The sequence below is a fragment of the Silene latifolia genome, chromosome 1, assembly GCF_048544455.1.
Source record: "Silene latifolia isolate original U9 population chromosome 1, ASM4854445v1, whole genome shotgun sequence".
Classification (NCBI taxonomy): domain Eukaryota; kingdom Viridiplantae; phylum Streptophyta; class Magnoliopsida; order Caryophyllales; family Caryophyllaceae; genus Silene; species Silene latifolia.
The window spans coordinates 706,162-778,250 of NC_133526.1; the positions used below are offsets into that span (position 1 = coordinate 706,162).

Below are 72,089 nucleotides of genomic sequence, written 5' to 3' on the forward strand. Positions count from 1 at the left end.
CCTATAAAATATATAATAATAATAAGTGCCTCTTTATAATATTTAGCATCGGACTCCAAATTTCATAAGCCAACTTTCTGTAAATTACATGATATCATCTATAAATTTTTTTGTAATCGTTTTTATACATTCAAAATTCTTAAAAAATATCATAACTCGTTGATGACAATCAAAATTTTAGAAGAATTAAGACTTGAGTAAATAAAATTAAACTTACCTGAACTTGGCTCCTCTTTCGATGTTCAAATGATGACCGATGCTACTAGAATACTGCTCACACTCCCTTTTGAGTTTATGAGTGGGTAAATCAAAAAACATTTTTGTAGCCGTGAGTGCGTTAGTCATCACTCTATCTCTGATTCCATGGTTGGTGATCTTGGAATTACATAAATTTAAAACAAAAAAAAAACAAATTATTAGATTAAACATAATCTATTAAAAAAAAATATATATATAAATATATTGTCAAGAAACAATCTATAAGAAGAAAATTTGGGAAGAAATATTTGAACATACGTAAAACACGCCATAACTTTGTGCCATCTCGACAAGTTTTTCACCAATTCTATCCTGATGTTGAGGTAAATTCATTGCTACTAGGTCAGCTGCGGATAAGTGAGACGGCGGGGGACAAAGAAGTTATTTTCAATTCTTTCATCAGGTAGGATTACATGGTCGGCTGGAAAAACACCACCATTTGTTTGTCTGAGGTAGTCGGTTAACATTTTTTGGACTAGAAATTTCTTTTTACTAAATTTATGTATTTAATGAATTGCTAAATTTATGTATTTAATGGATAGTTGGATAGTTTATTTATAGGCGATGGAAAGGGGGGGATCGCGAACGAAGACATCAAATTGCGTAGATAGGAGGAAATTAAAGGAACCAACCTACTTGTCCTGATCGGAACGATTGGTAGGTATATAGGAGAAGGAAAGTTAGGAAGGAAAGTTAGTTGGTGTTGTGTGTACATTTTTAAATTTTTGATAGAAAATTTTAATTAAAATAATTAAATAAACGAGACGGAAGAAGTATAAATGACCCGATCTGATATTAACCTGATGATCTGACAATTATTAAGTTTAATATTGATCAAAATAAAAGTAACTTAGTGTTTAGATTGATAGGTTTGACTAAATAAAGGAGTAACTAAATCAAACAATAATTAATTAAAAACTAAATTTTATGGTCCAAATTGATCCGATAAAGTAACCAAAGCCCTCGATCCGACCCGATCTGATACATTATTTAACCCGAAATGACTCGACCGAAACCCAATTCGGCCCGAAAATATAGGTTGACCCCATATGACTCCGCTCGACCCGACCCAATTGACCCGATTGCTATCTCTAGACCTAGATGTTATTGAGTGGAATAAGACCCGTGTTCATTTAAAATGAAAAATTTAACCCGTGACAAAATGAAAATAGTGACTCCTGAAGTTGATGGCTAAGAAGAAAGTTATTGTGTTCCTTTGTATTTTGAAAAAAATGAAGAAAAGTTGACGAACTACCGACTCTAGCCATTGAACTAAGAGTTGGTCTTGCTTAAGACGGGTCGAATATTGAAACGGGTAGTTACACTCACAAAACAAATAAGGGGGACAAGGTGGGGACACCCCCATGTGCCTCCCACTAACTCCTATTTGGGCATTTTGTCTCACAAAATGGTATCCGTCTACAACTTAAGACGGATAGTGTCCGTCTTAAGTAAGAATTTGTGTTGAACTAAAGAGAGCCGAAGTGGTTATTCGATATTTTTATGGGTGCCCATAGCCTATATATATATATATATATATATTCACGAACAACCGACTCTAGCCATTGAACTAAAATACCCTTGCTTTACTTTTCATGGAAAGCGTTCCTTTTTGCTCTCCAAACTCCCAACACTTACTTGTAGAGTTCTAAACTTGTCATTCCCCAAATGAATATAAACTCCCAACCCTTACTTGAAGGTATGTTCATTTCATGCGAATTTAACATATTTAATTATTTTAACTCTCTTGATAAAAGGAGTGAAATGAGAATGTTATAACATACTTGGAAAATGCCACCTCTTGCGGCTTGACAGACCTCGCCGAGTATTCTTGAACGCTCCAGACCCATATTCATACCTAGCACGTCAACTACTGGTAATTCTATTGGTTGCACACATGTATTAATTATTGGTAGTTCCTCTGGTAGTAATATATAATCGGGTGAGAATTGGTTTCCTTGGTTTATTATTTCCCTTAGTAGTAGTGCCATTTTTTTTAAAGGAAGAAAAAAGGTGAAGAAGGGATTTTTAATTTTCAGAGTAAGTTGTTGATGTTTAGTAATGTTTGATGCTAATAATAATCCTAATAATGATCTTATATTTATACTAAGAAACAATCAATGGTAATGCTCTCTTAAGAGTACGTTAAGATGGAATATTAATCATACATCGAATGATACATACATAACTTGAACAAAGAATGGACACAAAAAACATAAGTCCTCAAAAATGAAATGTCCATCAATTCAATACCAGTTATGGAAAAAGGAAATGTTCCATGCATTCATCTTCCACCACTAAGTCACAATATGAGATGAATTTAGTTATTTAGAATATATGCGCACGCAGTATCTTGTTTACTGAATGCTCTATGTTGCTCAGATGTGTAGTTGTGTACTATGTAGGAAAAATGGTGGTTATTACAGCTTCGGATTCTCTCCGACAACTTCAAGAATATCATTCATCGTCATCGTCATCGTCTTATCAGCCTCGGATGCTTATAGGAAGAATAATAGCAATTTCATTCATTCCTAATTAATAGTGTTCCGGCCTTCCGGGTGTGATTACGGAGCAGTGTTGTTACCACGTGAGCTTGTTGAATGATGACTTTGCTTGACTCTTCCTTTCGGCCTCTCCTGAAACGATGAACAAACTGAGGGCTCGGCTTGGCACCGAGCGTACTCACTCCGACGCTCAAGTCAGTAAACTTAAAGGGATTAAGTTGTGTGATACTTGTCAAAGTATGTTGTAGAGAGATAAGGGAGTTTATACCAGATTATGAGTGGTTTAGGTTATCTTTTGGATCCCCTTCTCAATGAGAGAAGTGGAGTATTTATAGACTTTCACCTTTTGTCACGTAGTGGCCAAGTGGCTAGCAGGTGGAAAGACCGTTCTACCATCGGCCGATGGACCCATGGCAGGCCGGCCGAGGGTCTTGGATATGAGTACGCGGATATGTATCCCGGCTGGCTAGTTGTCCTAGCCGGGACCCAAGTGACAGGCCGATTGGCTTCATCGGCTAGGCTAGGCTGTCTAATACGTTGACTTGCTGTCTTTTGGCTTTGAGCTTGCTCAATATGTTGACTCGGTCAGCGGGTGCAGAATATGCCCCATCAATTTGCCCCCAGCGTAGTCTATGCCGTGGTATGGGTTCCGATGTGTGTTGAGCGTATATTCTGCGCATGTTGAATTTCTCCATCGGCCTCTTCTTCCTCGGCTTGGTTCTGCTCAGGCTGTATCATACTATCCCCCCTCCACATGGATGTTTAATGGACATCAGATGTGGAAAAGAAAATGGCGCTGGCTGAGACCGAGGTTGTGAGTGTCGTGTGCTTTTGATTGCCCCCACGCCGGTGCTGCCAAGCTTGGTTGAACAGCGGGCCGTTTGGCAAGTAGATACCAAGGAGCGTTTTGAAGAAGTTTGGTAACTGTTGTGTCGATTGACATTCCGTGGCTGCATGCGTGACACGTGTCCTGGTGTCGGTTGGTGGACGTTTCGTGTGCCTTGCTCTGATTGGTCCGCTTCGTGGGCTTTGCTCTATAAATAGAGCAGTTAGCCCCTGATTTTGGCCACCAAAAATTCATCTTCTGAAAAAAAAATTCTTCTCTCTAGCTTTCATCGACGAAACTTCTCTCTAGTCTTCAAAGAGTTACTCGGCGTAACACTTTTCCAAGGTAAACAAACAAAATTTTTCAACTTTTATTTGTCAAGTTTTTGTTGTCATTATGTCTTCTGCTAATGCCGGAGCCAGTACTTCTGCGCCGGGGGGGGCGAATCGTCGCACCTTTATGAAGAGGAGCCACTGGCTGTCGCCCCGATAGGGTTTGGGAGTCCGAGGTCGCCGTCTCCTGAAGTGGATGAGAAATATCTCGAGGATTTTTCTGATGAAGATGTTGATGATGATAATGATGATGAGGCGACCCCATCTGGTTCGAAGAGGCCGAAATTCTTGGATCACGGCGACGCTTGCTCGATCAGTCCTGATCGTTCTTGGTCGAATAAGTTCGCTAGTTGCTCCGGCCCTGACTTTTTTGAAGATCATTACTCCTTCGGCAGGGGGTATAAAATTGTTATCCCTGAGGATGGTCAGGCGGTCTGCTGCCCTCCCAAGGGCTGTATCGGCGTGTACATCAGACACCTGGAGTATGGCCTCCGGTTTCCTCTTAATGTACATGTTGCTGCCATAATCAAGGCTATGAACGTCGTCGTGGCACAACTGCATCCGTTGGCCATCAGGACGATTGTGAGCTTCGTATGGCTTTGTCTCTTTAAGGGGGAGATCCCAACGGTTAACTTGTTCCGCCGGCTTCATCATCTTCGGTCGTCCACCCAAGGTGGCCCGGGGTGGTACAGCGTGCAGACGGAGCCGGGTTTCTTTACCGTTTCCAAGTTGACGTCTTGCAAGGACTGGAAGGGGCGGTGGGTGTACGTCGAGGTGCCGGAGGATTACCCACTGCCCCGGTCATTCCAGAGCCGCGTCAATTTGCGGTGCGAAAATAGGGGGAGTATGAAAAATACGTCTCCCGTAATAAAATTAAGATGGACGCCGCGAAGGTCTATCTTCAGGAGGACGAGAAGCGGGCAATGAGGCTGTTTGAGGCTGAGAAGGATGGTAAGCCGAAGGGATGGATGCCCCCGACGCAGATCGTTCTTCAGGACGAGCCGCTCTGCCGCGTCGGCCTCATACCGGCCCTCAACCAGGGTGAGTAGGGTCGGTGTGAGGCCCACCTTTGCTTTTTATGTTTCTGTACTTGAACTTTGGTTTATTTCTTTCGTCTAACTCTTGCTTTGTTTCTTTTACAGACCGTTTTGGCCCGGATCTGTCCGAGGAGATCCTGAAGAAGTTGGGGCTTGACAAGGCCGGGAACGTTGTTGAGCTGCATCCTAAGGCTGATTCTCGTGATCGAAGACCGTCCCCCAACGAACTTATGGACCAGCAGTTGAAGAAACTGGATGTGACGGCGGCGCAGACGAAGGTTGCCAGGAACGTGCCGCGCCGCAAACCAAAAATAACGTCTATGGCGGCTCCAACGTCAACTCCCGTTCAGTCTTCAATCCCTGAAGTCCAAAAGGGGCAGGTGGTGGTTGTTGATATTACCGAGGAGGAGGTCACCGTTGCGAGGGGTCCTCCTCCTTCAAAGAAGAGAAAAGAACTGATGCCTGCTACCACCGTCACCGAGGCAGGGGAAATGAAGGACTCAGCCGGCCCTTCATTTAAGAAGGTCCAGACTGGTACGGATCTAACCCATGGCTCGGATTTAGGTGGTTCTTTAGGCATTCCTGATGATAGGCTCTCCGACGTGTCAATGACTGTTGACATGGATGCTTTGTCTGAGTTTTTTGTAGATCAACCGTTGTCGGCCGTCGCTCTCACTGAGCAGCAAGTGAGGAAGAAACCTGTGCAGGCTGGTGATCAAAATGTCACCGTTGACACTTCATCCCAGAAGGCTTCCCCTGCCCAGCTTGTGGCGGAAGGCACGAGGTTGTGCAAGAGGCTGGCGAAGTGGAACGAGCTGGCCGGTGCTCATATTATAGAGTAGGAGAAGGTCGTGGCTCAATCCGCTCCCGAGCTTGAACGGCTTAGGCTTGAGCTAACCGCCACTAAGAAGGTGGCCAGGAAGGCGAAGCTGGATCTCCTCGATGAGCGGAGGCTTAAGGAGGATGCTGAGAAGGCGCTCTTGGCTGAGAGAGCTAAGGCCGAGTCTGATGCCGCTAAGCTGCTGGAGGAGAAAGCCAAACTTCAGGGTGCTTTCGACGCTGCGGTTCTTAAGAGGGAAGAATGGAAGTCTCTACATTCAACTGAGGTAAAGGCGCACAAGGGCACGAAGGCTGTCCTTGCCCAGAGGGAGGGGGACATTGAGATGCTCCAAACTGAGGTCATCCCTAACATGTGTGCCCAGTACCGGGACCAGGCCGAAGAAGCTACCAGGGAGGCAATCAAGAAGCTCGTTCCTGAGGGCTCCTTCCCGTGGCAAGAATTTGACCGACTTTTGGATGAGATGGCCGATGCTGCGGAGAAGGCAACTGCGGAGAAGGCGGAGGCGGCTAAGGCTGCTCAGGAAGCTGAGGCCAAGGCGGCCCATGATGCAAAGGTGAAGGAGGCCAGAGAGGAGGCTGAAAGGGCAAGGGCACGTGAAGCTGCCAAGCCGTCTTCTGGGCCGGCCACCGAAGATGATCTTTTCTTTGCGATGAAGAGCAAAGAACAAGCATAGGGAGACGAGCGGTCGTCACCAGACTCACCTGGCCCCTCGGATAGCTTCAGCTGTTCGGGGGCCAACTATTGAGCCTTTCCTCCCTGCCATCTCTTTTGGCGCTTTCAAGTCTCATGTCTGTAACCTTTTGCTGTACCTTTCTCTTTTTTGTACAACTTTGGTAGGTTGAGTTTAGGCTACCCCTTGTGGGGACGGCCGTCGTCTTCTTTCTTGTACTACCTGTAAACATTTAAATAAGAGTTTGTTTCTTTTGCCTCCGGCTTGGCCGGGGACTTTATCTCATTTTCATCTGAGTTGTCTTCGTACGTTAATAGTTGAGCGCTCTTTTTCTTTTCGCTTTTACCCTCGGCTTGGCCGAGGCAGCTAGAATGCGTATCTCAACTGTACTTAACGTTTTTTTTTTTTAAAACATGTTGGCATGTTGGTCGCTTCCTCCTACGCGCACGGTCTTAGCCGAGGCGGTCAGATATGCTATCCCAACCACCGTTGTGAACATGTTACGTATCAGTCGTTGTGTCCCCATCATTCTTCGGGGTAACGGCCGAGGTGTTCGTATCTGTAGACGTGTTGATCGCTTCCTCTTTCACTCTCGGTCTGGCCGAGGCGTCCGATTTGCGTTTCAACAGTGCTTATACGTTCCTAAGCAAGCTGGTCGTTGTGGCGAGTAACAACTTGCTGTCGGCAAGTCGCGTTTCCCTCGTCACTCCCGGCTTTGGCCGAGGCAACTAAGTTTACGTTTCGACTGCTCTCCGTATCTATAGACATATTGATTGCTTCCTCTGCCACTCCCGGATTGGCCGGGGCGGTCAGATTTGCGTCTCAACAGTGCTCATACGGTTTTGTGCATGTTGGCATGTTGGTCGCTTCCTCCTACGCGCACGGTCTTAGCCGAGGCGGTCAGATTTGCTATCCCAACAACCGTTGTGAACATGTCTGTTGCTTTTTCAAGTATCAACCGCACTTGCTGTGACTGCCCGGGCTTGGCTGTGGCGTCCTCTGTGGCATGACTATGGAGGGGACAAGTATTTTGATGGAAAACTTGAATCATTCTTCATAAGGTATAATCATGCGTAGGGGTGTCCACAATGGTTTTGGACACCTCCACCGCTATATAAAGTATTTCCTTAGATTGTCCGTGTTCCAATGGTTTTGAACACCCTCCATGTCTGTCAGCCGGTTATAGTCGGTTTACCCTCCTGTCGTAAGGATGGGATCTTTTGTGCTTCCCCCACCGGTCCAAGACTTTTATTGGTGTCGGGGGCCGGATGGGCATCACTGGATTACTCCCTTCCGTTGAAAAACGGATCTTCTATCCGCCCCGTCGGAGCTTGCTCCTGGGTCTCCGGCTACATACTTGCTGAGGCTCCCCTTTCGGATTAGCTCCTCGATGGCGTTCTTCAAATGCCGACAGTCGTCGGTCTTATGGCCGGGCTGGCCGTGGTAATCGCAAAATTGGTTTGCGTCGCCTTCCGCCTTCGTCTTCGGGGGCCTTGCCCACTTCTGCCCTTCATTCTTGCTCAGGGCGAAGACCTCGGCCGGTGATTTAACCAGGGGGGTGAGACTGCTGTACCGCCTCGCGGTTTATGGTCCCGAACTCCCCCCGGCGCCCGCCGAGTTCTGTTTTCTATTATCTTTCTCGGGTCGTGACCTATTATTGTCACGGCGTCCTTCATCTCTGTTATCCCGGCGGCTGCTCCTCTCTGGGTGGCCAGCTTCGCTGTGTTCTACCCAGGTCTTGTGATAGTCTTCCACCTTTACGGTTTGATCAGCCATCCTTCTGGCGGAGTCCAGGTTGAGGTCCGCGCACTTGATCCGTTCATTTTTGAGCTCGCCTCTCGGTAGGCCTTTCATCAGTGCGAAGGCCGCCAGTTCAGTGTTCAGCTCACGGATCTGCTGAACTTTTGCGTCGAACCTCTTCACATAGCTTCGTAGAGACTCGTCCCCCCTGTCGGATAGTGAGGATATCCGATGTCTCCACGGCCCTCCTCTTGTTGCAGGCGTACTGGGCTATGAAGTTATCCCTTAGGTCGGCGTAACGGTATACCGAACCATTAGGCAGCCCCTTGTACCAACTCTGGGCCATCCCGTGTAGGGTTGTCGGGAAGACTCGGCACCATACCTCATCAGGCTGCTCCCATACCGACATGTAAGACTCGAAAGCCTCGGCGTGGTCGGTTGGGTCACTCTCCCCTGTGTACGATAGGGCCGGTAGCTTCAGTTTGGTCGGCACGGAGACGTCGAGGACATAGGCACTGAGGGGCTGTCTGACCACGTGTCGGATGACACGTGGCGATCGGCTCCTCCCAGCCCTAGTCCGGCTTCCCTCCCCGTGGCGGAAAGGGCTTCTTGTTCTCCGACTTTGGAAAGTCGGGCTTCTTTCTTCACTTCTTCGGGGGTGGCCTCGTTGGTGCCGCGTCGACGCTGTCCTCCCGCGAGTGCGGGAAGGACTTTGGTCTGACACTGACACCACGGGCATCGCTGGCGTTTTGGTACGCCCAACCTCTTGCATCGCTCCGGTCAGGTTGTTCGGAGTCACTTTATGGGCCCTGTTCACCTGTGGGTGCGCTGCTGTAACCGTCGTTACGACGGGGGTTAGCGGCGTGCTTCCCATCAGGTCCAGGAATAGCTTCAGTTTCGCTGCATCGACCACATGTCCCATGACAGTGATTTGGTCGGCGGGCAGCGGTGTTTCTTGTAGTATCGGCATCCCGTACGCCGGTTGAATTACTCGGCCGGTTGGGGACTGCCCGATCCCCGAATTAGGGACTGTATCATCTTGGTAGAATTCGGTTTCGTCACTCACAATTGCTTCTGGTTGTTTTGACATCTTCGTAGCTTTTTGGGTGGGTTTTGTTTTGTGTTTTTTTTTTTTGTAAGGGATTTAACTAGCTTTTAGTATGCTTTCCCACAGACGGCGCCAATTGTTCCGGGTGTGATTACGGAGCAGTGTTGTTACCACGTGAGCTTGTTGAATGATGACTTTGCTTGACTCTTCCTTTCGGCCTCTCCTGAAACGATGAACAAACTGAGGGCTCGGCTTGGCACCGAGCGTACTCACTCCGACGCTCAAGTCAGTAAACTTAAAGGGATTAAGTTGTGTGATACTTGTCAAAGTATGTTGTAGAGAGATAAGGGAGTTTATACCAGATTATGAGTGGTTTAGGTTATCTTTTGGATCTCCTTCTCAATGAGAGAAGTGGAGTATTTATAGACTTTCACCTTTTGTCACGTAGTGGCCAAGTGGCCAAGTGGCTAGCAGGTGGAAAGACCGTTCTACCCTCGGCCGATGGACCCATGGCAGGCCGGCCGAGGGTCTTGGATATGAGTACGCGGATATGTATCCCGGCTGGCTAGTTGTCCTAGCCGGGACCCAAGTGACAGGCCGATAGGCTTCATCGGCTAGGCTGTCTAATACGTTGACTTGCTGTTTTTTGGCTTTGACCTTGCTCAATATGTTGACTCGGTCAGCGGGTGCAGAATATGCCCCATCAAATAGCAATATAATTTCCATTGAATGAATACAAGTTGGATAAAGTGTAATTAAATCTGTTAATGAACTCAGAAATCGGAACTTTACATTATACAAACCCGAAATCCGAAATGACTCGACCCAACCCGAGTAAACTAGAAAATGGGACCCGAAATAGTCGGACTCGGACCTCTACGTAGCTCAGATGATCATCTTTTATGTTTATGTCGTAACATTAATGCTGAATGTGTTAGAACACACTTGGTTGATGATGCCAAGTTTTATTGTTATTTAATTGTTTGCTTCTTAGTTATATTGTTTAGCATTTGAAGCACTCAATGAATTTCCAAAGATGGTTCAAGAATGATTAAGATGAAGTTATGACAAGAAATATCTTAGCCTTAGTCAAATGTTGTAAACAATTACAAATGCTTAGTGATTGAAGCAATCAAATGGACTCTCAAAGACGGCTTAACATGATCAAGATGAAGTCAACAAGAAGTCAAGACAATGATATGATCCTAGCATTAGTCGAAAAATGTAAGAGTAAGTGTAACATTCTCATTTACGTCAAGTGGCTGCAAAACCATGCAACAGTGCACTGCACTGTGGTTTCTGATACTACCGTATGGAGGGACTTTTATTCGAAATGTTTAAGTGTCAAAATCTTTTCAAATTTCATATTCTCAAAGATTTTACATTTGAAATATCCCAGTTTGAAAACAAATCTGAAAAAATCAATTTGCAAAACTCACATGTGACTCCTCTAAAGTTGTGCATCTACTTTTACATAAATGGAAAGTTGATTTAGTCAAGTACTAAAGCACTCTTCCATTTGTGGTAAGTTGTCACTTGTCAAATGTGTTGAAGTTTTAAATCTGAAATTTTAAGTCATAAATCCACATTGATTAATCCTCTAGATTTGTGCATTTACCTTTTACTAAAATGGTAAGTTGAACTTGTCAAAGTTTTAAAGCTAGAAATGCTTTTTGCCATTTTGGTAAATGTCACATGTTGAGTGTTTTGGGAAGAGTTTTCTGATTTTGATCAATGACTTGTGCTCCAAGCCTATAGCCTAACACTTACCATCACTCAAAGGCTATCTATTTAATATTGGATTTAATTAACCTAAGTTGTACTACTTAGATGATCAAATCCACTATAAATAGAGTGCCTTTGCATCATTTATTACATAAGACTTTTTTGAGCATTAATTGTTAAAACACTTTGCAAAACATCAGCTCTTGTTCTTCAACTTATTTGCAAAATTGTTTTCTATTTTAAAAGTCTTCAAACGTTTTTCAAAAGGGCTGTAAATCTCCATGTATCAGTTCGCTGCACTGTGGCATATGAGCTTGTTCCATGATTCTCGTGTTTAGGTCTTAATTGTGATCTCCATGTTTATTAAGTGAACGATTGAGATTCAAAGACTCTGTAAACCTGTGAGATAGAACTTAAGTCTTGAAGCGGAGTAGCTTTGAGCGAGTGAAAGTCTTGAAGCGGAGTAGCTTCAAGCAAATGTAACCGGAGTAGGTTGGCGAGTTATTTTCATTGTAAGAGGTTTAGTTGTTTGAATAAATTTCTAAACAAGCAATAAAATAACGGTTGGACGTAGGCCTCGGAGTAGAGGCTGAACCAATTTTTTAAATATCGTCTTGTTTGTTCATTTACTTTTACGTTTGTTCTTCTTATTTATATATTGTTTATCTCGCAATCTGTCTGTGTCACAGTGTTCAATACTGTGTCTCAGACCTGCTGATTGATTCAATCTTGTGAACTAAAAACGATTAAGTATCTCAAGTTTTCAATTTAAAAGGGATTCACTTAAGATTTTCATTGCTAAGAGTATTTAACTTAAAAAGTATTCACTTAATATCTTCATTGTTAAGTTGAAGAAAAAATACTCTTTCATTCATACTTTTCTGGTCTGTGCAACAGTCGACTTTACTGTGACATACTGAGCTGAATTCGTGTGTATATACTTCTAACTCAAATAGTTCTAAGTATAAACACCTCTATCATTTAACGTATTGTCCATATCAGTTTAGTCTAGTGTCCTAGATTTCAAAGAAGCTTAATTCAAGCTTAAAATTTTTAATTGGACACCTAATTCACTCCCCTCCCCCTCTTAGGTGTTCTCGTCCTTGACTCTTCAGAATGTAATGTCGGACGATGAAAGCGTAGAGCCAAAATTACTAGGCATATATAGGAAAAATGTCAAGGATAAAATGGTAAATATTGTTTATTACTTCCAATCTTTGTTTCTTATTACAGATTATTTGCAACGGAAAGCTGACAAGCATAGTGCACATAGCAATAGCAAATTTCATAAAATTTCGAACAACTTTGGCTAATTTAAAAAAACCGAGAACATTAACATTAAAAAACATTTAACACTAAAATTGAGACAGACAATTTATGAGTAATACTGTAAATAGTATATACTCCCTTCTATTCACAATAAACCTCTCATTTATGTAAATAGGATATACTCCCTCCTATTCACTTGTCTGGGCGGGACGACCGCAAAAGGTAATATTTGAGATGCGATGGTTTCAAAAGTAAACATATTTTATTGTTTTTTTGGACTTTTTTATGTTTATTACTTTCACTTCAAATTAATTGTGTATTAGCAAATGAATAACCAACCTAATCCTTATTATTTTCAAATGGATAGCGATATGGCGCCACCCGGTGGCACTGAATCTAAGTGCCACCCTAATTAAAGAAAAAGATAAAATACAAAATAACAAGTTTATTTTCGATTTTGCGCCAAACACTTAAGGGTAAAGACGTAAAATGTGTGTTAGTGAATTAATTAATCGAAAAGTTACTACATATTAATCGTTTCCCTGTACATCTTGGTTACTACTGTACTACATGCTAATCATAGATTATTAGAAAGAATGCAATTCTTTCATTCATTGATTAGAAAAATTAATTGATGTTTGTTAATAAACCTAAATTTTAATTTTAAAATGCAGCGCCACTGCGGTTTTTTTTATCTAACCAATCGATCAGAAGCTTTTATTAACATAAATGTCAAGCATATAAAGAACTACGTAAAAATTAGCAGCCACAAGATTAATGTTCAACCTCTGCACTCGCGATTTTCGTTAAGAAGTTCTCGAGAAGTTCACCATTTCCACTAATGCTTATCATTAACGACTATCAGTTTGATTTTTTTGACGTTGAAGACTCGTCCATGGAGTTGTGCATTCTGATTTTCGCATCTCAATGTTTTATGGAGAAAAATTAGCAAACGATTAACAAACTGATAAGAGTTGACTAGCTAATTGAATTTTTGATGTGTTATTAATTGTATTAGTTAATCCCCAAATTACCCTTTTATGTAAATTAGTTTGAAATTCGAAAATTCAAGGTGGGAAATGAAAATATCAACGAATTTGACAATTATATCCTCGGTGGCACTGAATTTCAATACCACCGGGTGGCGCTATCTCATTTTCCTTTTCGGATTAGTTGCGTTATGAACTTGCGTCTTTTATTTCAATGGCATCTTACATGAAAAAATAGGGTAAAACAAAAATTCTATTTTTAGTGATCAAGAAATTAAAAAGGATACCCTAAAGCTATATTCCCGCCAAATTAGATTCTATGTAGATTGGTTGGTGCATATGATCACTAAAGTAATTACATTTGATAAGGTACATCATGAGAATATCATTGTTAGAATCAGAATAAAGTAATTACAATTGATAATGTTGGCCACATTGTTAGGCTATTGACTGAGAAGTTGGCATGAGTATATTTCTCACCCCATTTTACACGCAACTTACAATCTCGGAGAGAGTTGGGTTTCGGGCATCATTCAGACTACTCATATCGGGCATCAATACTTTAGATGGTTGGAATTCGTATCTAACCTGAAATCCGAATTAACATGAAGTTTTTTAAAATGGCCTAAAGATTTCTCATAGGAAACTCATTATTCTCAAATAACTTGAAATCAACCCATCCGAAAATACTCGAACCCAAAATAACCTTACCAAACCCGAAATTTTGTAAACACAAACAACCCGAACCATAGTAGTTGATTAAATAAATATCTCCAACTCAAAAACTTATATTGAACCGGTCTTATCTGAATTTAGCGGAGCATGTTATATTTCATTGACTTATCGAACAACGAGTAGAGAATTTTATTTTTGGCAGCTACGAGTAGAGAAATTGTATGTAGCTATTGTATGATAACGAATATCTAGAATTGTTTACATGATTTAAATCATTTCATGTACGGAGTACTTTTTTAGTTTTTTTACTAGGAGTACTTTACTTTGTGCGGAAGAATTTTTTTTCTAAATTTATCGTAATTGTTCTATCTTTGACCAATTGACCGGTTTTTTTAGAACAAATTAGGGATAAAAAGAATGGTTAAATGATAAAGGTAATATGATCATTCTTGTATATTATTGAGTCCATTTAAAAGCAATTCATGGACTATACAACCAGATGTATATGTTGTACGGTGTACAATATGAGCTTTGTGATAAAGTATCTGAGCTTTATGTTAAAGAATATGAGCTTTGTTAGAAAATATTAGGCCTCGTTTGGTTGCCATACGGGAATTAATTTCCCATGATTTTACAAAACACATGAATTGGCCAATTCATGTGAATTGCCCAAAACTCGTTTGGTTGACATCCTGGAGTTGAATTGACACAGGAGTTTCCAATTACCTAGGAGGGGCTAGGTAATTAAACTCCTCCATTATGGAGGAGTTGGAAATTCATGGGAAAAAGAAAATCCCATGATTTGGGGTAACCAAACGTCTCCCAATTTTCCAAATCATGGGATTTTCCAATTCACCCATTTTTATGGGGGTAACCAAACAAGGCCTAAGTTCATCCATTTACACATTAAAAACATGATTTTTGAATTAGCTCAGAAAAAATACATATAAGCTCGGATTCTTATACCTTGGGTGTACAATGCTCATGGTACAACTGGATGTATAATCCTATTTGTGATTTAAAAGCATAACCCTAGTATAAAATCGATTGTTATTTCAATTAATTACCTCTATAAAGGCAATTATCAATTACTTAATGGGTTTATTACGATAAATAAAATGTGATTATTTTAAATTAAGTTTATCATAATAAAACCGTGAAGAGACTTAACAAGCATCAGCAATTCACCATAAACTCATGCTTATAATTTCAATGACATCTCACATAAAAAAATAGGATAAAGTAAAGGAGAATTCCATATTGGTGATCGAGAATTAGGATGCTCTTTTGTCCAATGTAGTATCTAATTCTCTCGTACTAGATCCATCGATAGGGGAATCCTGCAAAAGTGAAACAAAAGTGCCTTTCTCAAAAAGGAAACGAGATGACAACAAATTAAAGAACACAAAATCATTCATGGTTCAAATCTACGTGTCAAATACTTAGAGGATGACGTATAAGTTGCTTTTATTTGATTTCTTTATTATTATTTTTTGTCTGTCTTCCTCCGTCTAAGTCATTTATTGTCGTTTGATTTTGGCACAAAGACCAAGGAAAGATGACGGAGTCAATTATTAAATAACAAGTCGGCCAAATTGGGTGTAAATGATCGAATTGATTTTCAAATGCATTTTAAAGTTTATAAGGTAAGTTAAAAAATTTTGACAACAAAATTTAATTTTGTCTGAGTTTATATGTATTAGTTCTAACTTATATTGTACGGAGTAATTTTTTGAGCTTAATGTTTATGTTTAGTTTTTCGGTTTGGATCATCTTTTTTACAAGGTTTATGCAGATGGAATTTTTTGACAATAAAGTGGAAAAATAAGAGAGTCTGAATCGAGTCTTAAAAATAAATTGTACTCCTTTAAGACTAATTCCGGTTTGGGGATAAACATAGTCTTAGAGGAATATTCTCTATTTCTTTTTGAGTCTATTTTCTTATTTTTCTATTTCCTTGTATGGTTGTATTCATTCTTTATTTGTACTCATTATCTCTTCTAAGAATTAGAAATTAACAATTTCCAGTCCTTTATTTATTCATTATTATTTTATGGCTCTACAACTTGCACTACTTTATTCATTTTTTAAATTTTTTTTTCTTATTTTTGGTGCACAAAATAAAGAGAATGACTCTACAGAGGGAGTATCAATTTACATATAATTAAAAATTGATAGAATTAAGAAGTATTAAAACATTAAAAACATACTAAAGGAACTACCTAATTAAAAAACGAGTTTCCGATCAAAGCTTTAACTGAGCTCGAGATTGGCTCCAATGTAAATGAGCGCAATAACGACTTAAACTCGTCTATTCGGATTTCGGAAGATGATTCAACTATTGTTTAAGTCAATCAGGTGAATTATAGGTCGTAGCAACAAGCAGCTTAATTACATTTGGGAACATCACATAATAAGATTGGAAATTAACATTATCCACAACACAGGCTTTTTTCTCGTATTCAAGTGACAGACTCATAGGGACAAAGGGAGACCAAATACAAAAGTTGTCGTTAACACACGACCTTGACGAACGAATGAATTGAGAAGGAAGGACCCTGAACCCAAAATACATTTTATCTCCGTAATTACATTTGGGAACATCACATAATAAGATTGGAAATTAACATTATCCACAACACAGGCTTTCTCGTATTCAAGTGACAGACTCATAGGGACAAAGGGAGACCAAATACAAAAGTTGTCGTTAACACACGGCCTTGACGAACGAATGAATTGAGAAGGAAGGACCCTGAACCCAAAATACATTTTATCTCCGTGAGAAAAAATGTGGTAGAATGGAAGTTGTGTTCCTATTGTTATAGAGATACCTTACAATAAACTCGCAAAACGGGACCCCATCTATGTAACGACTTTCCCTTGGAATGTTGGGCGCTTGTGTCACTTCACATGCAGGCGTCGGCATTGCGAAAAATGACAGACTTGTCTGAGCAGATTGGGAATTTACCACCACCCGATGCCCGGGCGCGTCTATTCCAGTCACGATCTCCAATTGACGTCCCACTGTAACCGGTAGAGCGTTACTAGAAGGCACCACATATTTAAATTCCCTGTCTTGCCAAATTTGGAGCCCATTGGTGGGTATTGAGATTGTCAGAAGGTTCGAGTCCCCGTGGGGAGGCATTCCAATTGCCAAGGTCGGTTCTGGGCATCGTGGATATCTGTTTACCACAATAAAGCACAAACCATTATAATTTCTGCTCCCAAAATAGTTTCGTTCCGGGCCAAGACCTTCAATCATAAGGTCTAGTATCCTCTCTTGAAGTACTCTAACCTCTGAAGCGAATTCCCAAACAGCACGCCTGAATACGGAAAATAGTTAGCGTAGAATAATAGGCGTGTGAATTGCCCTATGCATTGAAACACATATCAGCATTATTATTATTTTTTTGGTAAAGAAGCTTACCTGAAATTGGGAGGCTGAGAGGGCCAAGCTCGTGTTGGTCGTGGACCGTCGCAGTTAAGAGTAAGGGCATCCCTCCAAAAGTGATTACTTTCACCTCCAAGACGATTCATCATGCTGCTGGTATACAACCAATGTTCAGGTTCATTTTCAACCAGTGCCATATACGCATTGATTTGTTCTTCTGGTAACTCAAAGAACCTTGTCGATTCTGTCATGGCGTTCCTCATGACATCCACGGGTATAGAATGGTTTGTAACCTTACATTCACGACAATTTGTAAGTTATACGAATATTCCGAAAGACACATTCTTCAATCTTTTATAATTGTTTTCTGGTATTTTTTTATTTCATGCAAATTTAACATATTTAATTATTTTGACTCTTGATAATAATTTTTTCAATCTTTAATAAAAAAATTTCTGGTATTTTTTCATTTCATGGGAATTTAACATATCTAATTATTTTGACTCTTGATAAAAGGAGTGAAATGAGAATATTTTAACATACTTGAAATATGCCACCTCTTGCAGCTTGATAGACCTCGCCGAGTATTCTTGAACGCTCCAGACCCATATTCATACCTAGCACGTCAACTACTGGTAAATCTCTAGGTTCCTCACAAGTATTAATTATTGGTAATTCGTGTTGTAGTAACATATAATCCGATGGGAATTGGTTTCCTTCGTTTATTATTTCCCTTAGTAGTGTCATTTTTTTTAACGTAGAAAGAAGATGAGGAAGGGATTTTTTTATTTTTCAGAGATAAGTTGATGTTAATAAACCTAATAATCATCTTATATTTATACTAAGAACCAATGGTAGTGCTCTCTTAAGCTGGAATATTACTCATACATTGAATGGACATAAAACACATCCTGGGAATAAGTCCTCAAAAATGAAATGTCCCATCAATTCAAATGATGCCTTGTGACAATAGGAGACGAATTTAGTTATTTAGAATATATGCGCGGAGACACTTGTCCAAGGTTTCAAATGATGCCTCTTGCCAAAAGCAATACGATAATTTGACAATATGCCAACATTTAATTCACTTTAAACCGACTCCACAAATATTTACTGAAACGAACAATTGGTGAAGTAAAGTTTGATTCTTTGAGTACAGGATGCAACAATATATAATAGGCAACAAGAAGATCAAACTCGAATGTTCCAGCTTGTATCGACAAATACCACCTCTCGAAGTTCCAAGTGTAGTTTCGACTAGAATGTCCTTGAGAATTTGCGGATATCGTGTATGATTAATTGTATAGAAACAAGATCCTTGTTAAGTGCAGAGTGCAGACCCTCCCGGCACCTTTTTAACGCACTCGGATAGTCGAGTGTAGTAGAGCAGTAATTGAGTTAATGAAGTTCTTAAGATTTCCATGCCACACAAAAAGTTGCTGAAAGAAGTGATCACATTTTTGTGCATCAACTCTATTGCGTCTTTCCATCGGCTGCCAAAGTCCTTTACTAGAGGTTCCACATCACCAACTGTTATGGCCTTTTCAGAACTTGAACTTGGGTCCTCGGCTAATTGATGATTACCAAAAAATTATTTGAATTCTAAATTATAACAGAAAAAAAAAGGATTTATCATGGAGACATTTAAATTAGTCGAAATCCTTACATGCTCTTGTTTTAACGAACTTGATCAGATCACTGAAGTGCTCCAGCAATAGCTCTTCCTGCACGAATAAGCAACATGTATTTAAACAATAAGGTTCTCGAATTGAGCCAGCACAATAACCCCTTCGAATCAGTTTGGTCAAAGCTCGGTTTAGGCTACGTCAAACCCATCTTGAGCTGAAGCCATGCTTTGTAATTTTTTCTTTTTTGGGAACGCGAGCTTTGTAAATTGTAAGCCTCGGACTTGTTTAAAGTTCTAAAATTTAATCTTAGAATTTTTCGATATTTATGGGCTATATGCAAACAGATTGTTTGAGTTTGAAGTTCTAACCATAGATAAATTATTCTTATTAGGCTAATATTATTATTAGACACGGGTTCATTGACAAGCATATTGAAAAACTCACCATACAAATATACTAGTTTGGCTCTTCAAAACATCTTCCAAATGCATCTGAATTTTTCCGCCATCTGGACCAGCTTCCTGAAATTTCACAGAGAAACGTGATATAATAAATGAGATTATTAATAAAAAATAAGAATGTTGTAGCTTGTGCATTTAACGATACAATCACTGACCTTTAAGACAGAAATCGTCATGTCATAATTGTTGATAAGAAACACACTCTGCAGTTTAGATTTCCGAAACTGTGTAGATAGCTTCATAATCAAAACATTAACTACCATTCTAAGTCTTTCCAAGTTCATCTCCAACTGAAAGATAGGCAATAAATGATGTTGATTCATGTGCTAAGAGCGGAGAGACATACGTATAATGCAAAAGGATAATAGGAATAGAGGAATCTGACCTGGCCATCTCCATAGTCAACATTGAGATGAATGAGGGAAGCAGTAAACTCGGCATAACGTCTCATGACATAGTGAGGATGAACATCATCTTCCCACAATGTTTTCACATTAGCACTCCGAAGACTACTGAGGTGCATGTCAAACACCATCTTAAAACGCGGCCACAGTGAAATGTTTGCCTGCCCATACATTATGAATTCAAGTAAACAGACGGCTTATGAAAGAGCACACAAGTTATTAGCTTGGACCTTTTCGACGAGCTTCAAACCCTACCCAACCCGAATGACATGTTTGTCAGTCTAACTGTCATATATGGAAAATATGTACAATGTTAAATCTAGCAACATACACGGCAACCCTTTTGATGAGACTCCCACATTCTTAAGTTTGAAGCTCCCATAAGCTAAATTAACAGAAATGTACGTGTTATGGCAAGAGAGTAAAAAGACGGTATTTTTGAGCTTTGCAGATTACATCTCTACTTCCACTTCGCAGAAACGCAAAACTATATGGCTCAATTAAAACAAATGACTAGAAAAATACACATACCTTATCCAAATATGAATCCAAGCAAGGAATGCGCCTCCTTGACATGATAAGCTGAAAGAACACCCCAATTCAATCAACAGTTCTCGGTAAAAATAAAGAGAAGTAACTGACAAGTGCGAGGCACGCCTGGTGCTGATGAGTAAGACAGATCATAAGCATTAAGCCAATAGCGTCTAAAGAATTTGATAAGATTGCATTGAAATGCTCATCAATAACTGCAAATGGGCCTGAAAGAAAAGAGGCAATTATGATTTGTGATATCACAAGCTTCCTCACAACGCTGTGAACAACAATCATATGAGGTAATTTTCCGCACAGACTTTAGGTTTAACATACCAAAATAAATCCTCTCATTACCCCACTAAATAATAAGAATATCAATGGTTGCTCAAAAGGCCATGCAACAAAATTATTTCCAGAAGTATCAAGCCCTATAAAATATTAGACCTAAAATTAACGACCAATATTTATCTCAAGAAAAATAATATACTACCATATTCATGGGCAATTGCTTTTTGAAAAAAAAAAAAAAGAAAAATTGTCTTGACCTAGTTGTATAATACTAGAAAGTGTGCCAGCGGATTAAGCATGGCAAACTGACTTCATTGACTCTCTAGGATCACGGTTTTAAATATTGGCCGCAACACTGATTACTTGATCCGCTTGTTATTATTCAAGAGTCTCGATCATTTGTTTACATTCCTATTTGAGAATGATATTGATCTGTAAATAATCATCCATTAAAATTAGAATACCGACTGGTCCACTTACCATTCAAAGGCAATAGCCAAAAATGGTCCCCTCCCCTTTCCTTACTCTTCGTGCCAAAACCAAATGCAAACAAATACCCAAGACGGAGAGAACATAATTGAGAGAATTGAGTTTTGAGCTAACAAGATAAATTTGTTGTACCTGCAAATATCTCATTAAATATGGACTCTTCCCCAAAGAAGTCACCACAGAAAAGATACCTAAACGAAGACAGCTGACAGATCAGGTCAAGATATCAACAATATCAAATACTATATATATGATTAATAATATCGCCCTCATCATGTAGGCAATAACAGTACAATCAAATTTGGATTCTCGTACATACTCAGAGCTAGAAGTATCCATTAGCAGCTTCTGCAAACTCCGAAAAAGGACTTCAGAAGGATACTTCTGGGAGCTAGCTTCTGCAATATGGGGAATCAATGCAGGTTGATCAATTTCCTGGATACAACGAAAGAGGTCGGTGAAAATAAAGAATCAATGCGAAATGAAAGCTATGAACCACTCGAATCATTTAACACATTTTTTCAGAGTAACTAGGAAAAGTATTTTGAGTGAAATGAAAGCTATGAACAATGTAGGTAAACAATATGAATCTGAGTTAGAAAACCATTTTTCTTTCTTATCTTAACAAAAAAAAAATGCAGAAAACAAGTAGACAGGTATAAACATATTAACCTTCAAAATATTTATTCTATCCCCAAGTGCAAAAACAGAGGAACGATTCTTCAGAGGTTCTCTTCTGGTGGAGAAAAGTCGACTGCTCCTAGCCTCAACACCAATCAAATCACTGGATGTCGCAATATCGAGCTGTAATTTCTCCAGGGATTGAATATAAGCCCGAAAATGTGCACTCAGGACCTGAAACATCAAACATTATTCGTGATCTAAGGTACAGAAGGTACTGCTCGTTAAGTGATTGGAGTCTTGGACCAAAAGCATGACAAAAGAGATGATTTATCCCATTGAACTGTTTTACTCTTAAATCCAGTAACATACCGGCCCTAAAGGTTCACCAGAACTCAAAATTCCATCCGCTCAATTGAGTTTTGTAGCCTTCACAAAGTGATTTATAAATGTAAACTAGAAAAATGCGAGAAGGGCATACAGTTATTCACCATGAAAGAAGCTCATGACACATAGTGTCGAATTTAGGGTAAGTTCAACGACTACTGGACATTATGCACCTCTAATGACCATTATTTGTCCATGCATTTATCGTTAATTTTGAGATCTCAGTCGTCAAAATATTTATATAGAAATTACCTTGTTCATCGTATCAATGTAAGCTGCTCGCACTTTGCTATACACCAAGAAGTAGGGCTGAGCAAAACCGTATACCCGATACGGTTTCGATACGGTTTTCGGGTATACGGTTTTTTGAACACCAATTTTTTTATTCCGGATACGATACGGTTTAACCGTGTATACGGTTTTCGGTTACCCGGTTAAACTGGTATACGAAATCCGGATACCCGGATACGGTTACCTGTTTCTCTATTAGATGAGATTAAAAAAAAAAAAAAAAATATTCAGACCTCCTCGTCTCTGCATAATGTTCCAAATATTATAAATTTACCAAGTTCAGTGGTTTGGCTACTTATGATTTCAAGTTTTCAAGATTCCGTCTCCTCATCGACACCCGAAGATTATTCAGACCTGAAAAATCCGGTAAAGGACCCGAAAATGCATTCTGATGAAGCCAAACTTCTTTCAAAGAAGTCATCTTTTGCAAAACATCAATTCTTCCACCAAATCCACCCTCACTTTTCTGCCCATTCACCCACAATGACTGAACTTGAAACCCATCAAAACTACCAGGCAACCCACCTTCCAAACTATTAAATGACAAATGCAGGTCTGAATAATCTTCGGGTGTTGAGTCTTAGACATAATGGAAAACACAAAAAATCAAATTAATCGAAAACATGAACAACCAAAACACAAAAATTGATAGAGTGACTATTTGTGATTTTGTGCAACAGATCCGTTGTTTGAGAGGAGGAGGAAGTCGAAATTGTGGATCGAATTTAGGGATCGAAAGATCTTTGTGAGGACTGAGGACTTGAGGAGGCGTGAGGACTGAGGAGTGAAGGACTGAGGAGGCGTAGGAATAGGGATAAAAATTAGGGATATGAATTATGAGGGTGAGGGTGATCAGGTGAGGTATTATTTATATATATAATTGTTTTTTTTTTTTTTTTTTTTTTTTTTAATATTACTCAAAACCGTGTCAAAACCGGGTATCCGGTTTTCATTTTCGCTGACCCGGATACGGAACGGTTTGTAGAAAACCGTATCGGGTATACGGGAAAAAAAACCGTTTATACGGAAAACCGTATAATGAGAACCGTATACCGTATCGTATCCGTATTAAAAAACCGTTTCGGAAATTTTTGCTCACCCCTACCAAGAAGTAGTAGTAGTAGTACCATTTTTTCGAGCATTATTTAGTTATAACGTAATTTTTGATTTAAAAATTCAAATTCAAATGAGAATATTCTTTTTAGTTGTATTCAAATGAGAATATTATTTAGTTATAACATAATTTTTGCTTTTACTTGTATTCTTTTTAGTTTCGTTCGTATGGAGGGTAATGGTGTGGCTCATGGTATGGCTCATCTAATGTCGGTCGATTACTCGACAAGGTTTTGGGTGGGAGTGATTCCTAAGCATATTGTTTCTCTTGTGGATTTGGACTCTGCTTATTTACCTATTTAATGTTACTAACTTTTACACTTCAAAAAAAACAACTCTTTCTTGAAACAGAGGGAGTAAATTATAAATATTAATGCCAGACAGTAAGCCTTGAAACTGAATATACCGCCCAGAACACAAAACTAAATACTTACATATATAGTTCTGACTAAGTAATCCCGGTATATATGCCTAACTAAGAAAATGTAGACAATAGACTAGAAAAGATAAAAGCTGATCGAACACTAAATTCTCGGTTAAGACTGTCCTAAGTTTAGGCGGCACTCACAACCGATTAGAATTAGCAAAATAAAAGGAGGGTTGTGAGAGGTCTTAACTTAAGACGGTCTTAAACAAGACCTACAGATCATCTAATTGTATGAATAAGGCAATATTAACACACGGTACTCACTTGTATTTCATGAGCACACTTTGTTGTAGAATCTGGATGTTTGTTTTCGGTTTTCTCAATGCATAAAGCTTCTGAACAGTGAACTCAAACACCTACAAAATTATCCATGAATCTGTTGCTCAGCCATAAGAAAGTAAGTGGCAAGATTAATATGCAACCAAGATGCTAAGATGACAGATTGATAGAACAATGAATTTCGAACAACTTTTTGACAGTACTGGGCGTAAAAACGATGCAAAAGCACAAAATGTAAAATTCTGGCATAAAGAGCTCAAATCTGCTTAATCTTAGCGATCGTTTGGTCACCTTGGAAATTGCCTTCTGGCGAAGTCTTTCTAACTCGGGCTGGACATCTTTCAGAGCCATTGATGTACTCACAAAAGAATCTGTAGCCACAAACTTCAACTTTTTACTGAGTATCTCCAGAGTTCTCATATACTCGTCATTGACCTGGATAAGAATTAAAAGTATCAGTCAGCACGCCACACTAGAAAATACAGACATGTACAATACCCACCATAAAAAAAAAAATTAAAAAAAATCGTTTCTTAAACTATCAAATTATAGATCCTGGAAATTTAAGCTGCCACGATCAGCAATTACCTCACCATCAACAATAACATCAATCATCCTTGGTGGGACAATAATATCTTCGACAAATTTCGCCAACTTTAATTTGATTCTGCAACCTAGTACAACATTAGGACCATTAAGCAGTTGGTGCATAAACGGTGTAGAAACAGAAAGCATAACATTATTGTTGACCCTCAACAATAAATTTTAGCTAGAATGGGAATCAGAAAGAAGGGAGGGGGAGATTAAGTTGATTAGGACCATTAGTGAAACATTTGTAGACAAACTTCGCGGTTGTTAACTAATTTACTACTAAAAGAAAAGGAAATAAAGAAAATCACCAAAGACACATCAACCCATTTTGGCATCATACCTTGCAATTCTTCAGCTTCAAACCCATGTCCATTGACTTTTCTTGGAGAACTTTTATATCCGAACTTATCGATCCAATCTTAGCCTGACCAAATCAGCAACATTATTAAGAAAACATGCGGCAATTGAGGAATTAATGCAAGTAAGTCAGTTAAAAAAAAAATTTACAGAAAAAACACCAGTTACGACTTAACTTACAACTGATCATATGGACTCATCCACCACCAATCGAAAAATGTATCACAGTCCAGAAAGCAAAATAAACTAAGGGGGTTACAGGAAAGGGAAAGGGAATGGGGGGACATGAGTTTGAAGACCCCCATTCCCTTGTTTGGTTAGCCCATTTTTCCTTACCCTTTCCCCAAACTTCATTTTAGGTTCTCCCCTCATTCCCCCATTTTCGTTCCTCAACCCCCCAAAAGGGTATCCCATTCCCTACTACCTCCATACACCATCTACATACACCACTTCAACAGCCAACACCCACCAACACCTCCCACTGACCCCATCGGTAGTGCCAGCACCGGCGCCCCTCCCTCTACCACCCCCGGCGGCAACAACTCTCCAAGCCTCACCTCAAACACCCAACCCAACCACAAAAAGGCCCATACCCACCCTCGAAACACCCTCCCCCGCCCCCAAAAATACCAGATTTGGGGTTTTTGGGGACTCCAGGGGAGGGGGGGTCGAGGATGGGGCTGATCTGGGACTCATCACTGAGATTTATTAACCATCAAATATATTTACTTAATCAACAATCCTACTCAAATATTCCTTGTTCAAAGCTAGTTCACATTGAAATCATCAGGGACAACTTTACCAGATAGTTATCACATACCTGAAAGCCATTGAGAAGGGATTTCATCTGTGACAAGATGATATCGCAGTCACGGATTTGATCGTTGAGTGATAAAATATTGTCACTTTCTTGTATATAATCCTGCGTAGTTACAAGGAGATAGAGCAATAAGATATCGTACAAAACCAAGGCAATGATGCAAGAACTTCTATCAAGTACAACCAAATCATAAAAAGTTCTTCGTATTCGGTATATTTGTTCGAGTGCCACAACTCCCACAGGGCCACAAGTATAAATAAGATTCCTTTCAAGAAAATACAAAGAAATGTTGAATCAAACAAATCATAGAATGTGAAACCAACAGAACACAAACCTGAATAGAGTCTAACTCGACTTCTCGTAAGTTTTTCTCAACCGTCTTTGTGTAATCACGTAGTTTGATACCTTTTGACAGGATGTTAGCTACCACCTGCACAGGAGAGAGTTCATTATATTGTAAACAACACATTTTATAAAGTAAAAAAAAAAAGCCTAAAAAACCTTTGGCTGATAATTAAATGTTTTCAACCGCCAGTAACTGAAACAAGGTTCAACAGCGGAGCACCACGGAGATATCAAACGGATAGGTAGCTCTGTTTAGCCAAGTGATATCCCCAAAAGTATCTTAATCTTATGAACAGCTAACAAATCTAATGGCACATCAGCATAACAAACAAGCCTTCGATAATTTTCCAAGAAATGGCACATCGGTACCTAATTAATCCTGAGCGGGAATTTCAAATGCCTTGTTAGGGAGTGCAATAGTCATTTCCTGATAGAAGTCATGCTCTTGATCATTATACTATTGAGACCCCAACCCCTTATTCTTTAAGGGTGTATTCGGATTGAGTGATTTGGAGGGAAAAGAAAGGGAGGGGAATAGGGGATTTAAAATCCCTTGTTTGGATAGGAAATGAGGGTGGAGGGAAATGGTGAGGGAGAGATTTGGAGGGATCCAATTTCCCTCCTCCAAGCCTAATCAAAATCTCTCCACAATAGGCAAGATTTGGAGGGAAATTGTATCCAAACACCCACACCACATTCCCCCCCTTCCCTTCTCTTCCTTTCCCTTCCCTCCTTCCCCCTCCCCTCCCTTTCCCTCCATTTTTGCTATCCAAACACACCCTAAGAGCAAATGCCCACCAAAAGATGATCATCATCTTCCCCAACAAAAGCAACAAGAAGCTCATAACATCATTGTATGCCTATTAGGCACGCCATTTAGTAAGCTTTAGGTAATATAAAAGGAGCCGTACAAGCAGACTTAACTTAAAGAACTTTCATCTCAAGGGACCCATCTAGCCCACGTGTTGCGGGGCAAGATGGATCAGATGCACGCATCCTTCCTCCCGTGTGAAACACAAAAGCAGCTAATAGATGACCCATAATGAAAGTTCCAATTTAACATGCATCAAAGTCAGATAATGGTGAGAGTCTTTGTCCCCGTAGGAAATGGAAACTCCAAAAAGACACCAAATCAGTACACACTAGGACCAGAGAGGGGGGGGAGCTTCCCAGGTTAGGGTAGCAAGTTATTCCCGCTAAACAACAAAATTTGCAGGTTAATCATGAGTCCTATAACCTGAACGGTAACAAGGTTTTGTTCAAGTTGTATATATCAATAAGAAGATGAAGACAGATCGTGACGACAAACCAAAATCTATAAACATCAAGTACTTGAAGAAAAGCAAATAATACAATCTGGAAATCTCCAAAATTAAGAGAAGTGACCGAGAGAGCACTTACGTCATCACCTTTACATTCTTCCAATTCATGTTGAAGTCCTTCAAGTGAGACATCATCACTAAAAGAAAAAGTTAAATGTTACATAAGCTGAAATAAAGGTGAAAGAGGGACGGGGGAGACAATGCCAATAAACTACCTTGCTGAGCGATCTACCAGTGAATGAGTAGCACTATTGCCACTGTTCAGCCTAATATAGCAAATACCTTGCACAAATAACTCTGACAGATGGAGCCCGCGGGAGTGTTCATAATTCCACAAGAATGGGAAAATATTTGGCATTTCCTCCAAAATGGTTAACCGGCCAATTCTAGATCATTAGTTACACAAATAAACGTCCCTTAATATTCACTACTCGCTACCTCATTGTTAAGTGAAGAATTTGATCGATTCCTTAATTCTTAAGATGCTACCCAAGAGAGTACTCCAGAATCCTACTATAGTAAGACTTTACTCCTCACTCATCCTGCAACCTATATTACTACTATCCTTTGTGAAGTACGGAGTATATAAGCATCCTTAGCAAAGAATACGCACAAGGAATTGACGTTTTAAGCTTTCTCTTACTCCAACAACAACAAAATGCATCAACCAGTTTTAAGAAACTAGCTTTAAATCATCATCAACGTCTAACTCAACGACATTACCCAAGTACCTCAAGGGATCACCATGATAGCAGGCTAAGGGGATCAAGCGTACGCAACCTTACTTATCCTCCACATCTAATAATCAACAAGAACTAGAGGCCAATCATTTATAAAACAATTTTCCCTTCTATTTTTATTTAGGAATTGATCCTTGTGACAATGATTTAGTCGACTGCCAGCAAACTAGCTACAAAAAGCATAAGAATACACCTGTCAAAGTCATCCTCAATGGAAAAATAACTATGCCAGATGGAGCACACAGAAGTGTTCGTAATTCCAAAAGAATGGGAAAACATTTTCATTTGCCCCCAAAATGGTTAACCGGTCAATGTAGTGACACTGATTACACGTCCCTCCCTATTCCCTATTCGGTACCTCACTGTTAAGTGAAGAACTTGATCACTTCCTTAAATTATTAAAATGCTACCCACGAGAGTACTCCAGAATCCTACCAGACTTCACTCCCCACTCCCCACTCATCCTCCAAACTGCATAACTACTATCCTTAATTCCTTAAGCCTTAGTAAAGTACGGAGTATATAAGCATCCTTTGCAAAGAACACGCTCAAATAATTGATGCTTACATACAATTTTAAGAAGGTAGCTTGAAAATTGAAATATCATTAACGTCTAATTCAACGGGACAAAGTACCTCAAGGGCTCACTCAAATTAACGGCTATGGGAGTCACATGCAGACAACCTTACTTATCGTCAACACCTACTAATCAACAAAAACCACAAACCATTCATTTGGAAAACAAAGATTTGCCCTTCTGTTTAATTTAGGATACATATAATCATTCCTACGGCTCTAATTATTACGACGATGATTCATATTACTCGACCTAGGATACATACAATCATACCTACGACTCTAATTATTACGACGATGATGATTCATATTAGTCGACCGCAAATTATGAACAGTACCCAGCAAACTATCTTCTGTACAAAAACCATAAAAACACACCTGCCAAAGTCATCCTCAATGGACAAATCACCAACAAATGCCCCTAAATCAAGCACATCCATTGAAGTTTCAACATTTCCTCCATTACAGACCTCCTATGATCAATATAAAACACAATTAACACAAATTATCATGTGGGTAGTTCAATAATTGTTGATTAATGCTTAATTAAATCAATTCAAACTTCAATTAACACAAATTATCATGTGGGTATTTCAATAATTGTTGATTAATGCGTAATTAAATCAATAAAAACAACAATTAACAGATATTATCAAGTGGGTATTTCAATAATTGTTGATTAATGCATAATTAAATCATAAAATTGAGAAAAATAAAAGAACTATGAAGTATATATAGTACCGTCATTTGGTTAGTTGCAGTGTTATCAGCAATGGGAGATCGAGTGTAACTTTACTGCATTGATCTGGGTTCTTTTGTTATACTGATCGAGATAGAGATTGTTTTGTTGAAGAAACGAGATCATCATTAATTCGATTATGGGCGTGCGGGTTGACGCCTTGACCACAGTCGAGTCGAACACAAGTAGAGTATCCACTAAAGGTTATCAATTTTTGCCTCAGAGCGTGCGGGTTGGCAGCTTCGGGACGGGTTAGTACTTAGTAAGATGGTCTTTGTATTTTTTTTTTTTTTACAATATCTTCAGAATGGGTTAGTGGTAAACTAATATCGGAAATTAGTTGGGAGTTGTTTTGATTTTTTATGATATTTTAATTTTAATTCTAACTAGTATTGGTGCCCGGCTTCGCCCGGGCTACCTCTACTTACTATTAATTTTTTTTTCATTAAATAAAATTATTTGAAGATGTATAACCCATAAATTATCATTAATATATTTTTTATAACATATTCTAAAATTACGATGAAATAAATTTTGAGACAAATTCACTACTCCCGCTATTAATATTTTACTCTTATATTAATGAAACAATAGTAATAACATTTCACTACTTGCCCGTAATCATTGTTACTTTCACTACTCCCGCCGTAATTATTGTTACAGTCACTACTGCCGCATTAATATTGATAATTTCACTACTCCCGCCGTAATTATTGTTATTTTCACTATTGACGCATTAATATTGATTATTACACTACTCCCGTTGTTGTTTCTACCACTCTCACTAATCTCGTTAAAAATATTGTTACTTTTACTATTCAAATGAGTGATTACTATCAGATAACTATATTTAATGTTACTACAATTCTTTTCTTTACTGACGAAATTACTTTTACTACTTAGATATGCAATTTTAAGAAGATTATATATTTATATAAATATATTACATATAATGAATCTAACTTGAATTATTTATAACCTACTTATTATATTTTTGTAAGTTAAATAATTAACATCTCTTTACACATCTAATAAACTATAAAGTTTAATAAAATTGCATAAAGTTTAAATTTAGTATATAATTTTATGATGATAATAATTAATATCATAAGTGTGCATATTCATACTAATTAATTATTTAAGTTTAAGGAAATTGACTATCTTCTAGTCTTCTATAAATATTTAGGAAAATTATCAGACATCTTCTTTCTTTTAGTCTCCTTGAAATTGACCATCTTAATTAATTATTTTATTTTAAGGAAATTGGCCATCGTAATTAATTATTTTATTTTAAGAAAATTAACTATGTTTAGGAAAATTATCAAACTTCCATATAATTTAATTTTAACCCAAACTATATAGTATTTGCATTGAGATCCCTTAATCGGGTCCATCACACGGTGCTAGTGATTTAAAACTATATAGTATAATTAATTTGTATAACTTTCTTTAATTACATTGAAGTCCCTTGGTTTCTGGATTTAATATATAGTACTAGTATTGGTGCCCGGCTTCGCCCGGGCTACCTCTACTTACCATTATTTTTTTTTTTCATTAAATAAAATTACTTAAAGTTGCATAACCCTTAAATTTATCATTAATATATTTTTAAATGACATATCTTAAAATTACGATGAAATAAATTTTGAGACAAATTCACTACTCTCGCTATTAATATTTTTTTTAATGAAACAATAGTAATAACATTTTACTACTTGCCCATAATCACTGTTACTTTCACTACTCCCGCCGTAATTATTGTTACTGTCACTACTGCCGCATTAATATTGATAATTTCACTACTCCCGCCGTAATTATTGTTACTTTCACTATTGCCGCATTAATATTGATTATTTCACTACTCTCGTTGTTGTTTCTACCACTTTCAATAATCTCGCTGATAATATTGTTACTTTTACTATTCAAATGAGTGATTGCTATCATAAAACTATATCTAATGTTATTATAATTCTTTTCTTTACTGACGAAACTACTTTTACTACTTAGAAATGCAATTTTAAGAATCATGCAATATTAATATATTATATGTTATGAAATCTAACTTGAATTAGTTATAACCTACTTATAATATATTTTTGTATTTGTATGTTAAATAATTACCATCTACATCTAATAAACTATAAATTTTAATAAAATTACATAAATTTTAAATTTAATATATAATTTTATAATAATAATAATTAATACCATAAGTGTGCATGTTTATACTAATTAATTATTTTATTTTAAGGAAATTGACCATCTTTTAGTCTTCTATAAATACTTAGGAAAATTGATATAATTATTTATTTTATTTTAAGGAAATTGACCATCTTAATTAATTATTTTATTTTAAGGAAATTAACCATGTTTTAGTCTACAAATGTTTAGGAAAATTATCAAGCATCTATACAATTTAATTTTAACCCCAACTATATAATATTTGCATTGAGATCCCTTAATCGGGTCCATCACACGGTGCTAGTAATTTAAAACTATATAGTATAATTAATTTGTATAACTTTCTTTAATTAAATCAAAGTCCCTTGGTTTCTGGATTTAATATATAGTATTGATTGATATTTCGAGTTTCACATACTTTCAAACTTTTAATATGAAAAATTTACTTAGCGGGCTTTGGAGCGTGTTGACAGGCAACAAATATTTTAATACGAAACAAATATGGCCATATGGGGTACTTCTTAATAACGTGATTATGTGAGGTAGTAGTTATCAACAAACTCGTCAATTTAAGACATTCATTTTCCGATTTTTTTTATTTTTTTTTCTTAAATTTGTTAGTTTTCATTAATTTTTACAAATAAATCGTTAATTTTTATATATGATGTATCTTTTCAACAATTTGTATAAGACGGTATAAATTTGACTTGTTACTTAAATTTATAGATTATTCAAGTTATTTCAAATTATATTTTTTTTTCTAAAACTTGTCACTACTAACAATAATGTAGTTATATAGTCGTGGATATCAAGCCACCATAAGTCCATAAGCAAAAATTTTGTGCATTTTTTACAATTTAAGTGTTAAAAGAAGATAAAATACATAATGTTTATATTAAAAGAGAATCGTACCAAGTCTTTTTTTTATTTAAGGAGATTGTATTACAATCAAACCACACAGCCAACTTCTTTTTTTTTTTTTTGGTACATTCCACACAGCCAACTTCTGAAGATGGCTTATTCATCCATTAAAATTTATTTATCCTTTATTTTTTGGTGGTATAAGGTTATATTTGGCAAAATTAGGGGGAAATTTGGCTGAAACATGAAATAGTAGTTGAAATTTTAAATGATCATTGAAAGTTTAAAACCTAGTTGAAAATTGTTAAGCTAACCGAAAATTATGACTTGATATTTGACATGGTAGCTGATATTATTAACATCAATAATAATTTTCTTGTATGAGTGTATGATGGTCTTTTTCATATTTTTTTTAGAGAGTGACCATTTTTTTTTTCAATAGTGATCACTTTGAAAAAAAATGATCACTATTTAACCAAAAGTGGTCATTTTCTCCTGGTCGCATGTACGACCGTCGTACAAGAAAATTTGTGTATCAACGTTGTTTGGTGAACTAGTTAATACTCCCTTCTATTCAACTAGATGTTTATACTTATTTTTCATGAATCTTTTTAGGAGAGGTCATGTGGAGGTGGGTGAGGCCATTTATTACATGTTAAATCATGCCAAAATAGGGAAATGTAAACAATTAGTTGAACCTGTCAATAAAGGAAAATATAAACTTGTAATGAAAAGGGGGAGTATCTGATAAAATGGACATAATCATGATTTTATTATTGTTGTAACAATCAAAAGGATTAACAAAATAAAAAGTTCTAGATAACTTATTTTTTACATGCTATTTTAGTAGTTATTTTATCTAGCTTGCTAAATAAGCTATATGTCAAACACTTACCGAAAAATAATGTGGGTCAAATTTTGGCCAAATAAGCTAACTAAAATAATGTACCGAAATAGATCTTATATTGTCCCTGTGACAACCTTTGTATAGACATCATGGTCATATCGCCTTGCATTGTAAACTTTGATTTTAGTATCCACCGAATTATGATTTATATAAATGGTCGGATTTAAAGGAAATTAATCGTATCTACTACATTATATCCTACGATCAAATAGTTCTCTATACGAAAATATTTTTCCTTAATTAGTCAGATCGAAATAATTATATAAAATTAATAATTTCGCCCCCCGATATCAAAGTTTAAGAGTTTCTGCACAATTTCTCACACACGAAAAAAAGAGCACAATTTATTTAATGGAAACATCTTTGTTGAGCTGCTTAACAAAAAGAAAAGTCTCTGAAAAGTATGTATTTCCACCAGAAAAAAGACCAGATTTACAAGCTGTACAGAAAACCATTATTCCAATTGTTGATCTCCATGATGAAAAAACTAATGGGCAACACATTGTAAAGGATAGGATGTCTTATGGATTGTTCCAAGTATGTCCAACCTTTTTTTAGATCTTGCTTAAGACGATTTTAAGTTAAAATTTCTCACAGTTCTCTTTTTATTTCAATATTATTTAAATTGATTGTGAGTAAGCCTTAACTTAAGATCGTTTAATGAAAATAATTTGCATATTCTTTTAGGATTTATAATGTGTGTAACTTATTACAAAATTTGTATTACTTTCGGTTGAAAATCCTTTGATATTTGTAATTAGCTTAATCGTTGCTTCGTTTGTGCAAGAAAAATTAATCAATTACAATTATGAGTCTCGAACTTTTTTAATGAGGAAAAATATAAAACAATGAGTAGACATGTCAAAACGGCGCGATCGTGAGGGGCATGGGTTCGGTCATTTACGATCCGGAAAAAAATACAGATCGAGTATGTTCCATATTGATATATACAGGTTTCAGATCGGGTTAGGTTCAGAATCGTTGGATTAACACATTTTTACAAATATTATTTTTCCTTAATTTTAATTATAATAATTATAGGTATTCTTAATTTTTATAAATTCAAGTTTTATAAAGTATGATACTAGTAAAGATATTATTTATTAAACACTATTAAATATCACGACATTATACAAACTATTGATCAGTTGGTACATATTGACAACCAGTGACTACTAACTAGATTGATATGGTAATTACTTGATTAATCATGTACATGTAGTAAATTACTAGTGTATATCTTGTGCAAAATGACGATTTTTTAAATTGTACGATAGATATCATTCAACAGTAAGCTAATAATTTTTAACTGCAATTTGAATTTTTACTTTGGATCTATAATTGTTAAAGCGTGGTATCAAGAGATCAATGAGAAAATTTGCCATTTTTACTAAATAAAATTGGCAGATAAATTTAAATTATTTTTATCAATTTATTATTTATTGTATAATAACATTGTCAATTTATCTAAAATAATTAATGGTTCTTTTTTTTATCTAGATAAAACCTTATATTATTGTAAAGACTATCCTCATCTAAGGCATGAGGCATGGCCTAGGTAACGAGGGTGGAGGACTATGTTAATCAAAACTGAAGTATATAATTAGGACAACCTGAGAAAAAAAATGATAATACCTTATTTGATAAACTTGACCTCCTTTATGACATAGTAGGGGTCAACACTTGATTAGTTGGACGCAACTAACGAGAAGAAAAAGTTGGAGAGAAGGTTGACGGGGTAAAAATGTGGGATTTGATTGAAAAGTGACTGGGTGGTGAGTGGTGACATTTTCTCAATGATTGGTGTAGGTGAGTGAAGTTAAATAAGGTGAAATTGAGTTTTTCTAACATGTGCTCAATGAGCATATCGTAAGATGCCAATTAAGGAAGGATTTGCAACATTAATTCTAGTGTGATAATCATGAGTTTATATTTCAATTTCTCATGATATATTATTATATCGTTACAAATCCTTCTTTAATTGATATGTAAGATGCCATATATGCGAAAATTGTGGTAAAAGTATTAGATCCAATTATAAAAAATTAAATGTTTAAAAGGTTTTATTGACACATGAAAATCATATGTTGACCTAACCATCTTAGGTCAACTATAGTAAAATACAGGTGCATGTAAATCTTAGATTCTCAAATTAATTTTGGGTAAAGATTAATCTGGGTTTAAGGACTCATTGAGATGTGGTTAAGATGGTCGTTCGCGAGTGGTGGGAAAGGGAAGATGTGGATAGTCCGTAATTTAGATAGAGCATTGGTGACTGTGGTTATGGTGAATGGTGGTGGTGGTGGTGTTTGTGGGGGATGATGATTATATGGATAAAGATTGGTTGGGTAATAGCCAATAGGTAAGAAGGAGATGGTGAGAGTGACTTGTTAAACAGGTAGCCGGTCATTTGAGTGTATTATAAGAAGAAGGGGTCAATTGTACGGTATATTGTGAGTTAAATTAAAGTATAGATTATTTTGAGAAGACCAGTAATAGTCTGGAGTATTCTTATTAAATAATCTTTTTTTTTTAAATAAATAGATGATGCACTTCAAGTTTTGGAAAAAAATCCTTACTATTTAAACAATGAATGTTTGGTATTTTTAAATAGCTGAACTACTACTCTGCCTGATAAATGATCATTTACGATCATATAACACCAGTTTTTTTTTTTATTGTGGACAAATATAAAAAAAATGTGGACAAATATATAAAAAATGTCCTATAGTGATAAATACGTAAGTTATTCTCTTTGAATTTTGATATTTTCATTTGTTTATGATCTTCAAAAACTAAACTTAAGTCACAAGCCATGTTCAAATGGCTCTAAACTGGTCTTTAATCAATTTGACACACTCTCATGTCTGACTAGATTCTTAATTCTTTATTTAACAATAATACTTTAAAACATTACATTTTTGTTTTGGACGAATATTACATTTTTACGATAAATGAAAGTAAACTAGCTAGAACAGGTTATGAAGGAGACTTAAATTAAATTGGATCAAATAAATGCCTAGTTAGTCTCTCTTAAAATGAGCATATCCTTTGAAAGTTAAAATGGGTCATATAATATACAACTTGTATCGATTAGAAAATATTTCACACAAATTTGTTTAAGACGAAGATTCTATTTTAAACTTAAAACAGATCAAATATTATAGATGAGACAAAAATGTAATGCTTAGGAGCTAGCAAAATATTTGTCTCATATATTCGAGTGAGGTGTTATTTGACCAGTTTAATCTTAAAATGCATATATCCGTTTTAAGAGATATAACTGAATATTCTATACTGAATCATATATAGGTTCTTTGTAGATATAATCACATTTGAGTTGTGTGATTACTCATGACGTTTATAAAGGATGATTCATATCAGCCGACCCCAAATTATTTTGAGATGAAAACTCTTATGTTGTTATTGTTGTTGTTCTTTGGAGTAGGTGATCAATCATGGATTCCCTATAGAAGTCACTGATGCTACTATGGAAGTTTTTAAAGAATTCTTCGAGATGTCAAGTGAAGAGAAATCAAATATAACAAACAATATATGCCAATTTCGAATAAGCAGCCACAATTATGATACTGAACAAGTTCACTATTGGAGGGAGTTGTTGAAGCATACTTGTAGTCCTTTAGAGGATTGCAAGCTATATTGGCCCCAAAAACCTATTAACTACAGGTTATTTCACAATTTTCATTCATAACGCGTTACAAGCTTTTGACTTCAGACCGTTTTATAAAATGTTTAAAAGAAAATGTGGTTATGAAATGTAGGGGTGTTCATTGGTCCGGGACCGGACCGGACTGGACCAAACTCTCTGGACCGAAGACCAAATAAGGGTTAAGAGGTGGACCGAGGACCGGACCATATTAATATTGGTCCGGTCCGGTCTGGACCATAAAAACACGTGGACCGGACCGGACCAAGTGGACCAAAGTGGACCAAATATTATTGTCATTGACATGTTTTAGCATATAAAATTAGAACTCGAGAAGTTCGTAATGATCAAAATAAACAACATTAATTTCTTACGAGATTTAACTACATAATTACACATCTTATAATACGTGTAAACAAAGTAGAAAATAAAATCAATAATATTACAAATTTAAAAATTCTTCTATTACATAACTTCGGTCCATGGTCCGGTCCGCGGTCCATTCGGGTTGGTCCAGGACCGGATCGAAGACCAAAGTAGAGTAAATAGGTGGACCGTGGACCGGACCAAACAAAATTCGGTCCGGTCTGGTCCGGACCAAATGGTCCGATCCGGTCTGGTCTTTGGTCCGGACCACTGAGTCAACAGAGCTAATGAAATGTCACAACTTTGAAATTGTCACAACTCACAAACACGAATAGCCGTACCTCAGAATTACCGTACTTCCTTCGTATATAATCACTCCCAATATTCATACTAATGATAACTTACAAAGCACACATTTTTTTTTATGTTATGATTCCCGTAAATATGATAATGCGTGTTTTTTTGTTTAATAAAATATGTTTACGTTATGATTACAAGGGATGTGGTTGGGGCATATGTTACCGCAGTAAGGCACATAGGAGCAAGGGTGTTGGAGTTATTATCGGAAGGACTTGGTCTCGAAAAAGAATACTTAGCAGGTTCATTAAGTAAAGATGACTTCCTAATTGGTAATTATTATCCACCATGCCCGGATCCAAGTTTGACGTTAGGGCTATCCGAGCATACGGATCCAAGCCTTATTACAATTCTCTTTCCGGGCCCAACTCCTGGACTTCAAATGCGAAAAGATGGACAATGGTTCGACATTGAAACTCTTCCTAATGCTTTTGTTGTTATCGTAGGCAACCAACTTGAGGTACATATATTCCCTTTAACTCAAATACCTTTGACTTTTCACTATATAATTGTCTCTATAGACCTGTACTCGGGCCGGGCTAGGGCCAGGCCGGGCTGGGCTCTCCTGCTCAAACTCGAGCCAGGCCAGGGGAAGGGACGGGCTTGGTCGGGCTGAGATATGCTTGACCCGGGCCAGGACTAGAGGTGGGCTAAGGCCGGGCCGGGCTGGCGGGTCTTACCATTTTATTTTTTTATTTTTTATTTTTGCTAAAATGGCGGGCTAAGGCCGGGCCGGGCCAGGCTGGAATTTCAGGACTCGGGCCGCCGGGCTAAGGCCGGGTCGAGCCGGTTCAGGCCAGGCTGCATAAAATAACGGGCTAGGGCGGGCGGGTCAGTCCGTACTGATGGCCAGCTCTAGTCTCTATATTACCTTCCAATATCCACTTACATTTCACCTCAACAACATGTTTACTCCATTTAGCCACTTTTCACTGTTTAATTGTCACTCGCGAGCATCGTTCTATGTTTATAAGTATGATCTAAAATAATGTAACTAGTGTGGAAGAAAATAATGTAGGTTGTTAGCAATGGGAAGCTAAAGAGTGGAGTGCACAGAGCAGTAACAAATTCAAGTGAAGCTCGAATAAGCATAGCCTTTTTTATCAATCCGACACAAGAATGCATTGTCCAGCCAGCAAAAACAGATGATGGCGATAATCCTCCTTTATTTAGGGCCTTCCAATACAAAACGTTTTTCACAACATTCATGCGTAAGAATGGGGATCGTGATGGGGATCGAGATGAGCGAGTGCTTGAGCCTTTTAAGATAAACTACTAGCATGAAATATTGAGGATGTAAACCTCATTACTTTGTACCTTTTTTTTAAAAGAGACATAAAGTGTAGTCTATTGGTAGTAAACCGATTGCGCTTGTTATATATCAGTAAGAAGATGAAGACTGATGATCATCTTTACATTCTTCCAATTTATGTTGAAGTTCTTCAAGTGAGACATCATCATTTTATGAGAAAATGTTAAATGTTATTTAAGCTGAAATGACGGTAAAAGAGGAGCTAAGGTCAATGATAAGAGAAATATCGTCGTAGGAAATGGTAAAATACTTGCATATAATGATAGACAATGCCAGTAAACTATCTTGCTCCAGTCATAAACCACCGGTGAATATAGCGAATGTCTGGCACCAACAACTACGCCAGATGGAGCTCTCAGGAGTGCTTATAATTCAAAAAGAATGGGAAAATATTTGCATTTCTCCAGAATGGTTAATCGGCCTTTTGTCCCCAGGGTCTTACACAAATTCTCCCTCTTTCTTTCTCCTTCTCCTTCACACATTTAACCTTTACCAATTCTGTATCTCCTCAAATCCACAAATCAACATTCTCACTGAAACAAATTACCGTTTTCATCTTTGAGAGACTACGATCTTATAATAGCTATACACGAAGTACCATTAGAGCCCTTAAACATCATTACCGATGCTTAGATTTAATGATTTGTTGATAATGGTATTTTATTACCCTCCCTGTTTTAGATGATTTTAAATTTATTGCTTGCGAGATAGGCTAGATTTCTTTAAAAATTGTATGCTACTCTCAGCTCTTTAGCTCGTGAAGAAATGTTCTTGATAACCTCGTATGTTGTAACTGCGTAAGTGTATCGTCTTCCTAAGTCGACTCCTTTGATGAAAAACATTTGGAACATTTTGTCGAATAATTCTTTGAGATTGTAAGTTGCCCATCCCATAATTTAGGCATTTGTCAAATAAAAAATCAATGGCCCATAGTCGACAAGTACTTTATTCTATTAATTTTTTTTGGTACAAAAGTACTTTATTCTATAATATGTGATTCAAAACAATTGATACTCTCTTGCTGCACCTGATCCTTCTGTCTGATCTCGATAAAAAAGCAGAGGCCCATGTACGAAGGAATAGTATTCTATCGACAACCAAGAAATTAAAGGAAGATGTTTATGCTTTTAATTCTTCTTTTTATCAGCATCTAATGTGATGGATAATATGAAGATGTTGGATTGATGAAAACGACAACGTTGTATGCTGATAATAAGATCATAAACAAGATTGATTCTAATACTTGAAATACAAACTACGGAGTATTAATTAATTTATTTTTTTTATTATTATTACTAGATTTACTACTATTATTACTATTTTACTTATAAAGAGAAAGTAAGAATTATTACTATTTACACAAATTCTCCCTCTTTCTCTCTCCTTCTCCTTCTCCTTCACACATTTCACCTTTACCAATTCCGTATCTCCTCAAATCCACAAATCAACATTCTCACTGAAACAAATTACCGTTTTCATCTTTGAAAGACTACGATCTTATAATAGCTATACACAAAGTACCATTAGAGCCCTTAAACATCATTACCGATGCTTAGATTTAAGGATTTGTTGATAATTGTATTTTATTACCCTCCCTATTTTAGATGATTTTAAATTTATTGCTTGCGAGATAGGCTAGATTTCTTTAAAAATTGTATGCTACTTTCAGCTCTTTAGCTCGTGAAGAAATGTTCTTGATAACCTCGTATGTTGTAACTGCGTAAGTGTATCGTCTTCCTAAGTCGACTCCTTTGATGAAAAACATTTGGAACATTTTGTCGAATAATTCTTTGAGATTGTAAGTTGCCCATCCCATAATTTAGGCATTTGTCAAATAAAAAAGCAATGACCCATGGTCGACAAGTACTTTATTCTATTTATTTTTTTGGTACAAAAGTACTTTATTCTATAATATGTGATTCAAAACAATTGATACTCTCTTGCTGCACCTGATCCTTCTGTCTGATCTCGATAAAAAAGCAAAGGCCCATGTACGAAGGATTAGTATTCTATCGACAACCAAGAAATTAAAGGAAGATGTTTATGCTTTTAATTCTTCTTTTTTATCAGCATCTAATGTGATAGATAATATGAAGATGATGGATTGATGAAGACGACAACGTTGTATGCTGATAATAAGATCATAAACAAGATTGATTCTAATACTTGCACTACTACAAATCCAGGCAACTACAACGCCCCATTAACAACGAGTATTCACGAAAATCACAATAGACGTTGTAGAATGTATGGCGCGAATTTTACTAAAACGAATTACAACGGGTATGGTTATAAAAACCGTTGTTATTAGTTTTAACAACGGGTTACACATACACAACCGTTGTTACTAATGTGGCGCAAAATTGACGCTAAGTTAGTGAAAAGTAATCACAACGGTTGCTTTTGGAACCCGTTGTTAAAACTTCTTTGACAACGGTTGTTGTTTAATAACCGTTGTCAATACCTTCCATACTATAAACCACACAAACACAAGTCTGCTGCAGCCACAAAACACAAACCTTAATACACAAACACAAACCCAGCAGCCAAACACAAACACAAAACACACACTTTCTCATCGTCTCTTTCTCTCTTTCTCATCGCCGCTTTATCTTCTCGTCGTCACTGTTGATTTCATCGTCTCTTTACGTACGTTCTGTAATTATCAGGTTTGTTTCATCGTCAGTATTTTATTTTTCTAATTATTTCATTTCCATGTATGTGTTTTTATCGACCATTAGGTTCCGTTCAAAGATCTGCTATATCGTCATATAGTGCATTCTTTCTTTGCTCCCGTCAAGCCATCTTCTTTGGCGTCCTTCAATCGGATCGAGCATAGTAAGAGTCTTAAGGATGATATCATTCATTTTGTTGGAGTTTGGAGTTTGTTTTGAAAGATTAAGGAGGGTTAATTTATTTGGAGTTTGTTTTAGCAGTTAGGGTTTGGAGAATATATTGAGATAATGGAATTGCATGTTAGTTGAGATAATGCAATGTATTTATACTAAGCAATGTGTGGGTTGAGTTGTTTTTTAATTAATATATATGTTAGGAAGTTGTGCCATAATCATCATCATATCTCTCAATGTTGCTTCAAATCTTATTACTAACCCTTCTCATTCCATATTGTCCGTTCATATGCACAAATGATGGCGTAATAATCTGGATCTTGATGATGACTGATCTATGGAGTTCAAAAAATGGAAGCAAATCAATCAAGCATAACTCAACACTTTCAAAATGATCATTTCATTTAATTTTAAACCAAATACATTACAGTAATTATCAGAAATCAAAAGATGTATAATAAGCCGGAACAACCCCGGTTAAGCGTAAAAAGCGCTTCTCAACCTGCCACCAATCACGCCACTCTGGTATACCGCTAACTTCCGGGTCATTGGCTTCATATTTTGCAATAACAGATTGAATATGATGGTCAATTGTATGGTGGAATTTACCTAGGATTTTGTTTCCACTATTGTCTCCCATAAGTTACCACTCACAATTTAGGAAACTGTTCAGTTGACTCTTTGATGGTAAGAGTCTATATAAGGGGAACATATTTATTCTGATTAAGGTTCACCAAGCCTATCTCATTAAGAAAATACACCATCTAAATTGTGAGGCTGAGGGTTTGGAAATCAAGTCAGATCTGGGGACTTATAATTTGGGTTATTCTTTAAGACGGGTCAATTATTTCAAGCAATGGCTGGAGGTAAGTAATCGATCTCTTTTATCGCTTCCGCATTCAGTTGGTACATGTTCATTATGAGACTAGAACATGTTAATTTTAGACTATAAAACTTACAGTTGGTATCAGAGCGAGTAATCGCCTCTGTCTTGCTTGATTAATTATAATTGAAACCCAGTTTAGACATAATGGAACTTTTGTGGGTTTTATGTTAAAAAGGTTTTTCGGATTATTGGGTATTGCTACCGCTAATTTTGCTTTTCGACCATCTGTTAATCCATCTGCTTTTGGTTTAAACTGTCGGTAGGCCATTAACGGCTTTGTTAGACAATTTGAGAATTTGTCGTGATGTATCATGCAATATGTTGATCCATGTACGAAAGAATAGTATTCTATCGACAACCAAGAAATTAAAGGAAGATGCTTATACTTTTATTTCTTCTTTTTATCAGCATCTAATGTGATGGATAATATGAAGATGATGGATTGATGAAGACGACAACGTTGTATGCTGATAATAAGATCATAAACAAGATTGATTCTAATACTTAAAATACAAACTACGAAGTATTAATTAATTTATTATTTTTTATTATTATTACTAGATTTACTACTATTATTACTATTTTACTTATAAAAAAGAAAGTAAGAATTATTACTATTCACACAAAATATTTTATTACCGTAAATATTTTAGTTTAATGATTAACACGGAAGTATTGTGGATAACAGTCCACAACTTCGAATTCCTCTATCTCTCTATTTGTAATGCGACAGCTTCAAATCCCCCGTTTTATTATTTGTTGAGCACTTTAACCCAACTTCCCTTACTCAACCTCCAGTCCTCCACTCATTCTCCCAACTTCCCCGTTTTATTATTTGTTGAGGGTTTTGTTGTTTTCACATCTGAAGGCGGATACTCGCTTTGGCGATTGAGCATTCAAAAGTTGCACAAAATCTCATTTGTGATGGCACGTATCCGTCACTTTGGAGTGACGGATACCATTTTCTCTCACAAATGACCCAAACAGAGGAGAGAGGGAAGCACATGGGGGTGCCCCCACCTTGTCCCCCTATCCGTTTTGTGAGTGGCATTACCCGTCACTTATTCCGACCCGTCTTCAGCAAGACTAATTGCAAAAGTTGATGATGTAGGTGTGAAAAATGCTGTAACTGAGGTAAGATACAAGCTAAAATTATTCCTCTTACGAATAAAGTAAAGTTGTACTCCGTAAGCGAATAAAGGGAACTAGTATAAGATTGTACGAGGTGCTCTTTAGAATGTGAAATTGGTATTCGTGTCAAAATGCAGTGGTGTCCGTGCACACAAATTATTCCTCTTTTTGGAGTGTGTTAGACTGTTGTTGTACATAGTATAAGAACGGAACAAACTTGTTCACCACTTTTACTCACATGGCCGGCCATTAAGACGAATCTTAATTGTTACTTTTGTTACTTTATTTATTTAAAAAAAAAAGGATGTTTTGTTACTTCTATTCTATCCACTCATCTATGGCATCTACTCCGCACAACTTTGTTAAAAGGGATGTTATTTGTTACGTACTTGGTACCATCAAAGCATCCCACTTTTAAAAAAAGTTGATCTCATATGTGCCATCCACACTTTAAAAAGGATGTTAATTGACGAATACATTTTCTTTTACAATTTCAAAGTGAATATTACGAATACAAGATTAAAATCAAAATAATGTTTAGATTTTCTTATTTACTAAAATAATTAAATTAAATATGAAGTACTTAATTTAATAGTACGAGTATGTTTTTCATTAACCATTGATAGGTACCTGATTTTATAACACTTTTTTTTTGTCGCTCGTAAATTACTAACATCGCTCGAATAAATGATTAAAAATACTCTCATGTATTTTAATTTTCTTCTACCTCACCCTCGTTTTTGAAACTTTTTGAAATTTCAAAGTGCTTCTGCTTTTAATTCTTCTTTTTATCAGCATCTAATGTGATGGATAATATGAAGATGATGGATTGATGAAGACGACAACGTTGTATGCTGATAATAAGATCATAAACAAGATTGATTCTAATACTTGAAATACAAACTACGGAGTATTAATTAATTTATTATTTTTTATTATTATTACTAGATTTACTACTATTATTACTATTTTACTTATAAAGAGAAAGTAAGAATTATTACTATTTACACAAATTCTCCCTCTTTCTTTCCCCTTCTGCTTCACACATTTAACCTTTACCAATTCTGTATCTCTCAAATCCACAAATCAACATTCTCACTGAAACAAATTACCGTTTTCATCTTTGAGAGACTACGATCTTATAATAGCTATACACGAAGTACCATTAGAGCCCTTAAACATCATTACCGATGCTTAGATTTAAGGATTTGTTGATAATGATATTTTATTACCCTCCCTGTTTTAGATGATTTTAAATTTATTGCTTGCGAGATAGGCTAGATTTCTTTAAAATTGTATACTACTCTCAGCTCTTTAGCTCGTGAAGAAATGTTCTTGATAACCTCGTATGTTGTAACTGCGTAAGTGTATCGTCTTCCTAAGTCGACTCCTTTGATGAAAAACATTTGGATCATTTTGTCGAATAATTCTTTGAGATTGTAAGAGCATCTCCAATGGTTTGCTCTAGGGACTTGCATGCAATTTTTATAAAATAGCAAGCAAGTAGCTTACCATTGGAGTGAGAAAATATTGATGTAGCTTATGAGCATTGTAGCTCTACCAAGCATGTAGTTTGATTTTAAAAAATAAAAATAAAATAAAAAGTAAAATTTATAATTGGAGAAAAATTCTATTGTAGGACCCATAAAGCTAGAAAGTGTTGTAGCCAACCATTGGAGCAGTATGTAGTCGAAGAGCAAAATAGCTTAAAAAACCGTATTGACAAATCAAGCTACAACGTGTTGTAGCTGTCCATTGGAGATGCTCTAAGTTGCCCATCCCATAATTTAGGCATTTGTCAAATAAAAAAGTAATGACCCGTGGTCGACAAGTACTTTATTCTATTTATTTTTTTTGGTACAAAAGTACTTTATTCAATAATATGTGATTCAAAACAATTGATACTCTCTTGCTGCACCTGATCCTTCTGTCTGATCTCGATAAAAAAGCAAAGGCCCATGTACGAAGGAATAGTATTCTATCGACAACCAAGAAATTAAAGGAAGATTCTTCTGCTTTTAATTCTTATTTTTATCAGCATCTAATGTGATGGATAATATGAAGATGCTGGATTGATGAAGACGACAACGTTGTATGCTGATAATAAGATCATAAACAAGATTGATTCTAATACTTGAAATACAAACTACACAATTGTTTGCGCTTATACAGTGAAATTTCTCCAGCTTGCATTACACAATTGCGATACTGGTCTGGTTTAGTATGCTCATAATGTTGCAACTGCGTAAGTGTATCGTCTTCCTAAGTCGACTTCTTTGCTGAAATATATTTGATCATTTTGTCGAATAATTCTTTTAGATTGTAAGACGTGATTTAGGCATTTGTTAGATAAAAAGTACTTTATTTTGTTATATGTGATTCAAAACAATTGATATTACAAAATAAATTACTTTTTTTTTTTTTTTTTTTATGATTAAAGTACTTTTTATTGTAAGTACTTTATTCTTTTTCTTTTTTTTAGTATGCCCATGGCCGACATTATCTTGTAAGTACTTTATTCTTTTTTTTCTTTTTTTTGGTACAAAAGTACGTTATTCTCATATGTAATTCAAAATAATTGATATTCTCTTATTGCACCTGATCCCTCTACTCGATAAATTCTTTGCCTATTATAGCGTTTTAGCTTCTATGTTAATGTTCCCAGCCATTTTCAATAAGAAGATTGTTGTCCATGATGTAAACTAACCATTAGACCCACTGGCGGATTTACCATAGACGTTGGGGTGTCCTAGGACACTAAAAAAGTGAAAAAAACCTGAGCTAAGTCACAAAATCTCATTATAGACGGCACATATCCGTCTATAACTAAAGACGTGTCAAATACAATACCACATTTCTAATAGGAAAAACAATAAGTGAGGTGGTGGGGACCAAAAATATCACAATTTTCAAGCTATTTGAGTCTCTACCCTCACAAATCCAATACTTTATTTAATGTTTGTTTGTTGCGCGTTTCATTCTGCGACAAATAGCGGAGTAACCTATTCCTCAATATGTTGAGGATCGTTGAAGATTGTAAATTATCATTGGAGGGCTCAATTTATACTTCCTCATTTTTATGAGCAGCTTATTATGCGTTGTTGGAGTCACTTGGAGATGCTCTAAAGAGCAATGTCCCCTTTTTTCTCTTTCTTTTAAAAGATATACAAAAATCAAAACAAATTGGATTTTGATTAAACATTTTTTACATAACATCAAATTTTAAAGATTTTGTAAAGTATTTTACAAATATTATTCCTTAATTTCCTTAATTTCAAAGTTGAGTAATGGGATAATTTGTAACGAAAATGCAAGGTTGAATTATTATTCTTTAAGTGCGTCTGCTTTTAATTCTTCTTTTTATCAGCATCTAATGTAATGGATAATATGAAGATGATGGATTGATGAAGACGACAACGTTGTATGCTGATAATAAGATCATAAACAAGATTGATTCTAATACTTGAAATACAAACTACGGAGTATTAATTAATTTTTTATTTTTTATTATTATTACTAGATTTACTACTATTATTATTATTTTACTTATAAAGAGAAAGTAAGAATTATTACTATTTACACAAATTCTCCCTCTTTCTTTTTCTTTTTCTTTCTCCTTCTCCTTCTCCTTCACACATTTCACCTCTACCAATTCTGTATCTCCTCAAATCCACAAATCAACATTCTCCCTCAAATCAAAGCTGGCTTCATCATTTTAGAGGTAAAATAATATTCATCTTCAGTTACCAATTTAGAGTGTACCGTGTGAATTTACCTGATTTATTGATTTTTGGTATTTTGTTAAATTGATCTGAATTTACATCGTAGTTTTCTTGTAACCTTTTTTATCAGTGTTTTTTTTTGGCGGATTTATTTATTTAGGGTTGAATTATGCAGTGTCATTAGTATTTGATCATGAGTTTCAATTATTTATTATGCAAGTTCTGTATTTCTTAATTTTTAATAAATTTGTCAATCTGCTTTTGCTTTGTATTTTGCTTTCGCTTTTGTTGAATTAAATTAAACTGCGTTTTTTTCTGACAATAAATCGAATTATTAATTTTAGATGTTACTGAATGGCTTGTAAATTCTAATCCGGGCTTGTGAAAATTGAGACGGAGGAAAAGTCTTTCATCTTGGGAAGACATGACAGACTGACATTGTCCTTGTTTCCTTTGGTTGGTTAAGGAATTACTCGCCTTTTATTTTTTGCTATATTGTATACTTAGTTCATTTATATTCAGTGTAAATTTTAGGAAAAATTACAAATAACCACCTTGTATTTGCATGTTTTTACAAATAACCACCAAGTATTTCCGTTTTTACAAATAACCCCCAAACTTTCATGTATACTCCCGAATCACCACCGTATATTTGACCCGAGACTCGTTTTTCACATTTTCCGACTCCTTAATCAACAATTTATTTGAAATACCCATATTACCCTCATCAAATTAAACAATACTTCAACATATCCCTATCCCTATTCTTTTTTTCCCCAAACCATCCCCCAAACCCTAAATCCCCAATTTGTTTAAGCTACTCTCATTCTCAATCATGATGATCCTCACCTACTTTCAACAACGTCGTTTTCTTAAGCTTCACTTGTTTCAAAGATGGTAAAACTTCTTTAGCTTTATTAATAGCGTCTATATAACACGATTTATTTGAATTTGAGATAAATTCATTATCTTGTTCCTCTTCTAAAATTGCCTTAACCAAAAATCTAAGCTCTTTCTTCAATTCCAAAACTTTTGTTGCATCTACCTCGAAATTAGCCCTGTTTTAGCCATGAAAATGGAAACCCAGGTCAAATTTAGTGTTAATTGAAATGGGTATTCATCAAAATTGCGATTTTTTTTTCATATTGGTGCGGTATTAATTACCCAGATTTACAAGGATATTGACTGATGCTCCCACAACCAGAGAGAGAGGGAGATCAAGGGAATGAATATATATGGTTGACTTTTATGATTCATAGTCATGATTTAAGAGGAAATTGAATTTCCAGGAAGAGAAAGAGAGGGAGATTGAGATTAGGTTGAAAAATTTGGGCATGGGTTTGGGACGATCTGGGAAAAAAAAAAGAATATGGGGTATGTTGCATTGTTTAAATCGATGAGGGCGATATGGGTATTTAAGATAAATCATTACTTAAAGAGTCGGGATATATGAAAAACAAGTCTCGGGTTAAATATACGGTGGTGATTGGGGGATATACATGAAAGTTTGGGGGTTATTTGTAAAAACAGAAATACGTGGTGGTTATTTGTAAAAATACGCAAATACAAGGTGGTTATTTGTAATTTTTCCTAAATTTTATTTTCACTAATGAGGGTTTTGTTGTTTTCACATCTGAAGGCGGATACTCGCTTTGGCGGCGATAGAGCATTCAAAAGTTCATGATGTAGTGAAAATGTCAGAATCGAGGTTTTACCGTACACCAGTTGGTAAGATACAAGCTAAAATAAAATATCACCCTTACATTTATTCTCGCTATCTTGAGTCACCAACACCGACCGGCCAAAAGAAGTCACCCAACCTTAGCCATTTCGTCCCACTACGTAAATGTAACACCCCACATATTTCGAGTTCCTATATTCTTCTGTTTCGGGTTTATAATTGATAATTTTTAAATCAAATATCGGTTTGGAAATTAAATTTGTTTTAGCTCTCCAAAAATATTATCAATTTTGAAATGGGTTATTTAATGTGAATACTCTGAACTATAGGGGTCATTCTCAAAATACTACACACTTTAAATTAACTAGGAATACTATCAGCTAATACACCCCCTCTCCTCTAACAAAATTACTCTGTTGTTTACTTGGTATAGCAGGTAATATATTGGGCGGGACCCACTTTTTTTGTTTATTTAGAACTTCATCTTCTCCCCTTTATATTGTCCATAAATACAAATTTTCACCATATTTTCTCATTCTCTCCTCTTTCTCCGTCACAATACAAATTCAGTTTAATTTGTAAAAGATGTAAGATTAAATTTAAGAATACGAGATAAGAGCGGGAAGCACTTAATAAACCATTAAACAAGAAGACAAACCACTGCAAATCTGTCATCAAAATTAACAAAATTGCTTATTTTATAATCAAAGGGCAAAGACTTGAAAATAATCCACTGCAAAAGACAAATTAAGACTAAGACTAAGTTTATGAAACAAGACATAAGAGAGATGAGATCAAATTATTAGTCATTGTTATAATATGAAGAATATGGGCTAATAATCAACACACAAGAATAACCCAGATTTGCGACACTCCCACCATTGTTACCTCTTCTCCGTCGTCGTCGCATCAACCATCAACAACCCTGCCAAATAAACCATCCACCACAAGACCATCTCGCCAAAAGTCGCCCCTCACTCATCGATATATACCTTTCCACAAGTACAACAAACCACCGCAAACCGCCAGATCTGAGGGGGTCGACTTATTAGATTTGTTTTGGGCTCGACTTATGACATATGTTTCGGGCTCGGGATGATGGTCCGATGGGGGATGCGTGCAGAGGACGGTGGTCCGATGGGAAATGTGTGTATGTGGAGGACGGTGGTAGTACTAGTGGCGGCGCAATAGGGTGGTTGGTGGGATACACACTATGACACTATGAGTGTGAAAGGGTATGACTGTATTGAAATGGAGGAATTAAGCAATACTCGTAATTAATAAAAAGAGGGTTTTAAGCAATGGTAAGTTGGTAACCGGTATAACAGGTAGCCCTTCCACCTGTTCTATTATGCGGGAAGGGGTATATTAGTTGGTAGTATTCCTAGTTAATTCAAAGTATGGAGTATTTTGAGAATGACCCTAATAGTTCAGAGTATTCTTATTAAATAACCCTTTTGAAATTTATTCGAAAGTGTATTTTAAAGACCAAAATGATACGGAGTATTCCAATACGTTGCCCCTTTGTCGAGTTATAAGATTGTTGGGCAACATGTATGAATTGAGAGGGACGATAAAAACCTGCAATTGAGAATTGAGATCGAGAATTGTGAATATCTCATTTCTTACTAATCATTGCTTGCTAAATGTAGTTTAAAATGTTTAATGATGTACTCTCACTCTATCTTTCTCTCTCTATTCGAGAGTATTTCAATCAAACGTATGAAATTGGTTTGAACCGAGCGAGTATTTCTCACTGTTATGTATTTGGAGAGTTTGAATCACTTGTGTAATTCATGTACCCTATTACGTTAGGGAAGGGGATGGATTTAAGGAGTTTGCTCGGGACGAAAACGGACGAAAATGGCTAACCCCAATTTGCTAAGTTATAGTACTAAATGAAACTGAATCCCTCCCTTCAAACTAAGGCTTCTCTAATGTTGTCATGTTTTTTAGTACTCGTCTCGTCTTCTGTAAACCTTTTAAATTTGTCTTCTTCCTGTACAAACTGCCCGCCATCAACATCGGGTTTACTGATTGTCTGTCTTCTTCCTTTACTGTGCATTTTAAATGTAAATTGGTTCAAATTATCTCTAAAAGTGTTTTTGTGTTGTGTTGCAGATGATCTGTCTGCTTATAATTTGTGTCTTCACTCGATTCTCATTTCTTCTCACCTATAGAGTTCTTGGATCAAAACCTGATTTTTATTTGTTCAAACAATTCATTCCCATTTTTCTGTCATTCTTTTTTAAGCTGTAGCATTGAAAACAAGCCTCAACGGTTTTTCATTGCTTCTTCTTCCTCTTTAGACATGCAAATTTGCTAATTGAAGTATCTCCAAATGTCAATCTTGTGCCGTCTCTCCCGCTCTAGGTGCAGACTTGCCTCCTTTTCAGTTTCCAACCTTTCTTTTCACCACCACCACTCACATCCTAACCCTAACCCTTGCCCTAACCCTATCTTTGATCACAATTCCGCACCTTTCTTACACTATTTCAACCTTGGGCAACCCTATGTTGTCAGATTTGGTCAAAATGCCCTCTTCTCAACAACCTCTTCTGTCGTGGTCAAAGGATCAAATCATGCAAGCGGTGGCAAAGATGACGACAATGATAGAAAGTTGAAAAAAGAGTCTGGTAAAACATGGGTTGACTTGTACCTACCTCAGGGAACTCAACCCTATGCGAAGCTTGCTAGGCTGGACAAACCCATTGGTACATGCTTACTTGCTTGGCCATGTATGTGGTAAGTACTAAGTGGTAGTTCCTAGTTAATTCGTTTTGAAACAATAAAAACAAATTCAACAAAATGGAATTGATTTCTTAGATATGCTTTTGTGGATACACCATATTCCTGTGTTTGATTAAATGCTCTTTTGTTGGTGGTATCTCTTTTTCAATTGGGTAGTTTCAAGCACATAGATTCACGTGAGAGTTGAGTGTCCTGGACATAATTCGAAATCTTATATGATTTCTATCTTCGTTTTTTTCTAAATGATTTATATCAAGGCTATTTCTCTCACTAAGTAGACATATATACATGTCTTGCTGAGTTTAAATCTCTCATCTGTTAGGTCAATTACCTTGGCTGCAGAGCCAGGAAACCTTCCTGATATCAAGATGCTGGCTTTATTTGGTTGCGGGTCTTTCCTTCTGCGAGGAGCTGGATGTACTATTAATGATCTTCTCGATCAAGATATTGATGTAAAGGTAACCAGTTTACTTATGGGAATTTTGACATGCTATTTAGCGATAATTAAGCTTTACTCATTCAAAAATGTTGTAGATAAAGATGCCAATGTATTTAAGATTGGATTATGTTCCTTTGTCATTATTTGGCTATTGATTAGTTCGACTACGCTACTCTTTTCCCACTCCAACCTACTCAGGCTTTATATATTCTATAATTGGCTCCTTTTCATCGTCTTTTGTATTTAGTAAGTGTTGAGGTGTCATCTCTGTGTTAAATAAAGGAGTAATACTTTTAACTTTGGATCATGGTTACCAGGTTCATTATAAATAAGGCCTTACGGATTCGCGATTCGCTCTTATGGAATGTGTATTATATGTATTTGCTGTAAGCGACCATGATAGAATTCCCTCTTAACGATTCACGTAGGGTACCCAAGCGAATACGGTAACCTGCTTTGGATCATGGTGTGAACTGTGAAATGCTATGAATAAGTTCATTAAATAAGTTAAAGGCATTTAAAAATTAAAACGAAAGTGGAGTACTAGTACAAGTATACAACGACCTTACTATAGTGCCTTAAGGGATCCCACACATGATGTAGGGGAGGTTGGATGGCTGTTTCTAGGTGTCTCAATATGCAAACTGGTCCGAGAAGTGCTTTGGTTAACAGTAACTTCACAATAAAAGAAGCGCAACTAGTTCGACGAGCTCGTTTTCTTTATTCCTTCATAACCTAAAACCAAAGTTTTGTGAGTGAAAGAAAGCGAAAAACAGAGGGATGAACTTTTTGAAGCTCTTGCCTAGAATGTGACATCAAGGTTATACCCGTCCACACAGCCGTCCAGTTATGTGGGTTTGCAAGAATGTCCTTTTTTGTCTGATTAACTGAACTTACTACTTCTGCGTTTATGACAAACAATGAAGTAATGAACATGCCAAGCGACAATTTCAATCTAAAGCAAAAAGCATCAAAGTTATAAGTATCCTTTCACCCACTTGCTAAGGCTAATATAGTAGATTATCAGCTTCATAAGCAGAAATTGTGCAAAATTACAATGTTCCAAATCCAAAGGGAGGGAATATCTCTTATTGATAAAGTCCACTTCTAATCTATCTTATGTCTTTATGCTTTGAGTGGCTTGTGCTGAAAATTCGGATGTGTCATGCTAATATTTTATATTTTTATCTACTTATCTCTTTTATGGTACGAAATAATTAAGATGCTAATTTTCAGGTTGAACGTACTAAGCTAAGACCAATTGCAAGTGGTCTCTTGACTCCTTTTCAAGGAGTTTCCTTTCTCGGGCTGCAACTTCTATTAGGTCTTGGTATCCTCCTTCAGCTGAACAGTTACAGGTAAGCGTGTATCAATTTTGTAGCCAAGTTTATATAGAAAACATATTTATGTATTACATAGAGTTTCAGTAATATGGAAGGTTATCCCTTGGCTTAAATAGTTTGGAGAGTGAGGGAGGTTAAATGGAAGATGGAAAGGAAAGCACAAACTTAGCAGTGAGTAGAATGTGAAATGAGAGAGGATTGAGCTCTTCTTACCACATGAAATGAAAGTCTAAAAGAATTCAACAGCTAACGTTAGTGAAAATTGGCATTGGAACTGTGGTGCTTTATTTTGACTGTATCTATAATTCTATACTGAAGATTATTAGACTATTGGAACTCTGACAATGGCTTTTATATGGCCCTAGGCTTGCTGTCTGCGTTCTGTATTTGTATAAATACAGACCCAAAGAAAATGAAGATAGTTAAACCGGAAGAAATTCTGGTGAACTTTGTTAACATTTTTTTGCTAGATTCGGACAAATTAATCAATTAATGACATTCCCTCACCTTCACAAAGATTTTCTACATTTCCTCGTTTGGCAATTTTACAATGATATTCCACTTCTTTCCATTTGTTGTAAAAGTAATAATTTGTCCTGATGGAAGTTGTAGTATTATAAGAAATGTCATTAAAACTCCATTTTGAACCCCACATGCAGCATTTAAATTGCTTTAATAACTCTCCTTGCACAGTTTATGTTGTTTAAATATTTAACTTTTTAAAATTTGTGCAAAAACAAAGTGGAAATTCATTATGAATGGGACTTATGGGAGAGTAATTTCTTTTAAAATGAACTATACTGATTTATAGAAAAAAAATAGTTCTCTTTTGGCTTGTTTCATAATGCAATTTGTGTGTAAATTTGTATCATCCTTTTCTTTTTTTTTTCCCCGGTATGTGTGTTTGGTTGAAACCGTTGTTGACTTTTTTTTTTCTTCAACATCCAATTATCGACAGTGTCATGTTGGGGGCTTCGTCCTTGCTTCTGGTCTTCTCATATCCCCTTATGAAGAGATGGACATTTTGGGTAAATATTTTTTTGTTATCTCATTTTATGATGAGGCATTATCCCTCTGAGGGTGAATGATATCTTCCCTTGATGTTCCCTAATGCATGAGTTACGGTTTCCAGCCTCAGGCATTTCTTGGCTTAACCTTCAACTGGGGAGCATTATTGGGATGGTCAGCTGTCAGAGGAAGTTTAGATCCTCTCGTTGTCCTCCCATTGTATGCATCTGGTGTATGTTGGACTTTGGTCTATGATACTATTTATGCACATCAGGTATGTTCTCTTATCTATTTTATATAATTGGGATTTGTACGTGTCTCGACATTATAAAAGAGATTCTATAGGGTTTTGCCAGAAAACTCCTTTTAAAAAAAAGTGGATCGGTAATATGATAGAAGCTCAAGACTATTTTGTCCAATAGGATAAAGATGACGATTTAAAAGTGGGTGTGAAATCTACAGCGTTAAGGTTCGGGGAGTCAACGAAGGAATGGCTCTCTGGGTTTGGCGTCGCATGCAGTGCAGGGCTTGCCCTCAGTGGGTACAATGCAGATTTGGGTATTTACATTCTCACCCTTCGACCAAGTAGCTTTTGCCATGTAGGGGTTTTGCTGATAGAGTTCTCTCTGGATTAATACTATTCGTTTACTGGTGGAACAGGGTGGCCGTATTACATATGCTTGACTGCTGCTTCAGGCCAGCTGGCATGGCAGATTTATATAGTGGATTTGTCAAACAGAGCTGACTGCAATAGGATGTAAGTTAAATCTTGGAAGCATATTGCATATCTTTCTAAGATTATTTGCGGATAAATTTGCTGAAACCTTGGAAGCATATTTAAATAGGATAATAGATGATGTTCTCAAGTTCTTATCTTAATAAAATACACACACGACATACTAAAATATTCAATAATGTAATCTTAATTTGTGTTTTAGTTTTTCTTCTATATTCTAGAATACTGGGCATATTCCCTTTTCTTCAGCAACTTTCAATACGAAATGATGAAATCTAAGAACCTTGTCCTGAAGTTTTCCAAAGGCTTCTAGATAGTGGTTCCATTTCACTGATTTATTTCCATATTACTCAATAGTCCGTACCATTTAGATAATGGTTAAACAAGGTCGACGACTCGACCTTGACTAATATTTTCTCACACTATACTACCTCTCATTCACAAAGATGTTTCTCATTTCCATTTTGGTAACTTTACAATAATTTTGAACTTCTTTTCTTTTTTCTTTTTTTATTCTCTTCTTAACTTTTGGCTTTGATGGAGTGATGAGGAAAAGAGAGGGGAGGAAAACAATTTTGATTGTCTGGAATTCTGGATTGGAAATTGGGTTTGAAGGGAAAGAGAGGAATCCATTTTTTCTTCTTAAAAGCATTTTTTCTCCTTTTGCATTCAAACAATGCATAAATTCAGTTGAGTAATGGTCCACTACTCAACTATCTATCTTGGACTTGATATTATTTTTGACTTGTTGTCGGTCGCACATATTTATCGTTTTATGTTTTTTGTTCAGTTCTGTATATTAATGTCATTTTACTGACTTGATAGTATGTCACTGTTAATCTAAGTAGTCTTTGGAGCACATGATTGAGGAGTTTTCTGGTGAATTTGTCCATGGAGAAAATCGATTGGTTATCTAAGTAAAACTTTTATTATTGAGAAGTAGAACGCGTTGTATATATTTACTCTCTTCTCTGATGCAAGGTTTGTGTCAAATAAGTGGTTTGGTGCCCTCGTCTTTAGTGGAATTTTGCTTGGTAGATTGGCCACATAACAGTCACTATGAAGGAGTATTATTCAGATTGGCCACACAGCAGTCAGTATGATGATATTATTCTATCTTGGCTTTCCTTTGATCTTATATGGTAAATATATATATAATTGTGTAACAATTTAAACTCGATTAATATTGCAGGAAAATGAGGCGATGTGAGAGGAGAAAAGATACAGAAAATCATCCATGAGGTAATGTTTAATTCATTGAAGATCGTGTGCAAGCATACTTTGCTCCAACCCATATTGAAAGTTTGGATACAAAGTATGCCTCCCGCATTATATTATCGCATCTGTCGACTCTTTTAATTCATACTGTGCTCCAACCACGATTCTGATCGTCTCTTTCCCCTCTTTCGTGCTATATAAATAGTAAGTAGCTATACCCATCTAGTTTTCAGTAACAATTGTTTTTATAAATCGACTTTTTGAAAGTTTGCTTAATAAATCGCTAAATTATGCTTTGAAATGTGTTGTGGTTATAGTTAGTGTAGTTGAGGAGAGTTTATACCTTGTACCGACTGCGGGCTGATTGTGAATAAGATTATGCTGGGAGTTGTGCAATTAATGAGATAGATTTTTATCACAAGATTTATGCTCGGAGTTGTGGCTAATGAATAGCATTGCATATGCATGAGTGTTGTGCTTGTGCTTTTGTGCTTTTGCTTATTACTCTGAGCTAATAAGTAAATAGTTTGTTACTAGATTTCAAGAGATCTAGATTAGGGCCTAGTTGCCTTGCAAATTGTGAAATTGTTGCTATTACCCGTGGCTAGTCTTAAAACAACAAGTAGCTGGAGGGATTGCCTTGTGTATAGGGATTAATTGTGTACCCTTTAGCCTCTTCGTAAAGGTGAGATTCATTAATTGTGGAGGAGTGTTTCTAGAAAAAAATTTACCCGACTACCTTGTGCTCTTAGAGATACTCAGATAAATTTTGGGTTATAAAAGACCTCTGGGATAAATGATTTTAGTATGTGAATTAGCCTATATATATCGCATCAATCATTATGGAGATTTTGAAGGTGAAATACGTGTTGATTTTTTACCTAACCGCTTGGAATTTTATTAGAAATAATGTCATTATAAGGAGAAATAATACCATATCTTTTGTGAGCAAGTGAGCTTATGATTAACTAGTCTTATAGATTTCTTTTACTTAGGATTCTCGAACCTTGTTATGCATGGTGAAGGGTGAGTATGCTGCGAAACCACTATAGTCTTACCCTTCAACTAAATACATCTGCTAATGGAGTCATTTACACAACTTGGGATCACCTTAGTATATTTCAATAAAGAATGATATGGGAGTTAAGTCCCTTAATGTTCCACATATTAGAGACTAAAAGGTTAAGATTGAGGACAGGGGCGGATCTAGGAGGCCTACCATGAAAGTTTAAGAATTATATATTTCAAGTATAGATTATATGCAGGTGATTCATGATTGTCGTAGCGCAGTTGGTAACAGTCATGTGCATGTTGATTCATGATTGTCATAGCGCTGTTGGTAACAGTCATGTGCATGATGCAAGGCAGCCTGAGTTCAAATCCCGTTACAGGCATTTTGTTTTATATAAGCGGATATGCCCTTGAAGTTTTAACTTTTGGACTTTGCTAATTGTTCCCATAGTAAAAAATTGACTTTGGCAAAATTCGAACCTGTGATCTTCAGTGTAAGGTGCTAATGACTTAACCATTGTGCCGTGTTTAATGTTTAATTTGGAATTACAATGTCTTTTATCTTAAAAAAGACATCCTTCAGTGTTATAAATTACACTTTATCTTAGTTTGAGAAGGCGCAAGGTGCACTGAGACGATAAGGTCCCAAGGGGCTAAGGCGCAAGGCGCACGCCTTTTGCACACGAGGCGCACTGAGATTTTTCAAAAGAACATCCATATTTTACAATCAAATTTTGTGCGAGAATAGTCCTTTTTAAAGAGGGCTAACATGTTTTCAAAAGTGAAAATTAAGGATATGGAGGAGAAAAGAAGGGAAAAATAATAGAATTTTGAAAAAAAATATGGAATTGCACACTAATGCGCCTGGTGCGTGCCTTAGGTGCGCCTTTTGCACTCCATGTGCCTCCGCCTCACCGCGCCTTGCGCCTAGGCGCGCTTTTTTAAACGAAGCATTTTATAAATAAAAGTTAAGTATTTAAGATTTTTTTTTTTGATGTAAAACTAACATTTATGATTTAACTCATTCATTTCATATATTGTATACAAAAATAAATTGTAAATATGCATAGAGTGCCTTATAAAATAGAAGATAATTTTTAGAAAAAAATTTTGTGCCCCCCTTTTACCGAAATCCCGCGTCCGCCACTCCGCCCCTGATTCAGGATATTGATCAATATGTATTTGTGTAGTGGGGGCTGACAACAATCTCGAACTTTATGGAGACAACGAACTTGTTACAGGAGAGTTTCTAATTTATGAATACACTACGCGAGTATGAATTTGAATTTGGATTGGCAGAACAATAAGTTCAGATGAGTGATGTGGAGCACAAGTACAAGTAATAAGTATGAGAGGCAGCAATGCCTTGATCACTAAACTTAATGGCTAGGGTATTTTGATGCTCTTAGGTGTTGTTCTGATCATGTAGTTTGTTTATTAAGACACTATAACAAGTATTATTGATGAATTATGGTTTAAGAAGTCGTAATTTTTTATTTATAATAAGGCATTAGTGGTTACAGAAATTTGGAGGTAAGAATTAAAGATGAGATAAAAGGGGAGAACAATTTATGGCACACTAGAGTTGTGTATATAAAAAATAATGAGTTTGTGGTTAAAACAGTTGAATTAAAAAGGAGAGTGTATTACACTTGATTGGTTATGGCTAGTTATAAACAGGATTGAGTACCTTGTATCAACAAGGCTATAGTTTTAGATTGAGTTAATTGATATTTGGGCACAATTAAATCATCATTAACTTATATGGGATCATCTCTTGGGCCTCAAACATAAGAATATAATTGAATTGGAGCAAGTATGTGAGAAGTAATGAAGTATGTTTTTGGAGCTAGTAGATTCTTTAGAGTGCAGAATACATGCATCTAACTACAAAATGTTCGTATACCAAAAAAAAAAATTGGGTACTTGACCATATTTAATTTTCAAGAGGGGTAACATAAGAATGTGTGAAATGAGGGAAACCAAAAGGAATAGGAAGTAAGCCATGGATAAAGTGAACAAGAACTTATCTATAGGGATAAAATTCCAGTACCATGGAGACGTATAAGACAAAAATAATTCGCAAAGAAGAGTTCAGATTCCAGCTTAGGGCCAAAAATTAGAAAAACATTTGGATGAACCTACTAGATACTTTTGGGTTATAAGAGAATCGTGGTAAAGAATGACCATGAGATATGTACGATAGGTGAACATTTGATGAGTTGGACCGAGTTCATTATATGATTAAAGTGAGGCCAAAGTTGGAAAGTTCAATAATACTGATAATAATGATGACAATAATAGCAATAGTGTTGGTTAGGTCTATTTATACATTTGAATCCTGGATTTGTGTTGGGTGTAACATTAGAACGCACTACTAAGTGTTGGTTGTGAAAGTTATGCTATTACATAAGTCAATTTAGGACCCTTGTTGAATGAGGAATGGAGATTTTAGCCACTTCAAGTTCAAGCTTGTGTTTGTGGCACACAACCCGACTTGGAGTGGAATGTGACCAAAAGAAAAAGAAAAAAAAATCTCGCGTTTGGATTTTAATTTGATAAAGTGGCGAGGGTATTAAAGTAGGACATACTAGGTGTGTACCTGTTTGCGAGATAGGCTAGATTGCTTTTAAAATTGTATGCTAGTTTCAGCTCTTTTGCTAAAATCTTAATCGCTAAGCATGTTATGCTACTGAGAAGAAGATGACTGTGATTTTGTTTTCATGTGAATAACAAGGAAAGCAAGACAATGAAAAGAAAAGATACTTGCTGATTTTATTGGGGGAAAGAATTTAATTCTCAGAAGAGGAAGAAAAGGAGAACATTAAACAATAAACATAACTAGTTTGTTAATTCTTGCTGATTTTATTGGGGGAAAGAATTTAATTCTCAGAAGGAAGAGGAAGAAAAGAAAAGATACTTGCTGATTTTATTGGGGGAAAGACTTTATGTAAACGGTTGTTAATTCTTGAGACATAAAGGAAAAAGAAGAAAAAAAAGGAGAACATTAAACAATAAACATAACTGGGTCTTTTGCCAAAATGACCATTCTAATAAAAGTAATTACCAAAATGACCATTTTCTAAAATTAGTTTCCAAAATAACCATTTTAATAAACTACCCCCCCCCCACCCATCACACCACCCCTATACCACCAACCGTGCTCCACCCAAACCACCAACCGCACACGACTCTATTGTAACACCCTCAGTCCCTCACCAAGCGCACCACCCTCATCACCGCCCCCACTCTCACCGCCATCTGTCGAACACCACCATGCACCAGACTCACCACCGCACTTTTGGCCCTCCATAAAACCAAATTCCATTTTTTTCTAAACAAAGAACGTTGATAAAGTAAATAAAATCAGATGAATTATATTAATAATTGGAAAATCAGTAAAGTTTATCATTAATCGGAGATCCAAGAATCGTTGTTAAAGTCCTAGAGGTAATTAGATTCGCTTTTAGGAAGGAAGGTTAATGCAAGAGTTAGATTGATTAAGTTTTAGGTAGAAGGGTAATGAATGGAAAATTAATGAAAAAGTGTATGTGAAAGAGTAAAACTCATATGTGGTAACACCGTAATTAAATTACAAACAAGGCCGTGGGCCTCTATTGTTTACGAAAGCTTCGTAAGTCATCTTCTAACAGTCATGACTCCATAACACTATCCACATTGGTATATGACACACTCTTGTCCACGCGACAAAATAAGCGATTTTGAAGATGAGGAACCTATGAAACAAGGAGAAACAATGAATCACAAGTTCAATACTAAAGCGATTTTTTTCCCCGTACATATGGACCCTATAGAATCTAGTCCCTTACGTAGTTACATACAAAAGTAAAAGTGAAAAGCAAAGGCACGACGTACGAAAGTAATTGTACGTTGAATTTCGTCTGTTCTTTATATGAACCGGCTTGTAGAAGGTAGATGAAATAATGGTAAAGCATATATGCTCGGGCGCAATTACGTGATAAACATGATGGAATTGTGCAAAGAAGAGATAAAAATTGACATGAAAGAAGAATAATAAAAACAAAGAATCTCCATTTTTTGATTTTAGTTTTTTATACAGCACAACCAAGAAGAAGAAAACAAGACCGAAGTTTGTTTTTGCTTATTCTTCTCTGAGTGTTGTCAATCTTATCAGCATCCGATGTTGATAAGATGACGATGTTGATGAAGTTCTTACATCTAATATATTCAGGTACAAAGTGTTTTGGTTACTCATTCCGTTGTTGTTGATTGTTTTGTTGATGAGGATCATCTCAATTTAGTTGAGGATTAAAGGGAGTTTGACATATGTGTGCATTCTGTCAACATTCACGTTTCTTTATGCAAACTAATGAATTCATTGAATTGTAGATGTCTGTTTTTTGAATAATTGAAATATGATCGAATATCTTCAATTTCAGCGTTTTTTAGCTTATTATAACTGGCGGACATGAGACATGAGATGTGTTGGCTTCAATGTATGCCTTATACTTGTTTACTAAACCTGTGAGACATGAGGTGTGTTAGCTTATAACTCCCTTTAATCCTCATCAACAAAACAATCTACTTCAAGTATATTAGATGTAACCAAAAACTTCATCGTCATCGTCATCTTATCAACATCGGATGCTGATAAGATTGAGAACACTCACAGAAGAATAAGCAAAAGCAAACTTCGGTCTTGTTTTCTTCCTCTTGGTTGTGTTATATAAAAAACTGAAAATGGTGTCTGACTCAAAAAATGGAGATTATTTGTTTTTATTATTCTTCTTTTATGTCAATTTTTATCTCTTCTTTGCACAATTCCATCGTGCTTATCACGTAATTTCGCCCGAGCATATATGCTTTACCATTATTTCATCTACCTTCTACAAGCCGTTCATATAAAGAACAGACGAAATTCAATGTACAGTTACTTCCGTACGTCATGCCTTTGCTTTTCACTTTTACTTTTGTATGTAACTACGTAAGGGACTAGATTCTATAGGGTCCATACGTACGGGGAAAAAAATCGCTTTAGTATTGAACTTGTGATTCATTGTTTATTTGTTTCTCCTTGTTTCATAGGTTCCTCATCTTCAAAATCGCTTATTTTGTCGCGTGGACAAGAGCGTCTGTCATATACCAACGGATATTACATGTCTTTATTTCACTATCGTAAGTCGTATACCTTCTCTTGATATCCTTAAGAGCTTATGTTTATGTTATAATGGTCCCGTTCTCTTAGAGTTTCTTCTTAATCTTCCTTTGGTGCAGATGGCCATACCCGTTCATGGACTTGTCAGCCCCAATGGTAATTTTTTTCCTATTTATAGCATTCCTCCAACGATTGTGCTAACTTTTATACCCTTTTTTCCTTATAGTGTTGCAATATACCGATACAATTGGCCCTTGCTCACTTGACCTTATCACTCTCGCCATTGTCCGATTGACCTTTAGTTTTTTTGGGACCTAATAATGCCACCGATCAAATATCCTCTTACGGACTTCATCTCAGACTCATGCGCCTGACACAAGAGTCAAGACCCATGGAAATCATAAAGACTTATTTTTCAGTTCGCACTTTGACAAGTCTGTGTGTTTTTCCTTATTTTGAGACATGCGACATCTCTGCACTAGTTCGGGCAATCATGACCGCAACATATTCTCACTTCATTCGTCACTAAGGCCGTGTGTTAGCGACAACTTTTCCATTTGGTGTTTTATGGCTATTTCTTGGTATAATATTTTCGAGTTTTTAGTTGTGTTGTTAAGTCTACCCTTTGTCCCCAGAAAGCCTGGAAGTTAACTACTCAAATGCATTTACTGTAGTCTGCAGCTACTAATGTGGATAATGTTAATTTTATGGAGTCATGACTGTTACAAGATGACTTACGAAGCTTTCATAAACAATAGAGGCCCACGGCCTTGTTTGTAATTTAATTCACAAATTGTTATATATGACTGTAAAAAATAGTTAATAGACTTTTAACTTTCTTTTTTAATCAAAAAACCAAAGCTCCAAAAAATTAGTTAATAGACTTGTAAAAAATAAATTTCATTTTGGTAACCTAAAATTTTATATTAATAATTTGTATATTTAAATATGTTAGTTTTTATCTTAAAATGTCGTGTTGTTAAAATTAAATTAAATTAAAATTTATCTTTGGGTTTCTCTTCTTTTGGGCCAGTCCTATATTATAGGACAATTATATAGGAGAGTTACTGAATTTAATTATAGCGAGATTTCAAATGAGTAGTTTCGGATCAATAGTGTTCGTCTTGTTCGATGGCTTTTGGTTTGGGTTACGTTGGATCAAAACAGCATTAGTCCAACAAAGGTTGGCAACTTCTCATCCGTTCTATTCGACATCTACAAAATTCCTCAAAGTAATTCTAGAATAGTTTTTTCATGGTCTTTTTTTGAAAATCATTTTCAATGTACGCCTTTTTTTTTTTCCAAACTGGATGAAATTGATTCAGAAAGCAACGGTAAGAAATACCTGTAGAAAAAAGTGTTTATCTGACTCGTATTTTGAGCATAACTCGATACATCAGTCAGTCTCGTGTAAATTGGGCTTTACATCAAGGCACAAGTTAAATAAATTAAATTGGGCTACTTCACATGAGTCTATCAACTCTACCTGGATCCATACATTTCCCATTCTTCTTCTTTTTAGGTTGAGCATCGGTCTAAGACTAGACCACCTTCTTCTGATTGAGCACTGGTCCAAAATCGGATTGAACTGAAGATCTAAGATTAAAATTTTATGGACCAAAGACCTGACCTAAACTTTTGGTCTTAGACTGGACTGGACCCGAAATATTCGGTCCATGGTTGATAATGTTGGAAAGACATAAATGACTTCCTGACTCTATTCATACATGTGTAATGTGTTTATCCAACAAGCCATTGTTATTCCATTGTCATTGAAGGGCAAAGAAACCAAAATGCAAGTTAATAATAAATTTAATTTATATTCTCAAGATAAAAAAAAAAAGGTAAACAAATGATGATGAATTCCCAAAATATAATAGGTAAGTAAATAAACGGGACTAAACAAGTATACAACGGTGCGGAGTAGCTTACTTTTCACATCCATTCTATTCTACATCTACAAAATTCCCCAAGTAGTTATTCTTAGAATAGATTTTTTATTGTCTTTTTTCGAAAATCATTTCCAATGTACACATTTTTTTTCCCAAACTGGACGAAATTATTTCTGAAAATAAAGGTAGTCGCTCATTTTTTTCCCCTTCCATTTTGCACAAGAAATAAAGAAAATGATTTTGGAGCACACAAAACGCTCTACCCCACATATAATGTAAATGAAATTGGATCACACAAAACCTTCCAAAAAAAAAAGAAAGAGGTAATAAAATCCGACTACCATGAAAAAAAAAAGGAAAAAATAAGCGATTAGAAAAAAGTATTTATCTGACTCGTATTTTGAGCATAACCCGATTCATCAAAGAGTCAAGAGCAAATTGGGCTTTGCATGAAGTCACAAGTTAAATAAATTAAATTGGGCTGCTTCACATGAGTCCATCATCTCTACTTGCATCCATACACTTAGTCCATCATCTCTACTTTCATCTATACACTTTTCATTCCGAGCATCGGTCCAAGATCGGACCGGAATAAATCAGATCGATCGAATAACGAAAATTAAAATTTCGTGGAGGAAAACCAGATCAAACCCAAAATATTCGGTGCGGTCTTGTCTTCGACCAAAATGGACCTCAAATTATCTTTTTTCACGTATAGGATAAATCCATTACATTCTGATAAATCAATGCATTGAACAAGTACAATCTAACACATAAAATATGGTAAAATAGCTGCCGTGTTCCTATGGTTTTCGAGATGAAGCCTAATAAAATCTCCATACCGAAAATTCCGGTATAGAGGAAGCATTGTTCTTGTGAGATCTTCCGCGGGTCCCACAATACATGTATTAGACGGGCCCGAGAAGTAGGATATACTTGTCCGGGGCGCTTGAGAGTTCACTATGACTCGATGCTCGGCCGGCTTCAATATCCCATTACTCACTATCTCCATCTGACGTCCCAGCGTAACCAGTAAAGCGTTCCTAGAAGGCACCACGAGTTTCCATTCTCCATCCCGCCAAATTTGGAGACCATTTGCACCCCCTTGAAATGATATTGTCAAAAGGTTCGGATCAGCATGCCTTGACATTCCACATGTCCAGGTCGGGTGTGGACAGAGTGGATAGTGGTTTACCACAATTGCGGACTTTTCATTTAATCCCTTGCTTGTAAAATAGTTTGGTCTCAGCCCGAGACCTTGATTGATAAGGCTTAGGATTCGGTTTTCGAGGGGCTTCACTTGTGAGGCGAATTCCCAAAGACGACTCCTTAATTCGGGAGGCTGGGTGGGCCAACCTTGGGTTGGTCGTGGACTGTTTAATCCAAGGGTCAGCGCATCCCTCCAGTAATAGTGTTCGGTGTCTTGTCCCGAAGCATGCGCCTGACTGCTGGAGTATAGGAAGCGATGTCCGTATAATGGTGCAGAAAATGCTTCCAATTGTTGGTTTGGTAAGCTAAAAAAACCGACTGATTCTCTCATGGCCTCCGTTAAAACAGACGCGGATACATTATGATCCACCACCTTAAGACAAAACAATTTTGTATGAAAAATTAATAGATGCAAGATAAATTGTTTGATGCTAACTTGTTAATTTACCGGTAAATGATGAAGGATGACAATACTTTAGAATAAATGCAGCAGAAAAAAATATAAGTTTAATAAATTATTTTTGATACAAACGAGATGTAAGTTTTTCAATAAAAAAAATACGTCATTGCTCTTTTATGGACAAGTTTTACTCTTTTGCTGACTTTTTGCCACAACTTTTCCATACCTTACCCTTAAACAAAAAACAAATTCTCTTTAAATATACTCCCTCCATTCAACTCCACTTTACATGTATTCCATTTCCGTCCATTCAACTCCACTTTACAGGTTTCCTTATTTGGCTAAAAAAATGACAATTCTATCCTTATTGAAAATCTTTATTTACAAAAAATGTCACCCAAACCCCATACTAACCCACCATAAAACCCCACCTTTATGTTTTTTTAATATTTTTAACCTCTCCTTTCTCTTTCCCATGTACTTTTACTACTTTTTTTAATCCGCTCCTTAATATCCGTGTAAAAACCAAAGTTGCAAAGTGGAGTTGAATGGAAGGAGTAATATATAAAATTAATCAAATCTCTAGGTTATTTTGAATGTGAATTCTGAATCACATAATAATTAAACTTGAGGCATCAATTTTTTAGCGAATTAAGTAAACAAAAAGTAAATTAAATTAGGATTAATGAAATTAGGGGTAGTAGAAAATTAACTCGTACACGAAGTCCCGACTGATGATGATAAATTGATAATAAAATGCAATTCGATCATCTATGAAATCACTTTTCACGAAACCAAGGAAGCATTGCACGGTTAGTCAGTCAGTTTAAAAAAAAACATGGCACTAACATTCCGCCTCAACCATTTTCACTCACTGCTATTATACACTAGATTAATGGTGGGTAAGTAAATATAGTTTCACTGTTAGTGAATCACTTAAAAATGGAGCAAGACAAACCTGAAACATGCCGTAACTGACAGAAGCCGCACATACATCATTAACAAGCCTCTGGAGATCAGAGAGGTTGTTGAAGTGTGTTTGGGCCAAACTGATTGTCGGAATATCGATCCATTCCGGGGCAAGTAATTCCAAAGGCGCGGGCCTTTCAGATGCAGTTAGTAGATATTTTAAAGGGAAATCATCTGCGGGGTTGTTGTTTAAAATCCAGGTTAATAGATTGGGAGTCATTATTTTGAAATTTGATTGTAGATTTTTTTGAGGAAATTGAGTTGGTGTGAGTTTGTACACACAACCCAGCGAGCTATTATATAGAAGAGAAATAATAAAAGGAGGTTGTATGAACAACCATTCCTCAGATTCTTCAACATAACAACTACTGTTCATGTTGAATTGTTGTTGATTATGAAAAATTTGTGTGGAGTGTGGACGCGGGTAGAGGACAACTACTAGTCAGTTGTAAATCATTCATTTATTTACTTGACTAAATTAGCACTAAAAAATGCATTAAGTTTCAGCCACCTGTTAACAGTTGGTCTTGTATGAGACGGACTCACAACTGACTATGTGAGATCATTTTGGATTAGTTTTAGCATCTAAAAGATGCCATTGATTCTTTACAATCAACGTATTTATTACCGTTGATTGTTGCGTAGGATATAGTTCTCTGCATATTCAATTGTATGAGGTTCTATATGAAAACGAGTATATCCAATTCACCTAAGCTAGAGTATCTGTTTTCCGTGCCAATAATTATTCTAACTTCTACGAGCCGTTCACAATATTCGATTGATTGAAATGACATTGTTGCAGTATTATGCTTTGTTGCTTCAATATAGGATGATATTTCACTTTTTACATTGATTTAATGGTAGTTCCGTACTAGATACAAGGTTTTTGTTCCGATGTCTGTATTGTGTACTGCTCGCCAACTGTTTGATGAGATTTCTTACCGAATCGTGTTAAGACTTTTTTGTACAACTGTACAAGGAGTGGCTAAACCTGAGACATGAGATGTGTTAGCTTATAACTACCTTTAATCCTCAACTAAATTGAGATGATCTTCATCAACAAAACAATCAACAACAACAGCGGAATGAGAATAACCAAAACACTTTGTATTTGAAGTATATTAGATGTAACCAAAAACTTCATCGTCATCGTCATCTTATCAAATCGGATACTGATAAGATTGACAACACTCAAAGAAGAATAAGCAAAAGCAAACTTCGGTCTTGTTTTCTTCCTCTTGGTTGTACTGTATAAACAAGTGAAAATGGTGTCTCACTAAAAAAAATGGAGATTCTTTTGTGTGTATACCAAATGCTCTGTATGTCAAATTCCTGGAATCATATTCAATAATCACTACATTTTAAACCATCCCTTTGATTGATTCTTGATTATGAGGACGTAGCAAACCTCGTAAATAATGACACATACAATAACAGAGTATCTTCATTTACATCCACCCTTTGAATGATGAACCAAACAATCAAACAAGCTCTGATAAGTGGGAATAAATCCCATTTGTGAAGATGATTGATGAGAAAAGGAGAAGCAGATATAATATTGAGATAAAGATAGAAAATAACAGAGTATCTTATGTTAATGTCATCTTTCAGAGTTGATTTTTGTTTTGTTGCGAGTGAGATAGCAGAGAACTATATTGTGGAATCATTTCAACTTCTGCAGTTAGGGTAGTAGATGTAGCATTTAGGATTATCATGTTGGTGCGATTCCAGATTTTATTTTGACACAAAAATGTGACTCGCATATATCTTAATTTTTCAATTTAAACGCTATAACTCAAGTATAAAATCAAAATAATTGGATTGAGCATCACAAACAAACAACTGATAAACTATACTTAAGCAAGCGAAGGGCAAAAAGGTCCTAAAAAATTACGCAAGAAGAACTTGCCATAAAAATACGTAGTTGCTCTTTTATGTACGAACATTACCTTTACATGGACAAACCCTTCCCCCAAATACCAAAATAGATAAACTCTCTCTAATTCTCCCTCACAAAATTTATTAAATTCATCAAATTACTCAATTATGGACGCTAATTCTCATGTCGATCATTATACTGTACTATAATCTGTATCTTGAAAAGAAATATGAATTCTTACCATAAATATTAACACTACGATACACCATGATTTGTATAAATACATAGACATAGTTCATAATTCATCCATAACATTCATAACTTGAAAACAAAGCTAAAGCTTTCATCTCCAACAACTCTAGAAATTTTACGAAGTTTATTTTCGCGGTATTTCTTCAACCATGGGTGACGGAGGGAATCAAGTTCAATATGAGGAAACTACTAATGGGCCATTATGGAAACTATTTCTAGTGGCCTCAATTGCAGTTGGAGTCCGATTTGGTTGGGCCTTACAATTATCTTTGTTAACACCATATATCCAACTTTTAGGGGTCCCACATAAATGGGCCTCATTTATATGGTTGTGGCCCAATATCAGGTATGCTGGTCCAGCCCATTGTCGGGTTTACGAGTGACCGCTTCGTCTTGAGGTTTGGTCGTCGGAAACCATTTATCACTATCGGTACCACGTTGATTTGCCTTGCAGTCTTGGTGATTGCTTTCGCGGCCGATATTGGGTACAAATTGGGTGATGACTTTAACCAGAAAACTAAGCCTAGGCTGTTGCTTTTTTTGTTATCGAGTTTTGATCCTTGACATTGCTAATAATATGGTCTAGGTGATTAATTGTGTATTTATTCGCATTATTTAATTTTATCAGCTGTTATTATTTATTATTTATTATTGTTATATTTTTAACTTAATGTCATAGTTTAGTGTGGATCATGTTATATTTCATACGTATTTGAAATCGACCGTCTCAACCATAGTAGGCCATGAAAGTTTAATGCATACATAAATCAGTAATATGGTCCAATAATTTGGTACCCTAATGGACTTCTTGCATGATTTGGATGCTTTGAGCATCTAACCAAATATGAACATTATACTTTTTCCGTCTCAGTCATTTACTTTCCGTCCCAGTCAATTATCTAATCAAATATGGACATTATCTAATTATTGTGTTTTATCATTACAGGAATAACAGGATCCGACAAGGACAATTTTTGGCGGATCTATCAAGGCACAACCGTAGAAAAATGGGAATTGCAAATGCATTCTTCTCATTTTTTATGGCAGTAGGAAATGTCCTATGTTACGCAGCCAGCTCATACAACTAACTATACAAACTTCTACCCTTCACCTTAATCAAAGGATGTGACACGTATTGTGCTAACCTTAAAACATACTCCAATACTCCATAGACATCGTCATCCTAGTTGTCCTAGTTATCATTGCCCTCAACGTCGTGCCAGAACCCCATTTTACTCAAAACCCGGTTCATGAAGATCCATTTTTCGCACAAGTTAAGTCCACATTCCGAAACTTGGGCCGGCCCATGTGGCTACTCTTCCTAGTGACTGCCTTAAATTGGGTTGCTTGGTTCTCATTTTGATTGTTCAATACGGATTTGGTTGGAGAGGAGATTTATGGAGGTGACCCGACCTCGAAGGATACGACCATGGTTAAGATTTACGATAATGGTGTTCGGGCCGGTTCATTGGTCTTATGTTGATTGCTGGTGTATTGGGCTTTATGTCTGTTGCTATTGATTCATTATCAAAATGGCTAGGTGGTGCTAGGAAGTTGTGGGGGGTGGTTAACTTTGTTCTTGCGGCCGCTTTAGCATTGACCGTGCTTGTTACCAAGGTGGCCGAAAAAGCTAGGAAGACCGCCCTGTCGTGTGCTGCACCAAATAATGGTGCCTTGGCTATATTTGCTGCTATGGGCATTCCTCAAGCGGTTAGTCTAACTAACTCACTACTCTTAATTTCTAATATGTGCATTAAGAACACACGTGTCATTTTTCAAAGACGACCTTATGATATGGCTCCTGCTATGGGCATTCCTCAAGCGGTTAGTCTAACTATTTCATTTTATTTACCAGTGTTGTTCTTTTATTCATGATTTTAAGTTTTTACTGTTGTTTGTTTAAAGACAATGAGTAGTGCTAATAATCCATGATGTTTGGTTTGGACATACATGCCTTTATTCACAAGGAGTGTTGAACTTGACAATTGTAATACCTCAAATGTTTGTGTCGTTAATCAGCGGACCTTGGGATCAACTATTTGGAGGTTTCAACCTACCGGCCTTCTTATTAGGCGCTGTCTCACAGTGCTTCCTCCTCCAACCTCCAACACATAATACACTGATTTATTATCATTTACAGGCCCGGCTGGATGGGTGTACAACCCGCGCAGCCGAACAGGGCCTCCAACTTAAGGGGGCCCAATCTAG

General features: G+C 36.4%; 4 protein-coding genes and 3 pseudogenes across 6 annotated transcripts; 3 read left to right on the forward strand and 4 right to left on the reverse strand.

Annotated features, from left to right (window-relative positions):
* The window catches only part of LOC141591608 (NAC domain-containing protein 7-like), a 1,623-nt pseudogene extending 1,032 nt beyond the window's left edge, over positions 1 to 591 (reverse strand).
* Positions 592 to 16,264: 15,673 nt separating this feature from the next.
* On the reverse strand, positions 16,265 to 17,914 carry LOC141592431 (2'-deoxymugineic-acid 2'-dioxygenase-like). Its single transcript, XM_074413486.1, has 4 exons — positions 17,849 to 17,914; positions 17,342 to 17,598; positions 16,746 to 17,237; positions 16,265 to 16,472 (listed from the first exon to the last, which is right to left on the reverse strand). Exons 1-4 carry the CDS (start codon positions 17,912 to 17,914, stop codon positions 16,265 to 16,267), a joined length of 1,023 nt encoding a protein of 340 aa, XP_074269587.1.
* On the reverse strand, positions 16,341 to 29,951 carry LOC141593287 (vacuolar protein sorting-associated protein 52 A-like; annotated as a pseudogene).
* An 8,235-nt stretch (positions 29,952 to 38,186) lies between these two features.
* On the forward strand, positions 38,187 to 39,335 carry LOC141594599 (2'-deoxymugineic-acid 2'-dioxygenase-like). The gene is made up of 2 exons (XM_074414807.1): positions 38,187 to 38,516; positions 39,075 to 39,335. The coding sequence occupies exons 1-2, from the start codon at positions 38,187 to 38,189 to the stop codon at positions 39,333 to 39,335; spliced, it is 591 nt and encodes a 196-aa protein (XP_074270908.1).
* A 4,861-nt stretch (positions 39,336 to 44,196) lies between these two features.
* Positions 44,197 to 64,050, forward strand: LOC141591706 (4-hydroxybenzoate polyprenyltransferase, mitochondrial-like). 3 transcript variants are annotated; one of them, XM_074412129.1, is made up of 13 exons: positions 44,197 to 44,237; positions 49,665 to 49,684; positions 51,759 to 52,382; positions 52,711 to 52,846; positions 54,064 to 54,185; positions 55,129 to 55,198; positions 55,303 to 55,452; positions 55,601 to 55,736; positions 55,839 to 55,935; positions 56,896 to 57,018; positions 57,106 to 57,156; positions 63,211 to 63,300; positions 63,400 to 64,049. In XM_074412129.1, exons 3-10 carry the CDS (start codon positions 51,979 to 51,981, stop codon positions 56,963 to 56,965), a joined length of 1,185 nt encoding a protein of 394 aa, XP_074268230.1. In that variant the 5' UTR covers positions 44,197 to 44,237; positions 49,665 to 49,684; positions 51,759 to 51,978; the 3' UTR covers positions 56,966 to 57,018; positions 57,106 to 57,156; positions 63,211 to 63,300; positions 63,400 to 64,049. The 3 variants fall into 3 exon arrangements, with proteins under 3 accessions (XP_074268230.1, XP_074268238.1, XP_074268246.1); XM_074412137.1 differs by lacking the exon at positions 63,211 to 63,300; XM_074412145.1 differs by lacking the exons at positions 44,197 to 44,237; positions 49,665 to 49,684 and having other exon boundaries at positions 52,193 to 52,382; positions 52,731 to 52,846; positions 63,400 to 64,050.
* Positions 64,051 to 65,832: 1,782 nt separating this feature from the next.
* Positions 65,833 to 68,022, reverse strand: LOC141641629 (2'-deoxymugineic-acid 2'-dioxygenase-like). Its single transcript, XM_074450301.1, has 2 exons — positions 67,740 to 68,022; positions 65,833 to 66,754 (listed from the first exon to the last, which is right to left on the reverse strand). Exons 1-2 carry the CDS (start codon positions 67,968 to 67,970, stop codon positions 65,939 to 65,941), a joined length of 1,047 nt encoding a protein of 348 aa, XP_074306402.1. The 5' UTR covers positions 67,971 to 68,022; the 3' UTR covers positions 65,833 to 65,938.
* A 2,008-nt stretch (positions 68,023 to 70,030) lies between these two features.
* LOC141595231 (sucrose transport protein SUC2-like) lies at positions 70,031 to 71,813 on the forward strand (annotated as a pseudogene).
* The last annotated feature ends 276 nt before the right edge of the window (positions 71,814 to 72,089 follow it).

What these genes read in the sequence shown, in the direction of transcription:
- LOC141592431 (XM_074413486.1), bottom strand. Translation starts at nt 17,914, where the DNA reads ATGGGTCTGGAGCGTTCAAGAATACTCGGCGAGGTCTATCAAGCTGCA. An exon ending in CAAGAGGTGGCATATTTCAA is followed by an intron (nt 17,599 to 17,848) that starts GTATGTTAAAAT and finishes CGTGAATGTAAG; the next exon opens with GTTACAAACCATTCTATACC. An exon ending in TCTCAGCCTCCCAATTTCAG is followed by an intron (nt 17,238 to 17,341) that starts GTAAGCTTCTTT and finishes TTCCGTATTCAG; the next exon opens with GCGTGCTGTTTGGGAATTCG.
- LOC141594599 (XM_074414807.1), top strand. Translation starts at nt 38,187, where the DNA reads ATGATTACAAGGGATGTGGTTGGGGCATATGTTACCGCAGTAAGGCAC. An exon ending in TCGTAGGCAACCAACTTGAG is followed by an intron (nt 38,517 to 39,074) that starts GTACATATATTC and finishes AAAATAATGTAG; the next exon opens with GTTGTTAGCAATGGGAAGCT.
- LOC141591706 (XM_074412129.1), top strand. Translation starts at nt 51,979, where the DNA reads ATGTCAATCTTGTGCCGTCTCTCCCGCTCTAGGTGCAGACTTGCCTCC. An exon ending in TGGGTACAATGCAGATTTGG is followed by an intron (nt 55,737 to 55,838) that starts GTATTTACATTC and finishes CTGGTGGAACAG; the next exon opens with GGTGGCCGTATTACATATGC. An exon ending in AGAGCTGACTGCAATAGGAT is followed by an intron (nt 55,936 to 56,895) that starts GTAAGTTAAATC and finishes CTCTGATGCAAG; the next exon opens with GTTTGTGTCAAATAAGTGGT.
- LOC141641629 (XM_074450301.1), bottom strand. Translation starts at nt 67,970, where the DNA reads ATGACTCCCAATCTATTAACCTGGATTTTAAACAACAACCCCGCAGAT. An exon ending in TCAGTTACGGCATGTTTCAG is followed by an intron (nt 66,755 to 67,739) that starts GTTTGTCTTGCT and finishes TTTTGTCTTAAG; the next exon opens with GTGGTGGATCATAATGTATC.